At 43.8% G+C, this 71442-nt stretch overlaps 1 protein-coding gene, 1 pseudogene and 5 gene segments (V, D, J or C); all 7 read left to right on the plus strand.

The window, feature by feature from the left end:
* Positions 1-10726: 10726 nt before the first annotated feature.
* LOC129041603 (T cell receptor beta variable 2-like) lies at positions 10727-11261 on the plus strand. The segment is given in 2 exon segments: positions 10727-10790; positions 10876-11261. Coding segments are annotated over 2 exon segments (435 nt in total).
* Positions 11262-18279: 7018 nt separating this feature from the next.
* On the plus strand, positions 18280-18802 carry LOC129040061 (T cell receptor beta variable 3-1-like). The segment is given in 2 exon segments: positions 18280-18394; positions 18510-18802. Coding segments are annotated over 2 exon segments (342 nt in total).
* A 1072-nt stretch (positions 18803-19874) lies between these two features.
* LOC129041604 (T cell receptor beta variable 4-1-like) lies at positions 19875-22347 on the plus strand. The segment is given in 3 exon segments: positions 19875-20008; positions 21722-21879; positions 21989-22347. Coding segments are annotated over 3 exon segments (651 nt in total).
* A 5681-nt stretch (positions 22348-28028) lies between these two features.
* Positions 28029-31715, plus strand: LOC129040062 (M1-specific T cell receptor beta chain-like). Its single transcript, XM_054493944.1, has 3 exons — positions 28029-28190; positions 28306-28677; positions 30284-31715. Exons 1-3 carry the CDS (start codon positions 28172-28174, stop codon positions 30625-30627), a joined length of 735 nt encoding a protein of 244 aa, XP_054349919.1. The 5' UTR covers positions 28029-28171; the 3' UTR covers positions 30628-31715.
* Positions 31716-37737: 6022 nt separating this feature from the next.
* Positions 37738-38234, plus strand: LOC129040063 (T cell receptor beta variable 3-1-like). The segment is given in 2 exon segments: positions 37738-37825; positions 37942-38234. Coding segments are annotated over 2 exon segments (342 nt in total).
* A 17871-nt stretch (positions 38235-56105) lies between these two features.
* LOC129041605 (T cell receptor beta variable 2-like) lies at positions 56106-56652 on the plus strand. The segment is given in 2 exon segments: positions 56106-56178; positions 56267-56652. Coding segments are annotated over 2 exon segments (435 nt in total).
* A 9378-nt stretch (positions 56653-66030) lies between these two features.
* Positions 66031-67676, plus strand: LOC129041606 (T cell receptor beta chain MC.7.G5-like; annotated as a pseudogene).
* The last annotated feature ends 3766 nt before the right edge of the window (positions 67677-71442 follow it).

The raw sequence follows: 71442 nt of genomic DNA on the forward strand, positions 1-71442 counted from the left end.
GTTACTATCGAACATCTGAAGCACTCTTGTGTTAGAAACACAGAATCATGCCACAAGACTCTAGATGACAGGACACACACAAAGAAGTGGAAGTCACAAAAGAACATGTCATCATTTAATGAAACAAACAACTTTGTAAGAATGGATGGCAACTCATCCGGGTAGCAGTGAGAAGCTCATCTCTACGTGATACAGGAGGATAGATGTATAAGGTTCCTTTCTTACTGTTGGAAGGGAAAGTTTTGATGTTCCTTGGTAAGCTTGGTTTTATCTTGGTATTTATCACTTAAACATTTACTTTTTCATATAAATAAGTAGACTTTGACATTTCAGGTGCTCTGAAGCAAACTATCTCTGTAGTTGCCAGTTGTACAGGTTTAAAGAAAATCGTAGTAGCAGCCTGTGCTGCTCTGACTAAGCATGGCTAATGCCCTTATAGTAGCAAGCTGAGCTCAGGCAAAGATTGCAGAGGAAGGAAAGGTCTTCTCTGGGCTAATGTTCTCTAATCCTGGAGCCCATAAGCATCATAAGAAAGTCACGGTTAGAAATGCAGAGGATGGCTCACACCTGTAATCCCAGCACTTTGGGAGGCCGAGGTGGGTGGATCACAAGGTCAGGAGAGTGAGACCATCTTGGCTAACACGGTGAAACCCCGTCTCTACTAGAAATATTTTAAAAAATAGCCAGGCACGGTGGTGGGCCCCTGTAGTCCCAGCTACTCGGGAGGCTGAGGCAGGAGAATGGCATGAACCTGGGAGGCGGAGCTTGCAGTGAGCAGGGGTCGCGCCACTGCACTCCAACCTGGGTGACAGAGCAAGACTCTGTCTCAAAAAAAAAAAAGGAAATGCCGAGGAATTTTGATTATTGGTAGAACCCAGTAGTATAATATTTTAAAAAGCTCCTTGGAATTATTCTGATGTAGGTGATTTGGGGACCTCATTTTGGTGAAACACTACTCTAAATCTTTCCCTTGAAACCTGGAATAATTTTGAAGGATGGCAACATTAAGTTTTAGTGAAAGTATTTTATTGACATTTCTATGTGAGAAATATGAGCCCCTCCAGAGGCGAGACAGTTACAGTGGATTCCAGGTTCTGGACCTGGACCCAGGGAGGATAGAAATCCTTCCGTTTGCTTTCCGTGATGTCTGGACCCATTTGATGTAGCTGCAAACTTTGGGGTAAATGCCAGGTTTGCCTTTGTGGACACAGCCTGCACCCATGGAAACAATGCTCTGAGGTGTTCCACTGCAGACCACAGGATAACTAGAGTCTTCCCAAAGGGAGAGGAAGTGGGTATCAGAAGTGTGCCTACCTCCTGAGCAGATGCAGGGCCCAGGGTAGGGATAATTTAAACCCAGCTGGCAGGCATTCTTCCTGTGCTCAAGAAAGTCAGGCACATTGTGCTGTCACTAATCAGGCCCAGAAAGGCTTCATAACATGTGCTGTTGGAGAGCACATGCACTTTTAAACATTGCAAGGAATTAGGGAGCTAGGATCCAGCCTTTTCTTTACTCTCTTAACTGTATTCTGTGGAAGAACTCATTCTTGAATAAAATACACGGTGATAACCATTATCCACAGACACTAAGTGACACCCATCCGCCCATAGATATGGACTTCTCCAAGCCCTCCTACTGCCCCTCTCTCCAAACTCCCCAGAGGGTCAGGTCTCCCAAAGGGCAGCAACAAGCCGATAATAATAATTATAATGACAATTAACATTTCTTGAGCACTTACTGTTCTAGGCTCATTTTGTTTATTTATTTATTTAAAAAAATATTTTTATTTTGAGTTACGGGGTACATGTGCAGGGTGTGCAGGTTTGTTACATAGGTCAACCCATCACCTAGGTATTAAGCCCAGCATGCATTAGCTATTTTCCCTAATGTTCTCCTTCCCCCACCCCATCCTCCCAACAGGTCCCAGTGTGTGTTGCTTCCCTCCCTGTGTCCATGTGTTCTCATCATTCAACTCCCACTTACAAGTGAGAACATGTGGTATTTGGTTTTCTGTTCCTGTGTTAGTTTGCTGAGGATAATGGTCTAAACTTATTTTATATATTATGTTATCTAATCCTTAAACTCAACTAGTGAGCTAGGAATTATTATTATTTATGCATGCTGTCCTGGTACACTTACAGACTGCACCACTTTTCTTTCTCAAAAATGTCCCTATTTGGTCAATAAATTGCATATTCACTCTAGTTGTATAGCAAAGTCTCATGTGATCATCAGAACCGGAGGGTGAGTGAGGAGTTAAGTTTGCTCTTGCACGTTGCATGCAAGAATTTTGCATGGGGGGAGTTTTCTATTTCTCCATGCTGTCATAGGAGGAATGGAAATCCACAAATTTTCTGTTGAGTTTCTGACCTACACAGGAGTCCATAGAGGCTGAAAGTTCAGTCTCTTTCATTCTCTCTTTCTACAATATTAAAGGAAGAAAAGCACTTATCAGCAATTCCAGGAACATGACAAAGATAATTTTCTTCATGGTGGCTTTCTGAATTCACTCAATGATGAAGAAAAATGAGGGAACAGTCCCCTTTACACGCCCTGAACCAACCAGCTTTATTAATATTCCAAGACCTCTGGGAAACAGCAAGAGTATGATAGGAAACATCCAGACATTCATCAGGAGGATTCTTCATTTCTCAAGTATGGCAAATATTGTTGCTGAGGTTATTCATAAACATGCCTTCAGAGGGAAGTATGGGATTTACAGACCCCATCTGGTTAAGGACTACTCTTGGCTTTCTTGATTTAATAAAGTTTTACTGTGATGACACAAAGAGCACTGTTAAACAGAGTTGTGTTACTTGAAGAATGAAATACTTTCAATACAACCAATGGATAAATTCTTCTCTCACTGTGCACATTACCTCTCTTGGCCTTTTTATAATCTAATTTCTTATCATTCATAATCAGTCCCTCAAATACTGACTCTCACCTGAGCTTTTCTGAGATCCAACTTCTACTGAACATATCTGCTCCCATACCTAGGGTCAGCTAGTCTAGCGCTGAATTAATCATAGCTTTCTCTTTCTAAATTTTCTGTCAGTGTAATGAAGCTACACACATATGGTTAGCCAAACTTGAAACACAGAAGTCACCCTTAACTTTTTTTTTTTTTTTTTTTGACGGAGTTTCACTCTTATCACCCAGGCTGGAGTGCAAATGATGCGATCTCGGCCCACTGCAACCTCCTCCTCCTGGGTTCAAGCAATTCTCCTGCCTCAGCCTCCCACGTAACTGGGATTACAGGCACGTGCCACCACGCCAGGTTATTTTTGTATTTTTAGTAGAGATGGGATTTTGCCATACTGGCCAGGCTGGTCTCGAACTCCTGACCCCAGGTGATCCGCCTGCCTTGGGCTTCCAAAGTGCTGGGATTACAGGCCTGAGCTACCACACCTGGCCCACCCTTAACTTCTTTAACCACCTTGCTCACTACCTGTATTCAAAGTCTTGACGATTTTACCTGTCTTAAAGATCCTTGACTTTTCTTTGAAGATCCTTGATTTTCCTTTCAAGTCAACCACCTATGACTTGGTTCAGTATCATATTTTCTCTCCTGAATTATTGAAATCGTGCTAAAACCACTTCCTTGTTTGTGGCTTTATTCTCCTTCAACTCACTCTCCACATCAGAGTAATCTTTCTAAAATGCACATGGATCATTACATTTCCCTGCTTAAAATGCTAGGGTGGCTCCACATTGACTTCAGGATAAGTTTAAATTCCAGCACCAAAGTTCATGTTCTTGGACACTGTATGCTGTTTTCAACCTCTGTGCCTTCCGCACACACCTTACCTGGTTAACTCCCATCATTCTTCAACTCTAACCGTGGAGAACTCTGAACTCCACCTGCATTCTCCAGCTAAAGTCAGGCCTTCCTGAACTTTCTAGGCAGGTTTACTTTCATTACATTTACTTCCAGTCATGTATTACTTGTATAAATATCTGCTTAATGTCTATTTTTTCCAGGTTGTTTAAAATTCCCGAGGGCATAAATAATGTCTGATTTGCTCACTATTACGCCTCAAAGCCAGTATGTACATGGCACATAGTAATTGCTCAGTGAATAACTGCTGAATGAATGAATAAGGTTACTTTCCCTCTTTGCTGGTGAACTTCTAGTCATCCATTAAATTTACCTGAAGTATCATCTCTATCTATAATTAATCTCTGACATTAACCTATGACCTCCCCTAACTCTACCGCCATAATGCCCCAATTTGTTAGATGCTAATCCATCCTATTTCTTATTGGTGCCATTTTGAAACCCTGTGCATGTTGCTATTATAACTTTTGAATTTTGTTGCAGGCTTTGATTTCCTTGTCTCTTCAACTAGATTAGGAGCTTCTGAAGAAAATATTGTATGTTAAAATTTCCAGTTTATGACACTGTCTCTGGCATAGAGTAGATGCTTAAGTTCTTCTTTGCCCCATTGGGCACTTAAGCCTTGTCCAAAACATCTTCAACAACAGTCATCCAGCCTCTATTCTGGACAGGAAACCACAGTACCTTCTGGAAAATTCTTCCTTCTCTCGAGCTGGAAAATTGTCTCGTTAGAGCTTTAAATCTTTTTCTCTCGGTCCTATAGCTTGGGGACATAGGATCAGGAGAGATATAGTAAGAAGATAAGCAGTCAACAAAGCCAAAAGAAGATTGTAGGTTCTAAAATAGTTAAAGATGAGTCAGATAAGTGAAAACTCCAGCCCAGTAAATATACATTTTTCTCTTTAGGTAGCAGTTACAAATTGTGAAAGGAAATCAAAAAAGTGTCTCGCCATTACTGGGAAACAGCATGCCAGGTAGTAGTAGTCAAAGCTAATGCTGGCTTCTTTGTAGACAATTCAGCAGAAATAGTTTCTTAGAAAAAAAAAAATAGTTGGAACAGGATTAGGTAGATTGCCCTAAGATCTGGCTTAAAGTCCTCTCCTTCAAAAAACCTTCTCTAATTGCATCAATCCCCAACTGATAATTGGTTTTCTACATAGTCTATGAGTGCTGATGAGAATAGTTTGTGCCCGATTATTTGATGATCAGTCAAATATCATATAGTGATTTTAAAAAGTTATTTCTTCTCAATATTGGCTCAGTCACACCATCTAGAATATTCACACACACTGAAAACAAAGATGAATAACCTATAGTTTTTTTTATTTGTATGGATTTATTTCCCCCTTTCACATGGTACCCATTGCAATCAGGGTCCTTCTATATATTTGTGGTCAGTGGGTGTCCAATAACCAGAACAGAGCATAGGATCAGTCCTTGAGGAAGTTAGACTTCAGGCAGGCCTTCAAATGCTGAGAATGAAACATCTGGTTGTGGTTCTCAAGCTTTTGGTCCTAGCAAGATGAATGAGAGATGATTAGAATGTCTGTTCACCTGAAAGCATTGAAAGGTGACACCCAGCTCCCACTTTCAAGGGAGAGAATGGTAAGAGGCATGTGGCGGGCTATCAGGAACAGCTGCTGTTGCACCTTTAAGGTGCTCTGTAAATGCTGGCAGGTGAGGAAAGGGGTTGCATTACGAAGAAGAAAAAAGGAAGTGATTAAGATACAGCCTGTGATCTTAGGAAGATCCAATCCAGTAAGTACTCACATAAACATGTGTTAGTATGGAAGGAAATACCTAGGACTTTTAGAACCACGAAACTGGCATTCCTCCCTGGAGAACAAGGTGAAGAATAATAGAACTACAGAGGGCTCAGAGGAACCCTGACAAATCAAGTACAAACAAGCTCATCAGCTGCAACCATCACCCTGTACACTAAGAAGATCTTCCTAAAAGGTCCTGAGGTCTTCCCTGCTCATCCCCCATGTCAGGTGTCTCAAGTTATAGAATGAATACACAGTGACATGAAATACAGAGGACTACTGTGCATTTCTTTGTATCTGTGTAGAAGGGAGGCCTGTTGGAAGGTGACAGAGACCATGCAGCATGTGGAAGTTGTCTCCCCAAAAGTGGGGTGGAGTCAAAAGGGGATGAGGAAAGCAGCCTCCTGCAGATTGTGGAAGCCTCAGCAGATTGCAAAGGGCACCGCGTGGGGCAAGGCATCCTTTGTGTGGTGTGTCAGAAATTGGACTGAGGTGAGGAGAGTTTCAACATGGATGGTCTTCATGGCACAGGAAGTCAGAACTTGAACAGAGAGAGGAGGCCATTTGCAAGGGAGAGATGATGGCAGTCACAGCATACATTTAGTTACCTGTAAAGGGACTAATCAAATATGTAAATCTATAAGGATAACAGAACCATGTTTCTCAGTACTGGATAAGGGAGTTGCAAATATGGAAAGAGAGAACACTAGAACACAAGAATAAACCTTATAATATGGGATTGGAACTAGTGTGAACTCATCGCTTCTCAATAGGTATAGACAGGAATTAAAGATACCTGTAAATATACGTGTACTGTGAAAACACATGTGTATGTACAGCTCTGTCCACTGTGATACCTAAGAGTAGTTCACCCCAAAAGCACCCCAAAATATCTAGTGTCCATATTCTGTTTTCTAAATACCACTGTCCACTAGAAGGAACCAAGACTTTTTGGACATATAGTAGATACCAAGACAGGCAGGAAAAGCCTAGAACCCCTTGTGCCATAAAGTAAGGAAATGCTCAAAGAATGATGGGGACCCTGACAGGAAGGAGAATTTAAGAAGTAACACCCTCTCTATTTCCATATCATCTTTGCACAATGCTTCATCAACATTGAAAGATTATTATTCATAAATAAAACATTTGAAATAAAAATTATTTTTATCAGTTACGTTCCAGACTTACATACTGAGACTATGACCTGATTTCTGTAGATTTACAGATACAAATATGCCAATGCCAACCATGGCAGATTAGAAACACAATTTTTAAGTGCTTAGACTTACTTTTACATATGGTTTTTACTGTTTTCCATTCCATCCATCCATTCATTGACCAATTAAGCAGATATGTATTAAGCACCTGCACTCTGTAAAGTATTTTGATAGCGGCCATGAACCATGTAAGCTTCTGGCACAGCAGCCTAATGAAGTCTACCCTGCTTGGCTTACATTGTTTCAGAGCTAGGTAGACAGTTGAAGAAAATTATTTCAGTGTCTACCCACATCCAGATTTCAAGATTGAGGCAATAAGAAGGTCAGTAGAGGAAATGATTTAGGCACCTAAAAACCAATTAACCTTCCTAAAGCATACCCTGTAAAACTTTCCAAATTAGATGTTATCTGTAAACATGTCAAACATGTCTTTTTTTTTTTTTTTTTTTGAGATGGAGTCTTACTCTGTCACCCAGGCGGGAGTGCAGTGGCACGATCTTGGCTCACTGCAACCTCCGCCTCCTGAGTTCAAGCAATTCTCCTGCCTCAGCCTCCTGAGTAGCTGGGACTTCAGGTGCACGCCACCACCCCTGGCTAATTTTTTTGTATTTTTAGTAGAGATGAGGTTTCACCATATTGGCTAGGCTGGTCTGAAACTCCTGACCTCTTGATCCACCCACCTCTGCCTCCCAAAGTGCTAGGATTACAGGCATGAGCCACTGCGCCCGGCCCACGTCAAACATGTCTTATAGCTCCTGTAATCCCTGAAGCACTTTGAGAATGAGAATATTATTCACAAAAGCTTTTTGAACAAATTAAAGTGGCCCATGTGCCCATGAGAGTTGGTTTTATTCTCTGCTCTATTCCTGGTTCTCAAACAGTGCCTGACATATAGTTATGTGTTCCATAACTACCTATTGGATAATATTATTTTGATATCTTAAGTGTGTATATGGAGGTTGTTGGAGGCATTTCACCAGTAGATGGTAGTTAGAGTTGCTAAGCCTTTATTTACTTCAGCGTTTCAAATGCCTTCTTGTTTTGTGCATTTCCCTGTGGAATCCCTTCGTGTATCTATGGTCCCAGTGCTGTATCAGGAGGACTGGGGGCAGATGGCTGAGACCAGGGCAATGTGCCTCTTTCACCTCAAGAGGAGCTGCGACTTTAGTGAAATTCCTGAGTCATGTGGAGGCAGGAGAAGAGAGGCAGGAGGGAGGAAAGGACTAAGGAAGAAATCAAATGCTCTGGCATCAGGGTTTGTTCCTTGTTGTAGTTGAGAGACCATGTGTGGACAACTTGAAGACACTAAAGTCCATTCCACCTGCGTAGCATCGTCTCTGCAGTCCCTCTGCTCACGCCCTTAGGGCCTCCTGTTATTCTAGTCTGTGTTCAGGTCCTGCATCCTAAGTAGGTGAGATGCTCCCTGGGGGTAGGGGTTGCAGATTATTCCTCTTGTGTCCCCTCAGCACCCACTGAAGGGTGCTCCCTCCCTAGTTGGCATTACCTTACTGGGTCTTAAAATGATGCACAGCTGGCTCCAGGGAAGGGCTCCGCTGAGCCAGGCGAGGTGGCCTCCTGGAGTTCACCGTGATGAGGGAGGGGAGTCGGAGTGCACTCACCCTGGGTCCAAGACAGGCAGCAGGAAGGCATCTGCCCAAAGGGAAGGGGTCTGTGTGTTAGGGAGGAGGGGAGCCACAAGTAGAAAGAGGAAGGGGAGACCCAGTCATTCATTGTGGGGAGGGCAGGCAGCTGCTAAGAAAAAAGCAACTATCTGAGGAACCCGCCCTGCACACCTGGCCCTAAGAAGCTAGTCTAAACCCACCTCTTGAGGTGCCGGTGCCAAGCTTGGAAAGGAAAGAGGAAACATGAGCTGTAGACACTAACAGTGACACCAACAGGAGCAGAGACTTCCCAAGCAGCCCCTGTCTCAGGGCCAGGGAAGCACACCCAGACAACCAGGGCACAGAGCAGGGAGACATGGGGTCCCCCCGCCTGTGACCTGGGCGACCCTGCCATGGGCTGAACTCTCCACTGTGGTGTCGTCCATTGTCTCAGGTGAGTCCTGGGCACAGGTGGGACATTTCTGTCCTTAAATTTTTTACTTTTTTCATGGAACTGCCTCAGAAGACTCTGTCCTAGGCTTAGTCTGAATTTGGCTTCTTATTTTCGCAGGCTCCATGGATACTGGAATTACCCAGACACCAAAATACCTGGTCACAGCAATGGGGAGTAAAAGGACGATGAAATGTGAGCAGCTGGGACATGATTCTATGTATTGGTACAGACAGAAAGCTAAGAAATCCCTGGTGTTCATGTTTTACCCCAACTGTAAGGAATTCATTGAAAACAAGACTGTGCCAAATCACTTCACACCTGAATGCCCTGACAGCTCTCGCTCATACCTTCACGTGGTCGCGCTGCAGCAAGAAGACTCAGCTCTGTATCTTGGCACTAGCAGCCAAGACACAGCCCTGCAGAGTCATCGCCTCCCTGTGCACAAACCTCCTGGATCTAGTCAGAAAGCCGTAGGGGCAAAACATCCAGGTGAGCCTCAGCACTCGGTTCAGCATTCCATAGGACCTCAGCAGAAATCTCAGATCATAATACTGTCATTTATTGGATGTGGCAATGCTAAATTGCCCAGACACCTGCAGCCTGTGGCCTGAGTTTGTCTTGAACGAGAGTGTGACTGAACTTGAATGTACGACAGATGCTGTCAAGTTTAAGTTATTCCAAGTATCTCTCAGTTGGCTTGTGCCTCTGGGGAATGTTGTGTGAAGTATTTAACAGTCTGGCCACACCAATCCACCTTCCAATATGGACCGTTCTTTGACTTTTCTTTTGACTCAAGTTAGACCCTGGATCTCAGCCCTCATCCCAGCTCCAAATATGGTCAGACCTTTTCTTTTTTCTTTCTTTCTTTCTTTCTTTCTTTCTTTCTTTCTTTCTTTCGACAGAGTCTCACTCTGTTGCCAGGCTGGAGTGCAGCGGCGCGATCTCGGCTCACTGCCACCTCCACCTCCCAGATTCAAGCGATTCTCCTGCCTCAGCCTCCCAGGTAGCTGGAACTACAGGCACCCAGCACCATGACTGGCTAATTTTTGTATTTTTAGTAGAGACCTGGTTTCACCATGTTGGCCAGGATGGTCTCAATCTCTTAACTTCTTGATTTGCCCCCCTAGGGCTCCCAAAGTTCTGGGATTACAGGCGTGAACCACCGCGCCTGGCAGGTCCTTTTCTTTTTCTTTTTCTTTCTTTCTTTTTTTTTTTTTTTTTTGAAAAACTAAAGAATACCCAATCCCCTCCTCAGGTGGCTCTATCACTGCCTGACCTTTAGGACACTGGTTCCCCAGGGGGTTTGGATCACTGTTCTCTAGTTCACTCTCCCCGGGGCATGTGCAGAGTTTGAACTTCTTGTTGGCTTCTCTCTTTCACTCAGGATTTAAAACATTCACACTTGAATCTTTTTCCTTCTATCTCTTTAATCCTAATACCAAGTTTTCTTGGCATCCATTATCTGCCGTGGAGTCTGTTGCACCTGAATTGTTGTTCACAGCAGGTAATAAGAGAACAAGACCTCCTGGAATTTCTGAGCCAGACTTTGTACTCAGGGTTACCTTGCTGACCCCCATATTTTCCAGCATTGCTGTTAGTAATTAATGGCCCTCAGTCCTGCACACACCATCAGACCCCAGGGGCTGAGCAGAGCCCTGCATTGTCAGGTTTCTGCACCAACACAAAGGCTCCCTCCTCTCTCCTGTAGAGGGCGCTCCAGGGATGGTGGGTGTTGCCAGAGACACCAGTAATTCTGCCAGACCTTGCCTGTGGGGCCACGGGAGCTCAAAATGCCCCTCCTTTCTTCCACACGACCAGATGCCTGAGCCAGGAGGGGCCTCATTCCTGCTGTGATCCTGCCATGGACACCTGGCTCCTATGCTGGGCAGTTTTTAGTCTCTTGAAAGCAGGTCGATGCTTAGACTCTAGGAAATTCTTGCTTTAAACTTACCTAAGACAATTCTAAACCATTCTCTTAATCTTCTTTTCTCACAGGACTCACAGAACCTGAAGTCACCCAGACTCCCAGCCATCAGGTCACACAGATGGGACAGGAAGTGATCTTGCAGTGTGTCCCCATCTCTAATCACTTATACTTCTATTGGTACAGACAAATCTTGGGGCAGAAAGTCGAGTTTCTGGTTTCCTTTTATAGTGATAAAATCTCAGAGAAGTCTGAAATATTCGATGATCGATTCTCAGTTAGAAGGCCTGATAGATCACATTTCACTCTGAAGATCCAGTCCACAAAGCTGGAGGACTCAGCCATGTACTTCTGTGCCAGCAGTGAAGCCACAGCCTTGCAAAGACAACTGCAGCCTGTGCACAAACCCTCAGAGATCTGCCTCCCAACCATCCACCAGCACCCACTTCCTTCCTAAGAAAAGGAAGTTTCTGGTTGGGTTTGTTCTTGCAGCCATCTCCAAATAGACAGATATCTGAAATTAAATTACCAAAGATATCTTGGGCAGAAATGACCAGACACTGTAGGATTTGAAGAATGCTTACAGATACTACAGAGTGTGATGGTAGGCTCTGAATATGAGAGAATTGTACACAACCAAGCAACCTATATCTTCTCCTTATTCCCATTTGGCCATCTTTATCGGAGTTTTTTTGTTTTAGTTGCTTAGGAAAACATATTTTAACTCCTAGGTTGGCGAGATGATTCCTGAGTGGGAGTTCAGGTATTTCCATGAGAATATAGAGGGTGCTCATGGAAATCTTCAGAAGGAGAAGGGGCTTGGTACGAAGAACTCAATTATCAATGACTCTTGCTCAGCATGTGCTCAAGAGCAGAACTATCTGATGACACTGTGAACCTCGTGTGATGCATTTGGGCTAATGATGCTAGCTCACAAAATAACAAGTTAAGAGAGTAGAAAACATGGAGTCTAATATTTCACACCACTTCAAGGTCAACAGAGGTCTAGACCAGCATGAGAATCACCAGAATAAAGCAAGGCAGTGCAGGAACAGAATTCAGCAGCAAAAGTCAAGAGACACCTAGAGGCAGAGGGAGGAATGAATTTGTCACTTTGAACTTAACCTGAGGCAGCCAGATTAACTTCTTGAGTTTCATTTAAGAAAGTATTCCTCTTTTAAACATACCTATTGAAGTCTAAATTTTAGGTATTTTGTATATTTCAGTTCTGGGATTTCCACTTAAATCTTGCTACAATTTCCAGTTGTCTGCTAAAATTCCACATTTTGTCATTTACTTTGTTGACTATATTAACATCTGTCATTTTAAAGCCAGTTTTTGATAACTTTAACATCTGAATCTCTTTGGGTCTGTTTCTTTTGTCTGTTTTCTCTGTTCGGTTTCTGGGCATGTGATTTTGTTTTCTCACACAACTAGTAATGTATTTGAATGCTGGATATTGTGTATGAAAACTATAGAGATAATTTGAGGCTCTGAATGATTTCATCTTCCTCAAATGATTCACTTTTGCTTCTGCTGGGAATTGTTGCAGGGGCAGATCACCTTAATTGAGCTGATGACTGAGCTGGATCAGATCTGAGCTTCAGCCTGCATGATGGCTGCTCGCCTTTGCTCTTAGCCATTTAAGTTCCAACTAGATGTCTGGCGTTTAACAGCTACATTAAAGTGTAAATTACATAACATAATATTTGCCCATTGCAAGCATGCAATTCAATGAATTTTGATAAATTTGTGGAGTTGTGCAAAAATCACTGTGATCCAGCTCTAAAACTTTTCATCTTTCCCCACCCAGAAAGTTCTTTCCTGCTCATTTTCAGTCAATCCCTGCTTCTACCCGCAGCACCAAGGACTGGGGTCTTTGCCAGGCTCCTCTCCTATTCAGTAGTCACTGAACGTAAATGTTCTCCAGACGAGAAAAGTGGTGGATGCTCCTCAAAGCCTGCTACATTCTCAGTCTTCCCTTTCTTTCTCAGCTACTTAGCCAACGATATAAAATTGGCAAATGACTTAGAAGGGAAAGTGGTCTGTTAGATCTCTCCTTTCTCGTTGAGATCCCAATCCCTTAGGTTTTGACTGCCTCAGTAGCTCCAATTGCCTTCAAACATTTATCTTAATATTTTGTTGGTTTTCTACTTGTTTTTGATGGCAATGTTGTTCTGCAAAAATTCAGCCTATTAACTCTGAAAGCCAGTTTTTACATTTATTAAAGGTGAGGTGCAATTTTGTATGTTTTTATTTTAGGTAGAAGTCTCTTGAAGAAAGGAAGCAGTGAACCTCTTTGCCTTCCCATTTTTTTTTTTTTTTCTCTTTGAGACAGAGTCTCGCTCTGTCACCCAGGCTGGAGTGCAGTGGGGCGATCTCAGCTCACTGTAACCTCTGCCTCCGGGATTCAAGTGATTCTCCTGCCTCAGCCTCCGGAGTAGCTGGGATTACAGGCTCATGCTACCACACCCGGCTAATTTTTGTATTTTGAGTAGAGACGGGGTTTTACCATCTTGGCCAGGATGGTCTCGGCCTCTTCACCTCGTGATCCACCTGCCTCGGCCTCCCAAAGTGTTGGGATTACAGGCATGAGCCCTCATGCCCAGCCGCATATCTCTATTTCTAAGACGTCTACCACCCTTCTGCCTTTGGTCCACCAGAGTCTTGACACGTTTGACCTTTTACCACAAGGAGGAGCTGTGACTCTACTGAGATTAAGGGAATTCAGAGGAAGGACAGAGCATTCTAAGGATGGGAAACAGTTAAAAGAAATTTTGAGTATATTTACAACAGGGGAAAATGTGGTCTGCAGAAGCTGTGTCAATGCTGAAATGTGAGAGGGTAAATATAGACTATTCATTTGCCTTGCTGTGCAGGTGTTTTTGATCTAGCAAAGAGCCTAGACTGCCAGATTTGTTGCATGTGACCCTGCATGGGATGAGAAAGGGAGAGAGTTTGAGCTGGGAAAGAGCAGAGCTCACAAGCAGATGCCAGTGGAGGACCCCTTCCTGAGAGGAACAAGAGAGGCTGTGCATGCTGGGCCTCTGCTCCAGCTCAATCCTGCCATGAAATGACTTCCTGGAACCTCGGCAGTGAGCCTGACAAATCAGGGCTTCCTCGAGGGATCTTGCAAAGAAAGTAATTATCAAGGGAAATCTACTTATCAGACCAAAGAATACCTGCAGCCCCAGTCCCCTGACTCTAAATGATGAAAGACTTAAGCTAGAAAGGGTTGTTTTGTTTTTCTTTTTTTTTTCCTTTTTCTTCTTCTGAATGTTCCTCTAAGTTCTTCGAGCAAGAGCTTCGAAGGATAGGGAACCTGTCTCCTGGGTGTTGTGAGCAAATGGTTCTTATCAAAACAGCCTCACCAGACTCCCTTCCAGATTCCAGCTTCAACATCTATCCCTGTCTACCAAGACCCATGGAAGCTAGACTTGTCCAGATATCAAAAGATGATACCAAACACCTAGAGATGGGAAAGAAGGTGGCATGGACAGGCCTCCAGGATGCACATCTGAAACAGGCTCTTCATTTTGTTTTCACTACAGGCTCCTGTTTCACCTTTTCAAAAAGCATTTGGAATTTCCCTTACTTCTTGGAAATCCAAAAATACAGCAAAGATACATTTTCTATAGGCTCTAGTTATTCAGTAGGAGGGAGCTTCAGAATATCTCTATACTCTGCTATGCATACTCTAGCATGCTTCCTGGAAGTGAAAGTCTAGCCAAACAGTTTAACAGGAAAACCATTAGCCATCCTGTGGAGGTTAATTTTGCAGTTTATTTTGGAATGGAACAAAAGAATGTATTGAAGATGGAAATCTCATTTCTACATGCTAGAATCTAAATTTCTTAACTTTCTGTGGTATGGGCCATTTTCAAATCTGCTAAAGTCCTAAAACCAGACTATGCGAAACACACACTTCTAAGCTCAATATTAAATATCTAAAGTGACTAACTAACATAGGATTGGAGAGGCAGGGTCGCCCTGGACTTTTCAAACTCCTACCCTCACAAAAAATCTAGAACTTCTTCTCAGTAACAAAAATAAGATAGCGTATAATCATTTTTCATCGTTAATAATCTCTATCTATCATGGCATTGCATTTAATTTGTGTTAATTGTTGCCAAAAAATGACTGTGGGTTAAACATTTGTGATTCATATAATAATGGAAATAATAAATGTAAATGTTTTAAGTGAACAAGCAAGATTTTAATAGCTCAACAGGCAAATAGCATGAACTGATGCTCTGCAAAGGTGAGGGACACCTGGCCTGTGACAGGATGTCTTATCTGATTTTGGTCTGAATTTCTTTTGGAAAACTGGCAGCTGCTGGTCAACCTGCAGGGATATGATTCCATGAGCTGATATGCAATGTTGACTTTTGTATTTTTGTCAGCATGAAAGAATTTTTTTTTTTTAAATCAGGGTCAGAGTCTCCAGTAACTAGCAGCCAGCTGATAGAATGGAAGTGAAACCATGGCCCTCGTCCCCTTGCAGACCTGGAAACCCAGTGTTGAGCATCAGTGAAGAGAGAGACAGAATCAGTTGAAATGAAATCTTCATAAGACCCTGCTCAGGAAACTAAATTTGACGTAATTGGACACAAGAGATTGTTCATCCATTCTATTCCGCCAGAGGAGACAGGACAGATTTCCCGTGCGTTCTTGGGGAGCTGGAAGAGGGAGACAGCTCTGCCAGGTGGAGTGGTATTCTCATGAGAAGTGAAAAAGAAGAGGCAGAGATGGAGAGTTTGGTTTTAGAAGGGTGGAAGATTTTGCTTATAAACATATCAACACACTTGCCTTTCCCGCCAAGACCCAAACTTTGGGGAATTGCCCAAAGATGAGGTTTAAATTTTGGCAGCCAAAAATATGACCGACGTTCAAAATATGCATCCTGATATCATTCAGTTCGACGTGTTCTAGTTCTGCAGCCTTCTGTCTCTTTCCCTTTGCCCCTACAACTCTCCAGCTTTTTGTGGATTAAGTTATCTCCATGATAAAATTATTATGTTTTCTTCCCTCTTTGACTTTCTTGTTGGAAGCCTGGCTCTTCCCAGGGATCCCAGCGTCTACCCTCTTTCCTTTCTGTAGCTTTTTTCCCCTTCTCCAGTATGGCGGGCCCTGTCAGAAAATACGTACATAATCAATTTATTTGTTCCTTTTTATCCTTTGGACAATTCTTTTGTTTGTTTGTTTGTTTTTGGTTGAGACCGAGTCTCGCTCTGTCATCCAGGCTGGAGTGCAGTGGCAGGATCTCTGCTCACTGCAAGCTCGGCCTCCCGGGTTCAGGCCATTCTCCTGCCTCCTCTTCCTAGTAGCTGGGACTACAGGCGCCCGGCACCATGCCCAGCTAATTTTTTTGTATTTCTAGTAGAGACAGTGTTTCCCCGTGTTAGCTAGGATGTTCTCGATCTCCTGACCTAGTGATACACCCGCCTCAGCCTCCCAAAGTGTTGGGATTACAAGCGAGAGCCACTGTGCCCAGTCTAGACAATTTTTCATGGACAATAAAACACTTTTGCTTTTCATGTCTCCTGTAAAACACAAAACAAAACAACAACCACACAAAACTAACATTGCCTCATGCGAGGCGAGTTTCTTTCTATCAGTTTCATTCCAGCGCCTCTCCCAGACGCTGTCCCTCTGATTTGGTAAAAACTCTTGTGTAAAATAGTGAAATACATATTTATTTAAAGTCTACTCTTTAAGAATGGTTACATCTTTATGTCGTTATGATCATCACCATTGTATGTAGCCTCTTGTCATTTCACTACCTTCCCTCCCTACCATTCCTTCTTTGAAAAGGTTCCCATGTCAGCTGTGTGGTGCAATGAGATAGGTACTGAATAAGACCCACATCTACGGGGGTACCCGGTTATGTTCACAGAATTTTAGAGCTAGACAGAGTGTTGAAAATTATTTATTTCTGCCCATTGTTTCATAGATCAGGAAATGGGATGCTTTAAAAAAAGTATTTAAATGTACGTAGTAACTATACTGCTGGCCTCCATGTAACACGTATTTCATATTCTTAGTCTACAAGTATTGTGTGAATGTGTTTTTGCTCCTATTGGATTATAAGCATCATGAGAGTGAGAATATTGTTTACTCATGCTTTGCACTAAGTAGCCATTCAATGACTATAAACAAATGAAGCATGCTTGAAGTTCCAAGAAGGATAGTGGTCATTTTTCTTTTGTTTAGTTCAAGTTCTGTGTTTAGTAAATCACAAATGAACCATCAGGGTCTGTCTTTGCAGGGGATTCACCAGTAGATGACAATGCTATCAAAGTGTGTGTGTGTGTGTGTGTGTGTGTGTGTCTGTCTGTCTGTCTGTGTGAAATGCCTTTCTGGCAGTGCTGGTCCCTGGTTTTCCTCCTGGAGGTTCCTGCCCTGGGGCCACTGACTGAGGCATTGAGGTCTGAGTGCTGGACCTTGCTGACCAGAGCAGGAGGAGCTGCAGCCCTGCTACACCGCCGAGGCTGGGTGGTTGATGGCTGGCAGAGTAGAGGAGTACCATGGGCAAGAATAAAGGGGACTGTGGTCCTCAACAGGAGATAATTCACAAAACAGAAAGGCATTTTGTGTCATCACATGGCCATCAGGTGGGTAGGGCCCAAGGATGCCACTAAGCATCCTACTTACACAGGACAGCCCCCCACAACAAACAATCACCTGATCCAACATGGCAGTAGTGCTGAAGTTGAGAAACCCCACAATAAGCTTGGGTTGTAAACTTTGCACCAAGAAGGAGAATTCTCTGCAGACAACTCGAGGGGCAATACTGTCAACTACTTTTGTTTTCCCTGACTGCCGTCTTGTTGACCTTCATCACCATTCTTTCCCAGCACACGGTGTCTGCATATTTTCCAGCAGCCTCCTGTTTCCTCATAAATCTGCCCCTTGGACAGATAAGAATATCACAGGGAACAGGACTGCAGTTCACTCCCAATAATAACCCTTCAACAGTGTTTGCTCTGAATTAGCATCACAGTCATGTGGGGTAGGTGGCTATGGCTGGTATTCAGGTAAAATCTCAGGCCAGCCTCTTCTGAAACAAGGGGACCACTGACCATTAATCAGACCTTCAAGTGAGCAAAGATTCAAGAGAGCAAAACAATGTCCTGCATTATTGTGAAGGGGAAGCAAAAGATCCAGAGAGGAAACCAGACTGACTCTGAGAGAAGGGCCTGAAAGGGAGAGGAAGGGAGGAGGTGGTCAGATCCCCGGGAAGGAGCTGGGAGGGAGGGGGCTGATGGCACAGGAATGACTGTCAGAGACACATCCTGGAGGTCACAATTCCACCCTCTCAGTTATTCCCAGAAATTCCAAAAACTCCTTTAAAGGAGCAAGTGCAGGGCATGAAAGGGAGGAGCCATGCTAAAGGAGACCCTGGGAATGGGGGAATGATTACAGGCTGTGACCTCACTGGCGCAGCACCTCTCAGAGGCAGTGGAAACCACAGCCTAGTCTTCTCACCACTGCAGACCAGAACCCTGCCCTGGGCCTTGCCTGGTCTGCCTGACTCTGCCATGGGCTGCAGGCTTCTCTGCTGTGTGGCCCTCTGCCTCCTCCAAGCAGGTGAGTCCTGGGCCCAGGTGACATGATCCTGTTGGAGTCCCTAAGCCTCTTCACCATGACAACAACAGCAGGCTACCTCCTGGGTTTGCCTGAATTCTGCTTCTTTCCTTTTCAGGTTCCTTGGACACAGCTGTTTCCCAGACTCCAAAATACCTGGTCACACAGATGGGAAACAACAAGTCCCTTAAATGTGAACAAAATCTGGACCATAATGCTATGTATTGGTATAAGCAGGACTCCAAGAAATTTCTGAAGATAATGTTTAGCTACAATAATAAGGAGCTCATTATAAATGAAACAGTTCCAAATCGCTTCTCACCTGACTCTCCAGACAAAGCTCATTTAAATCTTCACATCAAGTCCCTGGAACTTGGTGACTCTGCTGTGTATTTCTGTGCCAGCAGCTAAGACACAGCCCTGCAAAGTCACCGCATCCCTGTGCACAAACCTCCCAGCTCAGCCAGGAAGCTGTAGGCAGTGTGTGCACCTGCACCCAAGGCTCCAGGCTCCACTTCCTGATGGCCTCTGATGGAGTTTCAGTCTGTAGTACAGCCGGCTAGTGCACCCAGTGGAGAAGTCCTCTATTTTATGCACACAAAAGTCTCACAGAATTGTTTATCAGCTAGAGCAGGGCTTCACAACAAAGCCACTAAAGTATTAGGGCTCCACAAACAAAAAAGAGCCTGTCCCGTGCACTGAAGATCTTAACTGATGGCGGAAGCTCTCTCTTTTCTTTCTGTGTGGCACACATTGGTACATATTTTATATAACATTATGAGAAAAAACACAAGATTGCTAAAAATGGTTGATGAGCACAAGCATAAAGGAGAGGGGAAGGAAATATTTTTAAGATAAAGAGAAAATTCTGATGATCAGAGAAAATTCTGAGATCAGTAAGTACTTTATTTAACAGAAAAATATTTGGAGAGGCGTGAAATTCCATGGCAATACGTAAACTGGAAAGTGTTGAGTAGAAGCCAGTGGAGGCAGCCTTGTGCGTTGTAGGCTCCTTCTCTTCAAGAAGGGTGACCAGCAAGTATGTCTCCCAATTTTTATGAATGTCATCTTGAACTCTCCTCAAGAGCAGGCAATAGCCGGATGACTGGGGATATTGGGAGACCTGAAAGGACTTTGGACACAAATCTCTAGGTAGTGGTGATTTGGTCCTACTCCAAGTGAAACAACATGATGAAACTGATATTTTGGTAGAGGAACACTGGTAGTAGTATGCCTCAGAAAGGAGATAGATTTTTGGGTGGCACGAACAATTAGGAGACTTCTAAATATCCTACATGAAAGATTAGAAAGGGTTTATGTGAAGCATTGTGGACAAGATAGGCTTGAGGCTTTGCATTGTGTTATTTCTTGGAAATGTATTGGGTTTTATTCTGGGAGGGTTGAATGTAGGACTTGCTGGGGTCTATTTCAGCTTTGCCCTCCCTCTTAGGGAGCCCCAGCATGTGGTCATCATTGCTAGTGCATGGCCTTTCCAGGGTCTTACTGGGAATCACAGTGTACCCACCACGACTCTCCACTCTCACTGGGTCTGAATGCCAATGCCTTCCGGCCCCGGGCATCTTCTGACATCCCTGCCCATGTCTACAGCCTTCCAGAGTTTGTTCTCTGCTGGGCCTTCTGGAGTGCCACCCTCTGCATACACAACTTAGGACCTGGCCCAGAAAGAAAAATAAAAAATAAAAAAAGATTTTATTGCACAGGTTCTCAGGGCTCCTTGTTAGTACTCTGTGTCCTAAATCCCAGCTGTCTTGGAGTCAGTTACGGCCTCTTATCTTCAGTCACATATACTACTTCTATTTTATATAAGTATGTTTACTTGGCTTTTCTTCATATTTCCTATTCCACTCTTTGCTCTTCTTGCAATTCACACGGTCCTGAGATCATTTTTCTTCTTAGATCCATCCCTAATTCAGATGACTTGAACTCTGTGGTCACCACCCCTTGTTGTGGGAAATGCTTATGTTAGCTATTGTCCTCAGGACAATTAAACCTTTCACTTTCACCATTATTCAAGTTTTTAGTTTAAATTTTATTGCTTTTTTTTTTTTTTGTTCTTGCAATTTGGTTTCCTTATTGGGAGCCAAACAATGCAATAAAATTTTATTTGTTCACAGTTGTTTTACTTCTTTGTAGAAGGGCCAAAGTGTTTTCTTGCTGAAGTAGATACCAATGGAAACAATTTTAATGGTAATGATACTAGTGTTTAAAATAAGGCTAATTTTAGGTTTTTATCTAGTGAATAGGATATCTCCAACTGTAGCAGGATAGAGATCGATCCTATATGTAATCTGTTGAGGGAGAAAATATTCAAACCCTTAAATTCTAAACTACATCCTTTACATTTTTTTTTGTTTTATGAGCCACATTGAAAATCTGATGAAATTGATACATTAGAAGAATGCTAAAATTTTCCTCCTGACCGAGCACATCACCAGGTTAAAACAAATGTAAATTATAAATCCTTGACTTAAATCATGGATAAGTATCTTCCCTTGGCCCCACGTAGATTTACATATAACATAGATTTACGACCCTAATCTCACTCCTACAATTATAATTATCATCACGAAATGGTAACACTGATATAATACAACAATAAATAGATGGTAACAATCACTTTGAAAGTATGAATCATCTCAGTTTTGTGTTTATTTGTGTTCATTTGTATCTTCAAATGTTCTAGAATGAAAAGTCAACATTGGCATAACAGTACCTTTTAAGAAAATTGATGATATTCCAATTACTAAATGGTCACAAAGCATAAATATCTTATGCAGTGAAGTAGAGAAGACCCATAGGAAGTCATCCAGGTGGTTCCTAGTTGGAAAGTTCTCCACAGAACTGATGAAATAATGTGGTTTCTAACATTTTAGAAATGGCAGGGCTTGGAGATCATCTCATTTCAGTTCTCCTGATTTAATAAATGAGGAAATATGGCATCACATATATGAAGTGATTGAACAATGACATACTGATTACATTTCTCAAACTTTATGTAAGATACATTTTTATTCTCTAGTTGTTTTCTGAATATGTTGAATTGCCCTACTCAAATAAAATTCTGGGGGTAAAAATGTTGGTGATTTTCTGCTTGCTCCTAGCTGTTGCTCAAGGAGTATTTGTTGAACAATTCAGACTGGCCCCAGAGCTCAAGAGGGCTGGGATACTGTCTGTTCTGCTCATTACTAGGGATCCAGACATAGACAATTTTCTTTTCTTTCCTTTTCTTTTCTTTTCTTTCTTTCATTTCATTTCTTTTCTTTTCTTTTGAGGGGTGTGGTGGGGGTCTGGGTCTGGGGACACTGGCAGGAGCAGTGACATCACAAGAAAAACCACCAACCAGGGCCAAGGAGACCAGAGACCAGCACCTCACCCAGAGGACCCCAGTCAGAGGCCCCATCTCAGACCTGAGGCTAGCATGGGCTGCAGGTTGCTCTGCTGTGTGGTTCTCTGTCTCCTGGGAGCAGGTGAGTTGGCTTCAGATTGTCTGTCCTTGAACTCCAAGCCTTTTCCTTGTGGCTGCAGCAACAACCCTCCTCCTGGGTTCTGCCTGAATTTTGTCCCTTTCCCCCACAGTCCCCATAGACACCGGAATTACCCAAACACCAAAACACCTGGTCATGGGAATGGCAAATAAGAAGTCTTTGAAATGTGAACAACATATGGGGCACAAAGCTATGTATTGGTACAAGCAGAAAGTGAAGAAGCCGCCGGAGCTCATGTTTGTCTACAATTATGAGGAACTCTCTATAAATGAAAGTGTGCCAAGTCGCTTCTCACCTGAATGCCCCAAGAGCTCTCTCTTAAACCTTCACCTACACGCCCTGCAGCCGGAAGACTCAGCACTGTATCTCTGCGCAAGCAGCCAAGACACAGCCTTGCAGAGTCACCGCTTTCCTGTGCAGAAACCTTCGGGGCCTGCCAGGAAGCTGTAGGGGCTACGGAGGGCTCGGGTGAACATTTCCTGCAAGAGCCCCGGCAGAAGCTTCAGAACATCATAGCACCTGCTAATTCATCCATGTGGCAACACTACATCCTATGCACATATTTAGAGTGTGGGTTTTCTTTTGCCTGAGTGTGACTGCTCTGTCAACTGGTTTGAAAAACCGATAAACATATTCACATCTACTTTTTAAAAATGCTTTTTTAAATCATGAAATAGGCTGGGCATGGTGGCTCATCCCCGTGATCCCAGCACTTCGGGAGGCTGATGTGGATGGATCATGAAGTCAGGAGTTCGAAACCAGCCTGGCCTATATGGTGAAATCCCGTCTCTTGTAAAAATACAAAAAATTAGCCAGGCATGGTGGCACGTCCTGTAGTCCTAGCTCTGTAGTCCCAGCTACTCAGGAGGCTGAGGCAGGAGAATCGCTTGAGTCCAGGAGGCGGAGGTTGCAATAAGCTGAGATTGTGCCGCTGCGCTCCAGCCTGGGCAACTGAATGAGATTCCATCTCAAAAAAAAAAAAAAAAAATCATGAAATAAAGCCAGCATCCTACAAGAAAGATTGTTTAGCTTAAGATTACATTAGAACCCTCCAAGCAATCACCTGTGTCACCACAGAGTCACACCCTGCACTTGATCAGACACCGTCCTGTGAGGAGCTGTGTTCTTTGGGACCAAGGGTTCCCTTCCATTATAGGTTTTTGTCATGCAGAGTCAAGCAGCCCTGAGCATTGGGAAATCAGAGAAGGAACTTCCAGGCAAGGGTCCCGGTGCAGAAGCCAGCTGGAGAGGACAGTAGGAGACTCCCCCTTTGGGAAATGGTTTTGAGAAATATGTATCTATTTTCACCACTTCTATTATTCTATATTCCTGCTTGTCTATGCTCTAATTTCTCCTTTTCACACTCAAAGCTACACTGTGAATTCCAGCTCTGATCAAAGCTCCAAATGTGCACAGACACCTTCTCTGAACCCTGCAGGCAGCAAATGTGCCTCTTTCTGCTCTCCTTGCTGCAGAGCCCATGGACCATGGTCTGGAAGCTTCCTGACTCATCCACTCTCCTTCCCTTGGCTGGAAGTCTCCTTGTTAGTTTCAGGTCTCAGCTCCTCACTGGATTTCCTCTCCAGACTGACACTTGAAGGATTACTTTTCCCACTTTGTTCTCTTTATTTCCAGTACACTCTTCTAAGTCCACCCCTATAATGCCCGAATTTCTTAGATGCTAACCCAGCCTATTCCTTTTTGGTGCCCTTTTAAAACGCTGTGTATGTCGGTATTACAACTTTTAAATTTTGTTGCAGGCTTTTATTTCCTTGTCTGTTTCTTCAACTAGATTATGAACTTCTGAAGAAAATATTGTAGGTGAAAATCCCCAGTTTATGACACTGCCTCTGGCCTAGAGTAAATGCTAAGCTTCTTCTTTGCCGCATTGCGCACTTAAGCCTTGTCCAAAACATCTTCACCAACAGTCATCCAGCCTCTATAATGGACAGGAGACCACAGTACCTACTTCTGGAAAATTCTTCCTTCTGTTGAGCCAGAAAATCATCTCCTTAGAGCTTGGAATCTTTTGCTCTCGGTCCTATACCTTGGGGACATAGGATCAGGAGAGGCATAGTAAGAAGGTAAGTAGTCAACAAAGCCAAAAGAAGATTGTAGGTTCTAAAAGAGTTAAAGATGAGTCAGATAAGTGAAAACCCTAGCCCAGCAAATATACATTTTTCTCTTTAGGTAGCAGTTACAAATCATGGAAGGCAATCTCAAAAGTGTCTCTCCATTACTGGGAAATAGCATGCCAGGTGCTAGTAGTCAAAGCTGATGCTGGCTTCTTTGTAGATAATCCAGCAGAAATAGTTTCTTAGAAAAAAATAGTTGGAACAGTGGCTTAAAGTCCTCTCCTTCAAAAAACCTTCTCTAATTGCATCAATCCCCAACTGATAACTGGTTTTCTACATAGTCTTTGAATGCTGATGAGAATAGTTTGTGCCCCATTATTTGATGATCACTCACATATCTTATAGTGATTTTAAAAAGTTGTTTCGTCTCAATGTTGGCTCAGTCTCACCACCTAGAATATTCACACACACTACAAACAAGGATGTATGTCCAATGGGTTTTATCATTTGTATTGATTTATTTCCCCTTTCACATGGTACCCATTGCAATCAGGGTCCTTCCATATTTGTGGTCAGTGGGTGTTCGGTAACCAGAACAGAGCCTAGGATCAGTCCTTGAGGAACTGAGACTTCAGGCAGGCCTTCAAATGCTGAGAAGAAAACATCTGGTTGTGGTTCTCAAGCCTTTGGTCCTAGCAAGATAAATGAGAAGCGATTAGAATGTCTGTGCACCTGAAAGTATCGGAAGGTGACCCCCAGCTGCCACTTTCAAGGGAGAGAATGGTAAGAGGCATGTGGTGGGCTCTCAGCAGCAGCTGCTGTTGCACCTTTAAGGTGCTCTGTAAACGCTGGCAGGTGAGGTGGGTGGTTGCATTAGGAAGGAGAAAAAAGAAAGTGATTAAGATACAGCCTGTGACCTTAGGAAGATCCAATCGAGTAAGGGAGACAAGTATTCACATAATCGTGTGTTAGTATGGAAGGAAAACCCTAGGATTTGTAGAACCACGAAAGTGGCATTCCTCCCTGGAGAACAAGATGAAGAATAATAGAACTACAGAGGGCTCAGAGAAGCCCAGACAAATCAACTGCAAACAAGCTTATCAGCTGCAACCATCACCCTGTACACTAAGATCTTCCTAAAAGGTCCTGAGGTCTTCCCTCCTCATCACCCATGTCAGGTGCCTCAGGTTATGCAATAAACACACAGCAACATGAAATACAGAGGACTAACGTGCATTTCTTTGTATCTGCGTAGAAGGGAGGCCTGTTGGAAGGTGATAGAGACCATGCAGCATGTGGAAGGTGTCTCCCCAAAAGTGGGGTGGAGTCCAAATGGGATGTGGAAAGCAGCCTCCTGCAGATTGTGGAAGCCCCAGCAGATTGAAAAGGGCACCACGTGGGGCAAGGAATCCCTTGTGGCGTGTGTCAGAAATTGGACTGAGGTGAGGAGAGTTTCAACCTGGGTGGTCTCCATGGCACAGGAAGTCAGAACTTGAATGGAGAGAGGAGCCATTTGCAGGGAGTGGTGGTGGCACCCGCAGCATACATGTAGTTACAAATAAAGGGACTGATCAAATATGTAAATCTATAAAGATAACAGAACAAAGCTTCTCAGTTTTGGATAAAGGAGTTGCAAATATGGAAAGAGAGAAGAGTTGAGCACAACAATAAACCTTATAATATTGGATGGGAACTAATGTGAACTCATCGCTTCTCAGTATGTATAGACAGGAATTAAACATACCTGTAAATATAGGTGTACTGTGAAAATACATGTGTATGTACAGCTCTGTCCACTGTGATGCCTAAGAGTAGTTCACTCGAAAATCACCCCAAAGATCTAGTATCCATATTCTGTTTTCTAAATACCATTGTCCACTAGAAGGAACCAGGACTTCTGGACAAATAGTGGATACCAAGACAGGCAGGAAAAGCCTAGAACCCCTTGTGCCATAAAGCAAGGAAATGCTCAAAGAATGGTGGGGACCTTGACAGGAAGGAGAATTTAAGAAGTAACACCCCCTGTATTTCCATATCTCCTTTGGACAATGCTTCATCAACATTGAAAATTATCATTTATAAATAAAGTCTTTGAAATAAAAATTATTTTCAATCAGTTACATTCCAGCCTTACATACTGAGACTATGACCTGATTTCTGTAGATTTACAGATACAAATATGCCAATGCCATCCATAGCGGATTAGAAACACAACTTTTAAGTGCTTAGACCTACCTTTTACATGTAGTTTTTACTGTTTTCCATTCCAGCCATCTATTCATTGAGCAATTAAGCAAACATGTATTAAGCACCTGCACTCTGTAAAGTATTTTGATAGGTTCCACGAACCATGTAAGCTTCTGGCACAGCAGCCTAATGAAGTCTACCCTGCTGGGCTTACATTGTTTCAAAGCTGGGTAGACAGTTGGGGAAAATTATTTCAGCCTCTCCCCACAACCAGATTTCAAGGATGAGGAAATGAGAAGGTCAGTAGATGAAATGATGTAGGCACCTAAAAACTAATTACTTTAACCTTCCTAAAGCATACCCTGTAAAACTTCCCAAATCAGATGTTATCTATAAACATGCCGAACATGTCTTTTTTTTTTTTTTTTTTGAGACAGAGTATTGCTCTGTTGCCCAGGCTGGAGTGCAGTGGCACAATCTTGGCTCACTGCAACCTCCGCCTCCGGAGTTCAAGCGATTTTCCTGCCTGAATCTCCTGAGTAGCTGTGATTTCAGGCACACACCACCCCCAACCTGGCTAATTTTTTTGTATTTTTAGTAGAGATGAGGTTTCATCATATTGGCTAGGCTGGTCTGGAACTCCTGACCTCGTGATCTGCCCGACTCAGCCTCCCAAAGTGCTAGGATTACAGGCATAAGCCACCGTGCCCAGCCCCCATCAAACATGTCTTATAGCTCCTGTAAGCCCCGAAGCACTTTGAGAATGAGAACATTATTCATGAACGCTTTTTGAACAAATTAAAATGCCCATGTGCCCATGAGAGTTGGTTTGATTCTCTGCTCTATTCCTGGTTCTCAAACAGTGCCTGACATATAGTTATGTGTTCCATAAATACCTATTGGATAATATTATTTTAATATCTTAAGTGTGTATGTGGAGGCTGTTGGAGGCGTTTCATCAGTAAGTGGCAGTGAGAGTTGCTAGGCCTTTACTTCACTGTTTCAAATGCCTTCTTGCTTTGTGCATTCCCCTGTGGAATCCCTTTGTGTATCTATGCTCCCAATGCTATATCCAGAAGACAGGGGCAGATGGCTGAGAGGAGGGCAATGTGGCTCTTTCACCTCTGGGAGGAGCTGCGACTTTAGTGAAATTCCTGAGTCAAGTGGAGGCAGGAGAAGAGGGGCAGGAGGGAGGAAAGGACTAAGGAAGGAATCAAATGCTCTGGCGTCAGGGTTTGTTCCTTGTTGTAGTTGAGAGATCGTGTGTAGACAACTTGAAGACACTAAAGTCCACTCCACCTGCGTAGCATCGTCTCTGCAGTCCCTCTGGCTCATGCCCTTAGGGCCTCCTGTTATTCTAGTCTGTGTTCAGGTCCTGCATCCTAAGTAGGTGAGATGCTCCCTGGGGGTAGGGGTCCCAGATTATTCCTCTGTTGTCCCCCCTCAGCACCCACTGAAGGATGCTCCCTCCCTAGTTGGCATTACAATACTGGGTCTTAAAATGATGCACAGCTGGCTCCAGGGAAGGGTTCCACTGAGCCAGGCGAGGTGGCCTCCTGCAGTTCACTGAGATGAGGGTGGGGAGCCGGAGTGCGCTCATCCTGGGTCCAAGACAGGCAGCAGGAATGCATCTGCCCAAAGGGAAGGGTACTGTGTGTTAGGGAGGAGGGGAGCCATAAGTAGAAAGAGGAAGGGGAGACCCAGTCATTCATTGAGGGGAGGGCGGACAGCTGGTAAGAATGAAACTGTCTGAGGAACCCGCCCTGCACACCTGGCCCTGAGAAGCTAGTCTAAACCCACCTCTTGAGGTGCCGGCACCAAGCTTGGAAAGGAAAGAGGAAGTGTGAGCTCTAGACACTAACAGTGACACCAACAGGAGCAGAGACTTCCCAAGCAGCCCCTGTCTCAGGGCCAGGGAAGCACACCCGCAGGACCAGAATGCCAAACAGGGAGACTCAGGGTCCCCCCTCCCTGCCCCGTGTGACCCTGCCTTGGCTGCTGGCTCCACTGTAATGTGGTCCATTGTCTCAGGTGAGTCCTGGGCACAGGTGGGACATTTCTGTCCTTGGATTTTTGGCTTTTTTCATGGAACTGCTTCAGAAGACTGTCCTAGGCTTCATCTGAATTTGACTTCTTATTTTCACAGGCTCCATGGATACTGGAATTACCCAGACACCAAAATACCTGGTCACAGCAATGGGGAGTAAAAGGACGATGAAACGTGAGCATCTGGGACATGATTCTATGTATTGGTACAGACAGAAAGCTAAGAAATCCCTGGTGTTCATGTTTTACTACAACTGTAAGGAACTCATTGAAAACAAGACTGTGCCAAATCACTTCACAGCTGAATGCCCTGACAGCTCTCGCTTACACCTTCATGTGGTCGCGCTGCAGCAAGAGGACTCAGCTCTGTATCTCTACACCAGCAGCCAAGACACAGCCCTGCAGAGTCATCGCCTCCCTGTGCACAAACCTCCTGGGTCTAGTCAGAAAGCCATGGGGGCAACGCATCCAGGTGAGCCTCAACACTTGGTTCAGCATTCCGCAGGACCTCGGCAGAAATCTCAGACCATAATACTGTCATTTATTGGATGTGGCAATGCTAAATTGCCCAGACACCTGCAGCCTGTGGCCTGACTTTGTTTTGAATGAGAGTGTGCCTGAACTTGAATGTAGGACAGATGCTGTCAAGTTTAAGTTATTCCAAGTATCTCTCAGTTGGCTTGTGCCTCTGGGGAATGTTGTGTGAAGTATTTAACAGCCTGGCCACACCAATCCACCTTCCAATATGGACCGTTTTTTGACTTTTTTTTGACTCAAGTTAGACCCTGGATCTCAGCCCTCATCCCAGCTCCAAATATGGTCAGACCTTTTCTTTTCTTTTCTTTTTTTTCTCTTCTCTTTTCTTTTCTTTCTTTCTTTCTCTCTTTCTTTCTTTCTTTCTTTCTTTTCTTTTATTTCTTTTTTCTTTCTTTCTTTCTCTCTTTCTTTCTCTTTCTTTCTTTCTGTCTGTCTGTCTGTCTTTCCTTCTTTCTTGAGACGGAGTCTCACTCTGTTGCCAGGCTGGAGTGCAGTGGCACGATCTCAGCTCACTGCCACCTCCACCTCCCAGGTTCAAGCGATTCTCCTGCCTCAGCCTCCCGCTAGCTGGAACTACAGGCGCCCGCCACCAGGACCGGCTAATTTTTGTATTTTTAGTAGAGACAGGGTTTCACCATGTTGGCCAGGATGGTCTCAATCTCTTAACTTCTTGATTTGCCCCCCTAGGGCTCCCAAAGTGCTGAGATTACAGGCGTGAACCACCAGGCCCGGCAGGCCCTTTTCTTTTTCTTTCTTTCTTTTTTTTTGAAAAACTAAAGAATACCCAATCCCTTCTTCAGGTGGCTGCATCAGTGCCTGACCCTGAGGACAGTGGTTCCCTGTGGGGTTTGGATCACTGTTCTCTAGTTCACTCTCCCTGGGGCATGTGCAGAGTTTCAACTTCTTGTTGGCGTCTCTCTTTCACTCAGAATTTAAAACTTTCACACTTGATTCTTTTTCCTTCTGTCTCTTTAATCCTAATACCAAGTTTTCTTGGCATCCATTATCAGCCGTGGAGTCTGTTGCACCTGAATTGTTACTCACAGCAGGTAATAAGAGAACAAGACCTCCTGGAATTTCTGAGCCAGACTTTATACTCAGGGTTACCTTGCTGAGCCCCCATATTTTCCAGCACTCCTCTTAGTAATGGCCCTCAGTCCTGCACACAACATCAGACCCCTGGGGCTGAGCAGAGCCCTGCATTGTCAGGTTTCTGCACCAACACAAAGGCTCCCTCCTATCTCCTATAGAGGGCGCTCCAGGGATGGTGGCTGTTGGCAGAGAAACCAGTAATTCTGCCAGACCTTGCCTGTGGGGCCACCGGAGCTCAAAATGCCCCTCCTTTCTTGCACATGACCTGATGCCTGAGCTAGGAGAGGCCTCATTCCTGCTGTGATCCTGCCATGGATACCTGGCTCCTATGCTGGGCAATTTTTAGTTTCTTGAAAGCAGGTCCATGCTTAGACTCTAGGAAATTCTTGCTTTGAACTTACCTAAGACAATTCTAAACAATTCTCTTAATCTTCTTTCTTTTCCCACAGGACACACAGAACCTGAAGTCACCCAGACTCCCAGCCATCAGGTCACACAGATGGGACAGGAAGTGGTCTTGCAGTGTGTTCCCATCCCTAATCACTTAAACTTCTATTGGTACAGACAAATCTTGGGGCAGAAAGTCGAGTTTCTGGTTTACTTCTATAATGATAACATCTCAGAGAAGTCTGAAATATTTGATGATCGATTCTCAGTTGAAAGGCCTAATGGATCACATTTCACCCTGAAGATCCAGTCCACAAAGCTGGAGGACTCAGCCATGTACTTCTGTGCCAGCAGTGAAGCCACAGCCTTGCAAACACACCTCCAGCCTGTTCACAAACCCTCATAGATCTGCCTCCCTCCCAGCCACCAGCTCCCACTTCCTGCCTAAGAAAAGGATGTCTCTGGTTGGTTTTGTTCTTGCAGCTGTCTCCAAATGGACAGATATCTAAAATTAAATTGCCACAAGATATCTTGGACAGAAATGGTCAGATGCTGCAGGATTTGAAGAATTTTTACAGATACTAGAGGGTGTGACTATGGGCTCTGAATATGGGAGAATTGTACACTACCACATAACCTATATCTTCTCCTTATTCCCGTTTTGCCATTTTTATTAGAATTTTTTTGTTTTAGTTGCTTAGGAAAACATATTTTAACTCCTAGGATGGCAAGATGATTACTGGGTGGGAGTTCAGGTATTTCCATGAGACTATAGAGGGTCCCCAAGGAAATCTTCAGAAGGAGAAGGGGCTCGGTACAAGGGCCTTAATATCAATGAGTCTTGCTCAGCATGTGGTAAGAGCAGAACTGTTTGATGACCCTGTGAACCTGGTGTGATGCATTCGGGCTAATGATGCTAGCTCACAAAATAACAAGTTAAGAGAGTAGAAAACATGGAGTCTAATATTAGGATACCATTTCAAACCATTTCAAGGTCAACAGAGGTTGACCAGCATGATCAAGGTCTAGAGCAGCATGATAATTGCCAGAATAAAGCCAGGCAGTGCAGGAACAGAATTCAGCAGCAAAAGTCAGGAGATACCTAGAGGCAGAGGCAGGAATGTATTTGTCATTTTCAACTTAATCTGAGGCAGCCAGATTAACTTCTTGAGTTTCATTTAAGAAACTATTCCTCTTTTAAACATACCTATTGAAGTCTGAATTTTAGGTATTTTGTATATTTCAGTTCTGGAATTTCCACTTAAATCTTGCTACAATTTCCAGTTGTCTGCTAAAATTCTACATTTTGTCATTTACTTTGTTGACTATATTAACGTCCATCATTTTAAAGCCAGTTTTGGATAACTTTAACATCTGCATCTGTTTGGGTCTATTTCTTTTGTCTGTTTTCTCTGTTTGGTTTCTGGGCATGTGATTTTGTTTTCTCACGCAACTAGTAATGTATTTGAATGCTGGATATTGTATATAAAAACTATAGAGATAATTTGAGGCTCTGAATGATTTCATCTTCCTCAAATGATTCACTTTTGCTTCTGCTGGGAATTGTAGCAGGGGCAGATCACCTTAATTGAGCTGATGACTGAGCTGGATCAGAGCTGGGCTTCAGCCTGCATGATGGCTGCTCGCGTTTGCTCTTAGCCATTTAAGTTCCAACTAGATGTCTGGCGTTTAACAGCTAAATTAAAGTGTAAATTACATAACATAATATTTGCCCATGGCAAGTATGCAATTCAATGGATTTTGATAAATTTGTGGAGTTGCGCAACAATCACCATAATCCAGCTCTAAAACATTTCATCCTCCCCACCCAGAAAGAAAGAAAATGAGCATCCTTCCGGCTCATTTTCAGTCAATCCCTGTTCCTACCCCCAGCACCAAGGCCTGGGGCCTTTGCCAGGCTCCTCTCCTACTCAGTAGTCACTGAACGTAAATGTTCTCCAGACCAGAAAGGTGGTGGATGCTCCTCAAAGCCTGCTACATTCTCAGTCTTCCCTTTTTTTCTCAGCTACTCAGCCAATGATATAAAATTGGCAAATGACTTAGAAGGGAAAGTGGTCTGTTAGATCTCTCCTTTCTCGTTGAGATCCCAATCCCTTAGGTTTTGACTGCCTCAGTAGCTCCAATTGCCTTCAAACATTTATCTTTATATTTTGTTGGTCTTCTACTTGTTTTTGATGGCAATGTTGTTCTGCAAAAATTCAGCCTATTAACTCTGAAAGCCAGTTTTTACATTTATTAAAGGTGAGGTGCAATTTTGTATGTTTTTATTTTAGGTAGAAGTCTCTTGAAGAAAGGAAGCAGTGAACCTCTCTGCCTTCCCATTTTTTTTCTTTTCGAGACAGAGTCTCGCTCTGTCACCCAGGCTGGAGTGCAGTGGGGCGATCTCAGCTCACTGTAACCTCTGCCTCCGGGATTCAAGTGATTCTCCTGCCTCAGCCTCTGGAGTAGCTGGGATTACAGGCTCATGCTACCACACCCGGCTAATTTTTATATTTTGAGTAGAGACGGGTTTTCACCATGTTGGCCAGGATGGTCTCGGCCTCTTCACCTCGTGATCCGCCTGCCTCGGCCTCCCAAAGTGTTGGGATTACAGGCATGAGCCCTCATGCCCAGCCGCATATCTCTATTTCTAAGACGTCTACCACCCTTCTGCCTTTGGTCCACCAGAGTCTTGACACGTTTGACCTTTTACCACAAGGAGGAGCTGTGACTCTACTGAGATTAAGGGAATTCAGAGGAAGGACAGAGCATTCTGAGATGGGTAACAGTTAAAAGAAATTTTGAGTATATTTACAACAGGGGAAAATGTGGTCTGCAGAAGCTGTGTCAATGCTGAAATGTGAGAGGGTAAATATAGACTATTCATTTGCCTTGCTGTGCAGGTGTTTTTGATCTAGCAAAGAGCCTAGACTGCCAGATTTGTTGCATGTGACCCTGCATGGGATGAGAAAGGGAGAGAGTTTGAGCTGGGAAAGAGGAGAGCTCACAAGCAGATGCCAGTGGAGGACCGCTTCCTGAGAGGAATAAGAGAGGCTGTGGATGCTGGGCCTCTGCTCCAGCTCAATCCTGCCATGAAATGACTTCCTGGAACCTCGGCAGTGAGCCTGACAAATCAGGGCTTCCTCGAGGGATCTTGCAAAGAGAGTAATTATCAAGGGAAATCTACTTATCAGACCAAAGAATACCTGCAGCGCCAGTCCCCTGACTCTAAATGATGAAAGACTTAAGCTAGAAAGGGTTGTTTTGTTTTGTTTTGTTTTTTCCTTTTTCTTCTTCTGAATGTTCCTCTAAGTTCTTCGAGCAAGGGCTTCGAAGGATAGGGAACCTGTCTCCTGGGTGTTGTGAGCAAATGGTTCTTATCAAAACAGCCTCACCAGACTCCCTTCCAGATTCCAGCTTCAACATCTATCCCTGTCTACCAAGACCCATGGAAGCTAGACTTGTCCAGATATCAAAAGATGATACCAAACACCTGGAGATGGGAAAGAAGGTGGCATGGACAGACCTCCAGGATGCACATCTGAAACAGGCTCTTCATTTTGTTTTCACTACAGGCTCCTGTTTCACCTTTTCAAAAAGCATTTGGAATTTCCCTTACTTCTTGGAAATCGAAAAATACAGCAAAGATACATTTTCGTAGACTGTAGTTATTCAGTAGGAGGGAGCTTCAGAATATCTCTATACTCTACTATGCATACTCTAGCATGCTTCCTGGAAGTGAAAGTCTAGCCAAACAGTTTAACAGGAAAACCATTAGCCATCCTGTGGAGGTTAATTTTGCAGTTTATTTTGGAATGGAACAAAAGAATGTATTGAAGATGGGAATCTCATTTTTACATGCTAGAATCTAAATTTCTTAACTTTTTGTAGTATGGGCCATTTTCAAATCTGCTAAAGTCCTAAAACCAGACTATGCGAAACACGCACTTCTAAGCTCAATATTAAATATCTAAAGTGACTAACTAACGTAGGGTTGGAGAGGCAGGGTCCCCCTGGACTTTTCAAACTCCTACCCTCACAAAAAATCTAGAACTTCTTCTCAGTAACAAAAATAAGACAACGTATAATCATTTTTCATCGTTAATAAATAATCTCTATCCATCACGGCATTGCATTTAATTTGTGTTAATTGTTGCCAAAAAATGACTGTGGGTTAAACATTTGTGATTCATATAATAATAGAAATAATAAATGTAAATGTTTTAAGTGAACAAGCGAGATTTTAATAGCCCAACAGGCAAATAGCATGAACTGATGCTCTGCAAAGGTGAGGGACACCTGGCCTGTGACAGGATGTCTTATCTGATTTTGGTCTGAATTTCTTTTGGAAAACTGGCAGCTGCTGGTCAACCTGCAGGGATATGATTCCATGAGCTGATATGCAATGTTGACTTTTGTATTTTTGTCAGCATGAAAGAATTTTTTTTTTTTTAAATCAGGGTCAGAGTCTCCAGTAACTAGCAGCCAGCTGATAGAATGGAAGTGAAACCATGGCCCTCGTCCCCTTGCAGACCTGGAAACCCAGTGTTGAGCATCAGTGAAGAGAGAGACAGAATCAAGTGAAATGAAATCTTCATAAGACCCTGCTCAGGAAACTAAATTTGACATGATTGGACACAAGAGATTGTTCATCCATTCTATTCCGCCAGAGGAGACAGGACAGATTTCCTGCGCGTTCTTGGGGAGCTGGAAGAGGGAGACAGCTCTGCCAGGTGGAGTGGTATTCTCATGAGAAATGAAAAAGAAGAGGCAGAGATGGAGAGTTTGGTTTTAGAAGGGTGGAAGATTTTGCTTATAAACATATCAACACACTTGCCTTTCCCGCCAAGACCCAAACTTTGGGGAATTGCCCAAAGATGAGGTTTAAATTTTGGCAGCCAAAAATATGACCGACGTTCAAAATATGCATCCTGATATCATTCAGTTCGACGTCTTCTAGTTCTTCTGCAGCCTTCTGTCTCTTTCCCTTTGCCCCTACAACTCTCCAGCTTTTTGTGGATTAAGTTATCTCCATGATAAAATTATTATGTTTTCTTCCCTCTTTGACTTTCTTGTTGGAAGCCTGGCTCTTCCCAGGGATCCCAGCGTCTACCCTCTCTCCTTTCTGTAGCTTTTTTCCCCTTCTCCAGTGTGGCGGGCCCTGTCAGAAAATACGTACATAATCAATTTATTTGTTCCTTTTTATCCTTTGGACAATTCTTTTGTTTGTTTGTTTGTTTTTGGTTGAGACCGAGTCTCGCTCTGTCATCCAGGCTGGAGTGCAGTGGCAGGATCTCTGCTCACTGCAAGCTCCGCCTCCCGGGTTCAGGCCATTCTCCTGCCTCCTCTTCCTAGTAGCTGGGACTGCAGGCGCTGGCCACCACGCCCAGCTAATTTTTTTGTATTTCTAGTAGAGACAGGGTTTCCCCGTGTTAGCTAGGATGTTCTCGATCTCCTGACCTAGTGATACACCCGCCTCAGCCTCCCAAAGTGTTGGGATTACAGGCGAGAGCCACTGCGCCCGGTCTAGACAATTTTTCATGGACAATAAAACACTTTTGCTTTTCATGTCTCCTGTAAAACACAAAACAAAACAACAACCACACAAAACTAACATTGCCTCATGTGAGGCGAGTTTCTTTCTATCAGTTTCATTCCAGTGCCTCTCCCAGATGCTGTCCCTCTGATTTGGTGAAAACTGTTGCGTAAAATAGTGAAATACATATTTATTTAAAGTCTACTCTTTAAGAATGGTTACATCTTTATGTCGTTATGATCATCACCATTGTATGTAGCCTCTTGTCATTTCACTACCTTCCCTCCCTACCATTCCTTCTTTGAAAAGGTTCCCATGTCAGCTGTGTGGTGCGATGAGGTAGGTACTGAATAAGACCCACATCTACGGGGGTACCCGGTTATGTTCACAGAATTTTAGAGCTAGACAGAGTGTTGAAAATTATTTATTTCTGCCCATTGTTTCATAGATCAGGAAATGGGATGCTTTAAAAAAAGTATTTAAATGTACATAGTAACTATATTGCTGGCCTCCATGTAACACGTATTTCATATTCTTAGTCTACAAGTATTGTGTGAATGTGTTTTTGCTCCTATTGGATTATAAGCACCATGAGAGTGAGAATATTGTTTACTCATGCTTTGCACTAAGTAGCCATTCAATGACTATAAACAAATAAAGCATGCTTGAAGTTCCAGGAAGGATGGTGGTCATTTTTCTTTTGTTTAGTTCAAGTTCTGTGTTTAGTAAATCACAAATGAACCATCAGGGTCTGTCTTTGCAGGGGATTCACCAGTAGATGACAACGCTACCAAAGTGTGTGTGTGTGTGTGTGTGTGTGTGTGTGAGAAATGCCTTTCTGGCAGTGCTAGTCCCTGGTTTTCCTCCTGGAGGTTGCTGCCCTGGGGCCACTGACTGAGGCACTGAGGTCTGAGTGCTGGGCTTTGCTGATGACAGCAGGAGGAGCTGCGGCCCGGCCACACCCCTGAGGCTGGGTGCCTGATGCCGGGCAGAGAAGGGGAGTACCATCTTCAAGAATAAAGGGGACAGCGGTCTTCAACAGGGGGATAATTCACAAAACACAAAGACGTTTTGTGTTGTCACATTGGCATCAGGTGGGTAAGGCCCAAAGATGCCGCTAAGCATCCTAGCTGCACAGGGCAACCCCCCACAACCAACAATCGCCTGATCCAACTTGGCAGTAGTGCTGAAGTTGAGAAACCCTGCAATAAGCTTGGGTTGTAAGCTTTGTACCAAGAAGGAGGATTCTCTGCAGACAACTCAAGGGCAATACCGTCACCTACTTTTGTTTTCCACGACTGACATGTTGTTGACCTTCATCGCCACTCTTTCCCAGCACACGGTGTCTATATATTGTCCAGCAGCCTCCTGTTTCCTCAAAGATCTGCCCCTTGGACAAATAAGAACATCACAGGGAGCAGGGCTGCAGTTCACTCCCAATAATACCCTTTAACAGGGTTTGCTCTGAACTAGCACCACAGTCATGTGCGGTAGGTGGCTATGGCTGGTATTCAGGTGAAATCTCAGGCCAATCTCTTCTGAATCAGGGGGATCACTGACCATTAATCAGACCTTCAAGTGAGCAAAGATTGAGAGAGCAAAACAATGTCCTGCATTATTGTGAAGGGGAAGCAAAGGATCCAGAGAGGAAACCAGACTGACACTGAGAGAAGGGCCTGAAAGGGAGAGGAAGGGAGGAGGTGGTAAGGAGTGAGGGTAAGGAGCGAAGAGGGAGCGGACTGCTGGCACAGGAATGACAATCAGAGACACATCCTGGAGGCCACAAGTCCACTCTCTCAACTATTCCCAGAAATTCCAAAAACTCCTTTAAAGGAGCAAGTGCAGGGCATGAAAGGGAGGAGCCATGCTACAGGAGACCCTGGGAATGGGGGAATGATTACAGGCTGTGACCTCACTGGCGCAGCACCTCTCAGTGGCAGTGGAAACCACAGCCTAGTCTTCTCAGCAGTGCTGACCAGAATCCTGCCCTGGGCCTTGCCTGGTCTGCCTGACTCTGCCATGGGCTGCAGGCTCCTCTGCTGTGTGGCCCTCTGCCTCCTCCAAGCAGGTGAGTGCTGGGCCCAGGTGACATGATCCTGTTGCAGTCCCTAAGCCTTTTCAAGATGACAACAACAGCAGGCTATCTCCTAGGATTTGCCTGAATTCTGCTTCTTTCCTTTTCAGGTTCCTTGGACACAGCTGTTTCCCAGACTCCAAAATACCTGGTCATACAGATGGGAAATGACAAGTCCCTTGAATGTGAACAAAATCTGGGCCATGATACTATGTATTGGTATAAGCAGGACTCTAAGAAATTTCTGAAGATAATGTTTAGCTACAATAATAAGGAGCTCATTGTAAATGAAACAGTTCCAAATCGCTTCTCACCTGAGTCTCCAGACAAAGCTCATTTAAATCTTCACATCAAGTCCCTGGAGCTTGGTGACTCTGCTGTGTATTACTGTGCCAGCAGCTAAGACACAGCCGTGCAGAGTCACTGCATCCCTGTGCACAAACCTCCCGGCTTAGCCAGGAAGCTGTGGGGTAGTGTGTGCACCTGCACCCAAGGCGCCAGGCTCCATTCCCTGATGGCCTCTGATGGAGTTTCAGTCTGTAGTACAGCCGGCTAGTGCACCCAGTGGAGAAGTCCTCTATTTTATGCACACAAAAGTCTCACAGAATTGTTTATCAGGTAGAGCAGGCTTCACAACAAAGCCACTAAAGTATTAGGGCTCCACAAACAAAAAAGGAGCCTGTCCCATGCACTGAAGATCTTAACTGATGGAGGAAGCTCTCTCTTTTCTTTCTGTGTGGCACATATTGGTACATATTTTATATAACATTATGAAAGAAACACATGATTGCTAAAAATGGTTGATGAGCACAAGCATAAAGGAGAGGGGAAGGAAATATTTCTAAGATCAAGAGACAATTCTGATGATCAGTAAGTACTTTATTTAACAGAAAAATATTTGGGGAGGCACGAAATTCCATGGCAATAGGTAAACTGGAAAGCGTTGAGGAGAAGCCAGTGGAGGCAGCCTTGTGCGTTGTAGGCTCCTTCTCTTCAAGAAGGGTGACAAGCAAGTGTCTCTCCCAATTCTGATGAATGTCATCTTGAACTCTCCTCAAGAGCAGGCAATAGCCGGATGACAGGGGATATTGGGAGACCTGAAAGGACTTTGGACACAAATCTCTAGGTAGTGGTGATTTGGTCCTACTCCAAGTGAAACAACATGATGAAACTGATATTTTGGTAGAGGAACACTGGTAGTAGTATGGATCAGAAAGGAGATAGATTTTTGGGTGGCATGAACAATTAGGAGACTTCTAAATATCCTACATGAAAGATTAGAAAGGGTTTATATGAAGCATTGTGGACAAGATAGGCTTGAGGCTCTGCATTGTGTTATTTCTTGGAAATGTATTGGGTTTTATTCTGGGAGGGTTGAATGTAGGACTTGCTGGGGTCTATTTCAGCTTTGCCCTCCCTGTTAGGGAGCCCCAGCATGTGGTCATCATTGCTAGTGCATGGCCTTTCCAGGGTCTTACTGGGAATCACAGTGTACCCACCACGACTCTCCACTCTCACTGGGTCTGAATGCCAATGCCTTCCGGCCCCGGGTATCTTCTGACATCCCTGCCTATGTCTACAGCCTTCCAGAGTTTGTTCTCTGCTGGGCCTTCTGGAGTGCCACCCTCTGCATACACAACTTAGAACCTGGCCCAGAAAGAAAAATAAAAAATAAAAAAAGATTTTCTTACACAGGTTCTCAGGGCTCCTTGTTAGTACTCTGTGTCCTAAATCCCAGCTGTCTTGGAGTCAGTTATGTCCTCTTATCTTCAATCACATATACTACTTCTATTTTATATAAGTATGTTTACTTGGGTTTTCTTCATATTTACCATTCCACTCTTCGCTCTTCTTGCGATTCACAAGGTCCTGAGATCATTTTCCTTCTTAGATCCATCCCTAATTCAGATGACTTGAACTCTGTGGTCACCACCCCTTGTTGTGGGAAATGCTTATGTTAGCTATTGTCCTCAGGACAATTAAGCCTTTCACTTTCACCATTATTCAAGTTTTTAGTTTAAATTCTATTGCTTTTTTTTAAATTGTCCTTGCAATTTGGTTTCCTTATTGGGAGCCAAACAATGCAATAAAATTTTATTCGTTCAAATTTGTTCTACTTCTTTGTAGAAGGGCCAAAGTGTTTTCTTGCTAAAGTAGGTACCAATGGAAACAATTTTAATGGTAATGATACTAGTGTTTAAAATAAGGCTAATTTTAGGTTTTTATCTACTGAATAGAATATCTCCAACTGTAGCAGGATAGAGATCGATCCTATATGTAACCTGTTGAGGGGGAGAATATTCAACCCCCTTAAATTCTAATCTACATGCTTTACATTTTTTTTTTGGTTTTATGGGCCACATTGAAAATCTGATGAAATTGATATATTAGAAGAATGCTACAATTTTCCTCCTGACTGAGCACATCCCCAGGTTAAAACAAATCTAAATTATAAAACCTTGACTTAAATCATGGATAAGTATCTTCCTCAGCCCCGTGTAGATTTACATATAACATAGATTTACGACCCTAATCTCACTCCTACAATTATAATTATCATTACGAAATGGTAACACTGATGTAATACAACGATAAATAGATGGTAAAAATCACTTTGAAAGTATGAATCATCTCATTTTTGTGTTTGTGTTCATTTGTATCTTCAAATGTTCTAGAATGAAAACCCAATATTGGCTTAAAAGTACCTTTTAAGAAAATTGATTATATTCCAATTACTAACTGGTCACAAAGCATAAATAGCTTATGTAGTGAAGTAAAGAAGACCCATAGGAAGTCATCCAGCTGGTTCCTAGTTGGAAAGTTCTCCACAGAACTGATGAACTAATGTGGTTTCTAACATTTTAGAAATGGCAGGGCTTTAGAGATCATCTCATTTCAGTTCTCCCAATTTAATATATGAGGAAATATGGCATGACATATATGAAGTGATTGAACAATGACATACTGATTACATTTCTCAAACTTTATGTAAGATATATTTTTATTCTCTTGTTGTTTTTTGAATATGTTGAATTGCCCTGCTCAAATAGAATTCCGGGGGTGAAAATGGTGGTAATTTTCTGCTTGCTCCTAGCTGTTGCTCAAGGAGTATTTGGTGAACAAGTCAGACTGGCCCAAGAGCTCAAGAGGGCTGGGATACTGTCTGTTCTGCTCATTAATAGGGATCCAGACATAGACAATTTTCTGTCCTTTTTTCTTTTCTTTTCTTTGTTTCATTTCATTTCTTTTTTTTTTTTTTTTCTTTTGAGGGGTGTGGTGGGAGCGGGGTCTTGCTCTGTCTGGAGTGCAGTGACGCAATCATGGCTCACTACAGCCTTGACTTCCATGGCTCAAGTAATCCTCCCACTTCAGCCTCTTGAGTAGCTGGGACTACACACATGCACCATTACATTCGGCTAATTTTTGTAGAGATAAGGTGTTGCCATGGTGTCCAGAATCAGACATAGACAATTTCTGTTGAGTAAAAATTTAGAATGCCCTAGGTGTGTGGATACCTGGTGTTCTGGCTGCTGACTCTGTGTTGTTGCCAACACCTCCTTCATCTTCATTCTTCCCTGGCCTTTGAAACCCATCCCTGCTTCTCAGGGTTGTGGGATGTGGAACCATTCTGGATGCTGACACTGGGTTAGTGAGTGGCCAAATGCTGCTTTGGTCACAGGCAGGAGCTGTGCTCTGGTGAAACCTCTGAGGCAGGGACCTGGGGAAGGGATAGAGAGTAAGAGGAGAGATGGCCAGGAGGGATCTTGCCCACAGGGAGCCATCCATACCTCAACTGAGAGCATGGCTGTACTCAGCTCAAGCACACTAACATCAGCTTCAAGCTGATTTCCATTTCCTTTGCTCCACACACCTTGCGTTATTCCTTTTCAGCATCCTGAGTATGTTAGCTCTAACCCCTACCAAGCCCCATGCCCTCTACTTCAGGGACAGAGGGTGCCTCATCCCTTTCATGCTCCCCCAGTTCCTCCCCAGTGCCTGGTTGCTGGTTGGCATCACAGTCATGCCCTTGAATGATGGGAGCTGGTCCACACTGCTTCTGTGATCATGCAGTCATCCTCCCTCCACAGAGCCGGGCAAAATGGGCTCCACCATACTTAGACATTGAGGGAAGGGACGTTTTGAATGGCACTGTTTTGTGTGATCCCGCAGGACAGAAGGAGATTCCTTGAATGGGAGTGGTGTGTTGTTGAGAGGGATCCTGAAAGACAGGCAGACAGAGATAGAGGGAGGATCCACACAATGAGGAAGCAGCTGAGAGCAAAGGAGCCCCTGCCAGAGGAATATCCTTGGGGGGTAAAAAGCTGGCTCTGCCCTTTCTCCCCAGCCCATTCACCCCAGCCCAGACAATTCAAATCTATCTTCTATCAGGACCTAGAAAGGATGTAAAACGGCCAGGAATAAACATCCCCTGGGTCTGGGGACACTGTCAGGAGCAGTGACATCACAAGAAAAACCACCAACCAGGGCCAAGGAGACCAGTGACCAGCACCTCACCCAGAGGACCCCAGTCAGAGGCCCCATCGCAGACCTGAGGATAGCAGGGACTGCAGGCTGCTCTGCTGTGTGGTTCTCTGTCCCCTAGGAGCAGGTGACTCGGCTTCAAATTGTCTGTCCTTGAACTCCAACCCTTTTCCTTGTGGCTGCAGCAACAACCCTCCTCCTGGGTTCTGCCTGAATTTTGTCCCTTTTCCCCACAGTCCCCATAGACACCGGAATTACCCAAACACCAAAACACCTGGTCATGGGAATGGCAAATAAGAAGTCTTTGAAATGTGAACAACATACGGGGCACAATGCTATGTACTGGTACAAGCAGAAAGCGAAGTAGCCGCTGGAGCTCATGTTTGTCTACAATTATGAGAAACTCTCTATAAATGAAAGTGTGCCAAGTTGCTTCTCACCTGAATGCCCCAAGAGCTCTCTCTTAAACCTTCACCTACACGCCCTGCAGCCAGAAGACTCGGCCCTGTATCTCTGCACCAGCAGCCAAGACACAGCCTTGCAGAGTCACCGCTTTCCTGTGCAGAAACCTTCGGGGCCTGCCAGGAAGCTGTGGGGGCCACGGAGGGCTCCGGTGAACATTTCCTCCAAGAGGCCCGGCAGAAGCTTCAGAACATCATAGCACCTGCTAATTCATCTATATGGCAACATGGCATCCTATGCACATATTTAGAGTGTGGGTTTTCTTTTGCCTGAGTGTGACTGCTCTGTCAACTGATTTGAAAAAACGATAAACATATTCAGATCTACTTTTAAAAAAATGCTTTTTTAAATCTTGAAATAGGCCGGGCATGGTGGCTCACCCCTGTGATCCCAGCACTTCGGGAGGCCGAGATGGATGGATCATGAGGTCAGGAGTTTGAAACCAGCCTGGCCTATATGGTGAAATCCCTTCTCTAGTAAAAATACAAAAAATTAGCCGGGCATGGTGGCACGTGCCTGTAGTCCTAGCTCTGTAGTCCCAGCTACTCAGGAGGCTGAGGCAGGAGAATCGTTTGAGTCCAGGAGGCGGAGGTTGCAATAAGCTGAGATTGTGCCGCTGCGCTCCAGCCTGGGCAACTGAATGAGATTCCATCTCAAAAAAAAAAATAATAATGAAATAAAGCCAGCATCCTACAAGAAAGATTGTTTAGCTTAAGATTACATTAGAACCCTCCAAGTAATCACCTGTGTCACTACAGAGTCACACCCTGCACTTGGTCAGACACCGTCCTGTGAGGAGCTGTGTTCTTTGGGACCAAGGGTTCCCTTCCATTATAGGTTTTTGTCATGCAGAGTCAAGCAGCCCTGAGCATTGGGAAATCAGAGAAGGAACTTCCAGGCAAGGGTCCCAGTGCAGAAGCCAGCTGGAGAGGACAGTAGGAGACTCCCCCTTTGGGAAATGGTTTTGAGAAATATGTATCTATTTTCACCACTTCTATTATTCTATATTCCTGCTTGTCTACGCTCTAATTTCTCCTTTTCACACTCAAAGCTACACTGTGAATTCCAGCTCTGATCAAAGCTCCAAATGTGTACAGACACCTTCTCTGAACCCTGCAGGCAGCAAATGTGCCTCTGTCTGCTCTCCTTGCTGCAGAGCCCTTGGACCATGGTCTGGAAGCTTCCTGACTCATCCACTCTCGTTCCCTTGGCTGGAAGTCTCCTTGTTAGTTTCAGGTCTCAGCTCCTCACTGGATTTCCTCTCCAGACTGACACTTGAAGGATTACTTTTCCCACTTTATTCTCTCTATTCCCAATACACTCTCCTAAGTCCACCCCTATAATGCCCAAATTTCTTAGATGGTAACCCATTCTATTCCCTTTTGGTGCCCTTTTAAAACGCTGTGTATGTTGGTATTATAACTTTTAAATTTTGTTGCAGGCTTTGATTTCCTTGTCTGTTTCTTCAACTAGATTATGAGCTTCTGAAGAAAATATTGTAGGTGAAAATTCCCAGTTTATGACACTGTCTCTGGCCTAGAGTAAATGCTAAGCTTCTTCTTTGCCCCATTGGGCACTTAAGCCTTGTCCAAAACAGTCTTCCAGCCTCTATAATGGACAGGAGTCTTCACCAACAGTCATCCAGCCTCTATAATGGACAGGAGACCACAGTACCTACTTCTGGAAAATTCTTCCTTCTGTTGAGCCAGAAAATCATCTCCTTAGAGCTTGGAATCTTTTGCTCTCGGTCCTATACCTTGGGGACATAGGATCAGGAGAGGCATAGTAAGAAGGTAAGTAGTCAACAAAGCCAAAAGAAGATTGTAGGTTCTAAAAGAGTTAAAGATGAGTCAGATAAGTGAAAACCCTAGCCCAGCAAATATACATTTTTCTCTTTAGGTAGCAGTTACAAATCATGGAAGGCAATCTCAAAAGTGTCTCTCCATTACCGGGAAATAGCATGCCAGGTGCTAGTAGTCAAAGCTGGTGCTGGCTTCTTTGTAGATAATCCAGTAGAAATAGTTTCTTAGAAAAAAATAGTTGGAACAGTGGCTTAAAGTCCTCTCCTTCAAAAAACCTTCTCTAATTGCATCAATCCCCAACTGATAACTGGTTTTCTACATAGTCTTTGAATGCTGATGAGAATAGTTTGTGCCCCATTATTTGATGATCACTCAAATATCATGCAGTGATTTTAAAAAGTTGTTTCGTCTCAATGTTGGCTCAGTCTCACCACCTAGAATATTCACACACACTACAAACTAGGATGTATGTCCAATGGGTTTTATCATTTGTATTGATTTATTTCCCCTTTCACATGGTACCCATTGCAATCAGGGTCCTTCCATATTTGTGGTCAGTGGGTGTTCGGTAACCAGAACAGAGCTTAGGATCAGTCCTTGAGGAACTGAGACTTCAGGCAGGCCTTCAAATGCTGAGAAGAAAACATCTGGTTGTGGTTCTCAAGCCTTTGGTCCTAGCAAGATAAATGAGAAGCGATTAGAATGTCTGTGCACCTGAAAGTATCGGAAGGTGACCCCCAGCTGCCACTTTCAAGGGAGAGAATGGTAAGAGGCATGTGGTGGGCTCTCAGCAGCAGCTGCTGTTGTACCTTTAAGGTGCTCTGTAAACGCTGGCAGGTGAGGTGGGTGGTTGCATTAGGAAGGAGAAAAAAGAAAGTGATTAAGATACAGCCTGTGACCTTAGGAAGATCCAAACGAGTAAGAGAGACAAGTACTCACATAATCGTGTGTTAGTGTGGAAGGAAACCCCTAGGATTTGTAGAACCACGAAAACGGCATTCCTCCCTGGAGAATAAGATGAAGAATAATAGAACTACAGAGGGCTCAGAGAAGCCCAGACAAATCAACTGCAAACAAGCTCATCAGCTGCAACCATCACCCTGTACACTAAGAAGATTTTCCTAAAAGGTCCTGAGGTCTTCCCTCCTCATCGCCCATGTCAGGTGCCTCAAGTTATGCAATAAACACACAGTGACATGAAATACGGAGGACTAACATGCATTTCTTTGTATCTGCGTAGAAGGGAGGCCTGTTGGAAGGTGATAGAGACCATGCAGCATGTGGAAGGTGTCTCCCCAAAAGTGGGGTGGAGTCCAAATGGGATGTGGAAAGCAGCCTCCTGCAGATTGTGGAAGCCTCAGGAGACTGCAAAGGGCACCACGTGGGGCAAGGAATCCCTTGTGGGGTGTGTCAGAAATTGGACTGAGGTGAGGAGAGTTTCAACCTGGGTGGTCTCCATGAAACTGGAAGAATATGGCACAGGAAGTCAGAACTTGAATGGACAGAGGAGCCATTTACAAGGGAGTGGTGGTGGCACCCGCAGCATACATGTAGTTACAAATAAAGGGACTGATCAACTATGTAAATCTATAAAGATAACAGAACAAAGCTTCTCAGTGTTGGATAAGGGAGTTGCAAATATGGAAAGAGAGAAGAGTTGAGCACAACAATAAACCTTATAATATTGGATGAGAACTAATGTGAACTCATCGCTTTTCAGTATGTATAGACAGGAATTAAAGATACCTGTAAATATAGGTGTACTGTGAAAATACATGTGTATGTACAGCTCTGTCCACTGTGATGCCTAAGAGTAGTTCACTCGAAAATCACCCCAAAGATCTAGTATCCATATTCTGTTTTCTAAATACCATTGTCCACTCAAAGGAACCAGGACTTCTGGACAAATAGTGGATACCAAGACAGGCAGGAAAAGCCTAGAACCCCCTGTGCCATAAAGCAAGGAAACATTCAAAGAATGATAGGGACCCCGACAGGAAGGAGAATTTAAGAAGTAAATTCCATATCTCCTTTGGACAATGCTTCATCAACATTGAAAAATTATCATTTATGAGTAAAGTCTTTGAAATAAATATTATTTTTAATCAGTTATATTCCAGCCTTACATACTGAGACTATGACCTGATTTCTGTAGATTTACAGATACAAATATCCCAATGCCATCCATAGCAGATTAGAAACACAATTTTTAAGTGCTTAGACCTACCTTTTACATGTGGTTTTTACTGTTTTCCATTCCATCCATCTATTCATTGAGCAATTAAGCAAACACGTATTAAGCACCTGCACTCTCTAAGGTACTTTGATAGGGACCGTGAACCTTGTAAGCTTCTGGCACAGCAGCCTAGTGAAGCCTACCCTGCTTGGCTTACATTGTTTCAGAGCTGGGTAGACAGCTGGGGAAAATTATTTCAGCCTCTCCCCACAACCAGATTTCAAGCATGAGGCAATAAGAAGGTCAGTAGATGAAATGATGTAGGCACCTAAAAACTAATTACTTTAACCTTCCTAAAACATACCCTGTAAAACTTTCCAAATTAGATGTTATCAGTAAACATGTCAAACATGTCTTATAGCTCCTGTAATCCCTGAATCAGTTTGAGAATGAGAACATTATTCACAAAAGCTGTTTGAACAAATTAAAATGGCCCATGTGCCCATGAGAGTTGGTTTTATTCTCTGCTCTATTCCTGGTCCCCAAACAGTGCCTGACATATAGTTATGTGTTCCGTAACTACCTATTGGATGCTATTTTTTTGATATTTTGTGTGTATATGGAGGCTGTTGGAGGTGTTTCACCAGTAGGTGGCAGTGAGAGTTGCTAAGCCTTTGGCATTTCAAAAGCCTTTAGCTTTGTGAATTCCCCTGCGGAATCCCTTTGTGTATCTATGGTCCCAGTGCTGTATCTGGAGGACTGGGGGCAGATGGCTGAGAGGAGGGCAATGTGGCTCTTTCACCTCTGGGAGGAGCTGCGACTTTAGTGAAATTCCTGAGTCAAGTGGAGGCAGGAGAAGAGGGGCAGGAGGGAGGAAAGGACTAAGGAAGGAATCAAATGCTCTGGCGTCAGGGTTTGTTCCTTGTTGTAGTTGAGAGATCATGCGTGGACAGCTTGAAGACACTAAAGTCCATTCCACCTGAACCTGCGTAGCATCGTCTCTGCAGTCCCTCTGGCTCACGCCCTTAGGGCCTCCTGTTATTCTAGTCTGTGTTCAGGTCCTGCATCCTAAGTAGGTGAGATGCTCCCTGGGCTCCCTGGGGGTAGGGGTTGCAGAGTATTCCTCTCGTGTCCCCTCAGCACCCACTGAAGGATGCTCCCTCCCTAGTTGGCATTACCTTACTGGGTCTTAAAATGATGCACAGCTGGCTCCAGGGAAGGGCTCCACTGAGCCAGGCGAGGTGGCCTCTGGGAGTTCACCGAGACGAGGGAGGGGAGCCTGGGTCCAAGACAGGCATCAGGAAGGCATCTGCCCAAAGGGAAGGGGTCTGTGTGTTAGGGAGGAGGGGAGCCACAAGTAGAAAGAGGAAGGGGAGACCCAGTCATTCATTGTGGGGAGGGCGGGCAGCTGCTAAAAAAAAAGCAACTATCTGAGGAACCCGCCCTGCACACCTGGCCTTGACAAGCTAGTCTTTACCCACCTCTTGAGGTGCCTGCGCCAAGCTTGGAAGGGAAAGAGGAAGTGTGAGCTGTAGACACTAACAGTGACACCAACAGGAGCAGAGACTTCCCAAGCGGCCCCTGTCTCAGGGCCAGCGAAGCACACCCAAAAGATCAGAATGCCAAGCAGGCTGACTCGAGGTCCGCCCTCCCCCTGCCCCTTCTGACCCTGCCATGGGCTGCAGGCTCCACTGTGGTGTGGCCCATTGTCTCAGGTGAGTCCTGGGCACAGGTGGGACATTTCTGTCCTTGGATTTTCGGCTTTTTTCATGGAACTGCCTCAGAAGACTCTCTCCTGGGCTTCGTCTGAATTTGGCTTCTTATTTTCACAGGCTCCACAGATACTGGAATTACCCAGACACCAAAATACCTGATCACAGCAATGGGGAGTAAAAGGATGCTGAAATGTGAGCAACATCTGGGACATGATTCTATGTATTGGTACACACAGAAAGCTAAGAAATCCCTGGAGTTCATGTTTTACTACAACTATAAGGAACTCATTGAAAACGAGACTGTGCCAAGTCACTTCACACCCGAATGCCCTGACAGCTCTTGCTTACACCTTCATGTGGTTGCACTGCAGCCAGAAAACTCAGCTCTGTATCTCTACCCCAGCAGCCAAGACACAGCCCAGCAGAGTCATCGCCTCCCTGTGCACAAACCTCCTGGGTCTAGTCAGGAAGCCATGGAGGCAACGCGTCCAGCTGAGCCTCAACACATTGCAGCATTCTCTAGGACCTCAGCAGAAATCTCAGACCATAATACTGTCATTTATTGGATGTGGCAATGCTACATTCCCCAGACACCAGCAGCCTGTGGCCTGACTTTGTCTTGAATGAAACTGTGCCTGAACTTGAATGGAGGACAGATGCTGTCAAGTTTAAATTGTTCCCAGTAACTCCCAGTTGGCTTGTACCCCTAGGAAATCTTGTGTGAAGCATTTAATACTCTGGGCACACTAATCCACCTTCCAATATGGACTTTTTTCACTTCTCTTTCCATCCAAGTTAGACCCTGGATCTCAGCCCTCATCCCAGCTCCAAATATATGCTCAGATCTTTTCTTTTCTTTTCGTTTTTGTTTGTTTGTTTGTTTGTTTGTTTTTTGAGACGGAGTCTCACTCTGTTGCCCAGGCTGGAATGCAGTGGGGTGGGCGATCTAAGCCCACTGCAACCTCCGCCTTCCAGGTTCAAGTGATTCTCCTGCCTCAGCCTCCTGGGTAGCTGAGACTACAGGCGCCTGCCACCACTACCGGCTAATTTTCGTATTTTTAGTAGAGACAGGGTTTCGCCATGTTGGCCAGGATGGTCTTGATCTCTTGAACTCGTGATCCGCCCACCTCAGCCTCCCAAAGTGCTGGAATTACAAGCATGAGCCACCTCGCCGGGCCAGACCTTTTGTTTTCTTTTCTTTCTTTCTTTCTTTCTTTTTTTTTTTTTAATACCCAGTCCTCTCCTCAGGTGGCTCTAACACTGCCTGACCCTGAGGACAGTGGTTCCCCATGGGGTTTGGATCACTGTTCTCTAGTTTACTCTCCCTGGGACACATGCAGAGTTTCAACTTCTTGTTGGCTGCTCTCTTCCACTCAGGATTTAAAACTTTCACACTTCATTCTTTTTCTCTCTGTCTCTTTAATCCTAATACCAAGTTTTCTTGGCATCCATTATCCGCCGTAGACTCTGTTACACCTGAATTGTTGCTCACAGCAGGTAATAAGAGAAGATCTCCTAGAATTTCTGAGCCGGACTTTGTACTCAAGGTTACCTTGCTGAGCCCCATATTTTCCAGCATTGCTGTTAGTAATTGATGGCCCTCAGTCCTGCACACACCATCAGACCCCAGGGGCTGAGCAGAGCCCTGCATTGTCAGGTTCTGCACCAACACAAAGGCTCCCTCCTCTCTCCTGTAGAGGGCACTCCAGGGATGGTGGGTGTTGCCAGAGACACCAGTAATTCTGCCAGACCTTGCCTGTGGGGCCATGGGAGCTCAAAATGCCCCGCCTTTCTTCCACATGACCAGATGCCTGAGCTAGGAGAGGCCTCATTCCTGCTGTGATCCTGCCATGGATACCTGGCTCCTATGCTGGGCAATTTTTAGTCTCTTGAAAGCAGGTCGATGCTTAGACTCTAGAAAATTTTTGCTTTGAACTTACCTAAGAAAATTCTAAACCATTCCCTTAATCTTCTTTCTTTTCCCACAGGACTCACAGAACCTGAAGTCACCCAGACTCCCAGCCATCAGGTCACACAGATGGGACAGGAAGTGATCTTGCAGTGTGTCCCCATCTCTAATCACTTATACTTCTATTGGTACAGACAAATCTTGGGGCAGAAGATTGAGTTTCTGGTTTACTTTTTTAATGATAAAATCTCAGAGAAGTCTGAAATATTCGATGATCGATTCTCAGCTGAAAGGCCTGATGGATCAAATTTCACTCTGAAGATCCAGTCCACAAAGCTGGAGGACTCAGCCATGTACTTCTGTGCCAGCAGTGAAGCCACAGCCTTGCAAAGACACCTCCAGCCTGTGCAAAAACCCTCATAGATCTGCCTCCCAACCAGCTGCCAACTCCCACTTCCTGCCTAAGAAAAGGAAGTCTCTGGTTGGTTTTATTCTTGCAGCTGTCTTCAAATATACAGATATCTGAAATTAAATTACCAAACATATCGTGGGCAGGAATGGTCAGATAGTGTAGGATTTGAAAAATGTTTACAGATACTACAGGGTGTGATGGTGCGCTCTGAATATGAGAGAATTGTACACGACCAAGCAGCCCGTGTCTTCTCCTTATTCCCATTTGCCAGTTTTATTAGATTTTTTTTGTTTTAGTTGCTTAGGAAAACATATTTTAACTCCTAGGATGGTGAGATGATTACTGAGTGGAGTTCAAGTACTTCCATGAGAATATAGAGGGTGCTCACAGAAATCTTCAGAAGGAAAAGGGGCTTAGTATAAGGAACTCAATATCAGTGATTCTTGCTCAGCATGTGTTCAAGAGCAGAACTATCCGATGACCCTGTGAACCTGGTGTGATGCATTTGGGCTAATGATGCTAGCTCACAAAATAACAAGTTAAGAGAGTAGAAAACAGAAAGTCTAATGTGGTGACACCATTTCACACCATTTCAAGGTCAACAGAGGTCTAGACCAGCATGAAAATTGCCAGAATAAAGCCAGGCAGTGCAGGAACAGAATTCAGCAGCAAAAGTCAAGAGACATCTAGAGGCAGAGGCAGGAATGAATTTATCGCTTTCAACTTAACCTGAGGCAGCCAGATTAACTTCTTCAGTTTCATTTAGGAAACTATGCCTCTTTTAAACATATCTATTGAAGTCTAAATTTTAGGTATTTTGTATATTTCAGTTATGGAATTTCCACTTAAATCTTGCTACGATTTCCAGTTGTCTGCTAAAATTCTACATTTTGTCATTTACTTTGTTGACTATATTAACATCCGTTATTTAAAACCCAGTTTTTGATAACTTTAACATCTGCTTCTGTTTGGGTCTATTTCTTTCATCTGTTTTCTCTGTTTGGTTTCCGGGCATGTGATTTTGTTTTCTCATACAACTAGTAATTTACTTGAATGCTAGATATTGTATATAAAAACTATAGAGATAATTTGAGGCTCTGAATGATTTCATCTTTCTCAAATGATTCACTTTTGCTTCTGCTGGGAACTGTAGCGGGGGCAGATCACCTTAATTGAGCTGATGACTGAGCTGGATCAGACCTGGGCTTCAGCCTACATGATGGCTGCTCACCTTTGCTCTTAGCCATTTAAGTTCCAACTAGATGTCTGGAGTTTAACAGCTAAATTAAAGTGTAAATTACATAACATAACATTCCCATTGCAAGTGTGCAATTCAATGAATTTTCATAAATTTGTGGAGTTGTGCAACAGTCACCATAATCCAGCTCTAAAACATTTCATCCTCCCCACCCAGAAAGTTCCTTCGTGCTCATTTTCAGTCAATCCCTGCTCCTACCCCCAGCACCAAAGCCTGAGGCCTTTGCCAGAGTCCTCTCTTGTTCAGTAGTCATTGAATGTAAATGTTCTCCAGACCAGAATAGCGGTGAATGCTCCTCAAAGCCTGCTACACTCTCAGTCTTCCCTTTTTTTCTGAGCTACTTAGGCAATGATATAAAATTGGCAAATGACTTAGAGGGCAAAGTGGTCTGTTAGATCTCTCCTTTCTCATTGAAATCTCAATCTCTTAAGTTCTTACTGCCTCTGTAGCTCAAAGTGCTTTCAAATATTTATCTTTATATTTTGTTAAGTTTATCTAGTTGTTTTTGATGGGAATGTTGTTCTGCAAAAAATCAGTCTATTAACTCTGAAAGCCAGTTTTTATATTTATTAAAGGTGAGGTGCAATTTTGTATGTTTGTATTTTAGGTAGAAGCCTCTTGAAGAAAGGAAGGAGTGTACCTCTCTGCCTTTACATTTTTTTTTTTTAGATGGAGTCTCACTCTGTCACCCATGCTGGAATGCAGTGGGGTGATCCCGTCTCACTGCAACCTCTGCCTCCTGGGTTCAAGTGATTCTCCAGCCTCATCCTCCCGAGTAGCCAGGACTACAGGCGCGTGCCACCATGCCGGGCTAATTTTTTTGTATTTTTAGTAGAAACGAGGTTTCACCATATTGGCCAGGCTGGTCTGGAAATCCGGACCTTGTGATCCACCTGCCTCGGACTCCCAAAGTGCTGGGATTAGAGGTGTGAGCCACCGCGTCCAGCCCTGTCAAACATGTCTTATAGCTCCTGTAAGCCCTGAAGCACTTTGAGAATCAGACCATTATTCACAAAAGCTTTTTGAACAAATTAAAATGGCCATGTGCCCATGAGAGTTGGTTTTATTCTCTGCTCTATTCCTGGTCCTCAAACAGTGCCTGACATATAGTTATGTGTTCCATAACTACCTATTGGATCATATTTTTTTGATATCTTAAGTGTGTATGTGGAGGCTGTTGGAGGTGTTTCACCAGTAGGTGACAGTGAGAGTTGCTAAGCCTTTACTTCAGCGTTTCAAATGCCTTCTTGCTTTGTGCATTCCCCTATGGAATCCCTTTGTGTATCTATGGTCCCAGTGCTGTATCTGGAGGACTGGGGGCAGATGGCTGAGAGGAGGGCAATGTGGCTGTTTCACCTCTGGGAGGAGCTGCGACTTTAGTGAAATTCCTGAGTCATGTGGAGGCAGGAGAAGAGAGGCAGGAGGGAGGAAAGGACTAAGGAAGAAATCAAATGCTCTGGCGTCAGGGTTTGTTCCTTGTTGTAGTTGAGAGATCGTGTGTGGACAACTTGAAGACACTAAAGTCCTGGACCTGCGTAGCATCGTCTCTGCAGTCCCTCTGGCTCACGCCCTTAGGGCCTCCTGTTATTCTAGTCTGTGTTCAGGTCCTGCATCCTTAGTAGGTGAGATGCTCCCTGGGCTCCCTGGGGGTAGGGGTCGCAGATTATTCCTCTCGTGTCCCCTCAGCACCCACCGAAGGGTGCTCCCTCCCTAGTTGGCATTACCTTACTGGGTCTTAAAATGATGCACAGCTGGCTCCAGGGAAGGGCTCCACTGAGCCAGGCGAAGTGGCCTCCTGGAGTTCACGGAGATTAGGGAGGGGAGCCCGAGTGCGCTCGTCCTGGGTCCAAGACAGGCATCAGGAAGGCATCTGCCCAAAGGGAAGGGGTCTGTGTGTTAAGGAGGAGGGGAACCATAAGTAGAAAGAGGAAGGGGAGACCCAGTCATTCATTGTGGGGAGGGCGGGCAGCTGCTAAGAAAAAAGCAACTATTTGATGAACCTGCCCTGCACACCCCGCCCTGACCCTGTTGAGGTGCTGGTGCAAAGCTTGGAAGAGAAAGAGGAAGTGTGAGCGCTAGACACTAACAGTGGCAACCACAGGAGCAGAGACTTCCCAAGCAGCCCCTGTCTCAGGGCCAGGGAAGCACACCCAGACGACCAGAACACCAAGTAGAGAGACACAGGGTCCCTCCGCCTCTGCCCTGTGTGACCCTGCCATGGGCTGCTGGCTCCACTGTGGTGTGGTCCTTTGCCTCAAGTGAGTCCTGGACACAGGTGGGACATTTCTGTTTTTGGATTTTTGGCTTTTTTCGTGGAACTGCCTCAGAAGACTCTGTCCTGGGCTTAGTCTGAATTTGGCTTCTTATTTTCATAGGCCCCATGGATACTAGAATTACCCAGACGCCAAAACACATGGTCACAGCAATGGGGAGTAAAAGGATGCTGAAATGTGAGCAACACCTGGGACGTGATTCTATGTATTGGTACAGACAGAAAGCTAAGAAATCCCTGGAGTTCATGTTTTACCACAGCTTTAAGGAACTCATTGAAAATGAGACTGTGCCAAATCACTGCACACCCGAATGCCCTGACAGCTCTCGCTTATACCTTCATGTGGTCGCGCTGCAGCCAGAGATTCAGCTGTGTATCTTCTGCACTAGCAGCCAAGACACAGCCCTGCAGAGTCACCGCCTCCCTGTGGACAAACCTCCTAGCTGTAGTCAGGAAACCACGGGAGCAATGCGTCCAGCTGAGCCTCAACACTTGGTTCAGCATTCCGTAGGACCTCGGCAGAGATCTCATATCATAATTCTGTCATTTATTGGATGTGGCTATCCTACATTTCCCATACAACAGCAGCCTGTGGCCTGACTTTGTCTTGAACGAGACTAGGCCTGAACTTGAATGCAGGGCATATGCTGTCAAGTTTAAATTGTTCCAAGTATCTTCCAGTTGGCTTGTGTCTCTGGGAAATCTTGTGTGAAGCGTTTAACACTCTGGCCACATTAATCCACCTTCCAATATGGACTTTTTTTTGACTTCTCTTTCCACCAAGTTAGACCCTGGATCTCAGCCCTCATCCTAGCTCCAAATATGCTCAGATCTTTTCTTTTCTTCTCTTTTCTTTTTTTTTTTTTCTTTTTTTGAGATGGAGTCTCACTGTCTCGCCAGGCTGAAGTGAAGTGGTGTAATCTTGGCTCATTGCCACCTCCACCTCCTGGGCTGAAGCGATTCTTCTGCCTCAGCCTCCCAGGTAGCTGGGACTACAGGCGCCCGCCACCACGCCTGGCTAATTTTTGTTTTTTCAGTAGAGACAGGGTTTCACCATGTTGGCCAGGATGGTCTCCTACCCTTATGAACCGCCTGCCTCAGTTTCCCAAAGTGCTGGGATTACAGGTTTGAGCCACTGTGCCCGGGCAGAGCTCTTCTTTTCTTCTTTTCTTTTCTTTTTTTTTTTTTAATACCCAATCCCCTCCTCAGGTGGCTCTTTCACTGCCTGACCCTGAGGACAGTAGTTCCCCATGGAGTTTGGATCACTGTTTTCTGGTTCACTCTCCCTGGGGCATGTGCAGAGTTTCAACTTCTTGTTGGCTTCTCTCTTCCACTCAGGATTTAAAACTTTCACACTTGATTATTTTCCTTCTGTTTCTTTAATCCTAATACCAAGTTTTTTTGGCATCCATCATCAGTGGTAGAGGCTGTTGCACCTGAATTGTTGCTCACAGCAGGTAATAAGACAAGAAGACCTCCTGGATTTTCTGAGCTGGACTTTGTACTCAGGGTTACCTTGCTGAGCCCCATATTTTCCAGCACTACTCTCAGTAATGGCCCTCAGTCCTGCACACACCATCAGACTCCTAGAGCTGAGCAGAGCCCTGCATTGTCAGGTTTCTGCACCAACACAAAGGTTCCCTCCTATCTCCTATAGAGGGCGCTCCAGGGATGGTGGGTGTTGCCAGAGACACCAGTAATTCTGCCAGACCTTGCCTGTGGGGCCACGGGAGCTCAAAATGCCCCTCCTTTCTTGCACATGACCAGATGCCTGAGCCAGGAGAGGCCTCATTCCTGCTGTGATCCTGCCATGGATACCTGGCTCCTATGCTGGGCAATTTTTAGTCTCTTGAAAGCAGGTCGATGCTTAGACTCTAGGAAATTCTTGCCTTAAACTTACCTAAGACAATTCTAAACCATTCTCTTAATCTTCTTCTTTTCTCACAGGACTCACAGAACCTGAAGTCACCCAGACTCCCAGCCATCAGGTCACACAGATGGGACAGGAAGTGATCTTGCAGTGTGTCCCCATCCCTAATCACTTACGCTTCTATTGGTACAGACAAATCTTGGGGCAGAAAGTCGAGTTTCTGGTTTCCTTTTATAGTGATAAAATCTCAGAGAAGTCTGAAATATTCGATGATCGATTCTCAGTTAGAAGGCCTGATGGATCACATTTCACTCTGAAGATCCAGTCCACAAAGCTGGAGGACTCAGCCATGTACTTTTGTGCCAGCAGTGAAGGCACAGCCTTGCAAAGGCACCTCCAGCCTGTGCACAAACCCTCAGAGATCTGCCTCCCTCCCAGCCACCAGCACCTACTTCCTGCCTAAGAAAAGGAAGTCTCTGGTTCGGTTTGTTCTTGCAGCCATCTCCAAATAGACAGATATCTAAAATTAAACTACCAAAGATATCTTGGGCAGAAATGGCCAGATACTGTAGGATTTGAAGAACTTTTACAGATACTAGAGGGTGTGACTTTGGGCTCTGAATATGGGAGAACTGTACACGATCACATAACCTATATCTTTTCTCTATTCCCATTTTGCCATTTTTATTAGAATTTTTTTTTGTTTTAGTTGTTTAGGAAAACATATTTTAACTCATAGAATTGCAAGATGATCACTGAGCAGGAGTTCAGGTATTTCCACGAGAATATACAGGGTCCCCACGGGAACCTACAGAAGGAGAAGGGGCTTGGTACAAGTGCCTCAATATCAATGAGTCTTGCACAGCATGTGGTCAAGAGCAGAACTGTCTGATGACTCTGTGAACGTGGTTTGATGCATTTGGGCTAATGATGCTAGCTCACAAAATAACAAGTTAAGAGAGTAGAAAACATGAAGTCTAATATTTCACACCATTTCAAGGTCAACAGAGGTCTAGACCAGCATGAGAATCGCCAGAATAAAGCAAGGCAGTGCAGGAACAGAATTCAGCAGCAAAAGTCAAGAGACATCTAGAAGCAGAGGCAGGAATGAATTTGTCACTTTCAACTTAACATGAGGCAGCCAGATTACCTTCTTGAGTTTCATTTAAGAAACTATATCTCTTTTAAACATATCTACTGAATTCCAAATTTTAGGTATTTTGCATATTTCAGTTCTGGAATTTCCACTTAAATCTTGCTACAATTTCCAGTTGTCTGCTAAAATTCTGCATTTCGTCATTTACTATGTTGACTATATTAACATCTGTCATTTTAAAGCCAGTTTTTGATAACTTTAACATCTGAATGTGGGCTATTTCTTTTGTCTGTTTTCTCTGTTTGGTTTCTGGGCATGTGATTTTGTTTTCTCACAAAACTGGTAATTTATTTGAATGCTGGATATTGTATATAAAAACTATAGAGTTAATTTGAAGCTCTGAATGATTTCATCTTTCTCAAATGATTCACTTTTGCTTCTGCTGGGGATTGTAGCAGGGGCAGATCACCTTAATTGAGTTGATGACTTAGCAGGATCAGAGCTGGGCTTCAGCCTGCATGATGGCTGCTCACCTTTGCTCTTAGCCATTTAATTTCCAACTAGATGTCTGGAGTTTAACAGCTAAATTAAATTGTAAATTACATAACATAAAATTTGCCCACTGCAAGTATGCAATTTAGTGAATTTTGTTAAATTCGTGGAGTTGTGCAACAATCACTGTGATCCAGCTCTAAAACGTTTCATCCTCCCCACTCAGAAAGTTCCTTCGTGCTTATTTTCAGTCAATCCCTGCTCCTACCCCCAACACCAAGGCCTGGGGTCTTTGCCAGGGTCCTCTCCTATTCAGTAGTCACCGAACGTAAATATTCTCCAGACCAGAAAAGTGATGGATTCTCCTCAAAGCCTACTACGCTCTCAGGCTTCCATTTTTTTTTCTCAGCTACTTAGGCGACGATATAAAATTGGCAAATGACTTAGAGGGAAAAGTGGTCTGTTAGGTCTCTCTTTTCTCATTGAGATCCCAATCCCGTAAGTTCTTACTACTTTAGTAGCTCCAAGTGCCTTCAAACATTTATCTTTATATTTTGTTGTTTTTCCTGTTCTTTTTGATGGGAATGTTGTTCTGCAAAAATTCAGTCTATTAACTCTGAAAGCCAGTTTTTATATTTATTAAAGGTGAGGTGCAATTTTGTATGTTTGCATGTTAGCTAGAAGCCTCTTGAAGAAAGGAAGGAATGAACCTCTCTGCCTTCCCATTTTTTCTTCTTTTTGAGACGGAGTCTTGCTCTGTCGCCTAGGCTGGAGTGCACTGGAGCAATCTCGGCTCACTGCAAACTCTGACTCTCGGGTTCAAGCAATTCTCCTGCCTCAGCCTCCCGAGTAGCTGGGAATACAGTCGTGTGCCACCACACTCAGCTAATTTTTGTGTTTTTAGTACAGACGGGTTTTCACCACGTCGGGCAGGATAGTCTTGGCCTCTTGACCTCATGATCCGCCCGCCTTGGCCTCCCAAGTGTTGGGATTACAGGCATGAGGCACTAGCCGCATATCTGTATTTCTAGGAGCTCTACCACCCTTCTGCCTTTGGTCCACCATGGGACAGAGTCTTGACACATTTGACCTTTTACCACAAGGAGGAGCTGTGACTCTACTGAGATTAAGGGAACTCAGAGGAAGGACAGAGCATTCTCTGGATGTTAGACAGTTAAAAGAAATATTGGGTTTATTTACAACAGGGGAAAATGTGGTCTGCAGAAGCTGTGTTAATGCTGAAATGTGAGAGGTTAAATACAGACTATTCATTTGCCTTGCTGTGCAGGTGTTTTTGTTCTAGCAAAGAGCCTAGACTGCCAGATTTGTTGCATGTGACCCTGCATGGGATGAGAAAGGGAGAGAGTTTGAGCTGGGAAAGAGGAGAGCTCACAAGCAGATGCCAGTGGAGGACCCCTTCCTGAGAGGAATAAGAGAGGCTCTGGACACTGGGCCTCTCCTCCAGCTCAATCCTGCCATGAAATGACTTCCTGGAACCTCAGCAGTGAGCCTGACAAATCAGGGCTTCCTCGAGGGATCTTGCAAAGAGAGTAATTACCAAGGGAAATCCACTTATCAGACCAAAGAATACCCGCAGTGCTATTCCCCCGACTCTAAATGATGAAAGACCTAAGCTAAAAAGGGTTTCTTTTTTTCTTTTTCCTCTTCTGGATGTTCCTCTAAGTTCTTGGAGCAAGAGGATCTAAGGATAGGAAACCCGTCTCCTAGGTGTGAGCAAATGGTTCTTATCAAAACAGCATCACCAGACTCCCTTCCAATTTCCAGCTTCAACATCTATCCCTGTCTACCAAGACCCATGGAAGCTAGACTTGTCCAGATGTCAAAAGATGATGACAAACACCTGGAGATGGGAAAGAAGGTGGCATGGACAGACCTCCAGGATGCACATCTGAAACAGGCTCTTCATTTTGTTTTCACTACAGGCTCCTGTTTCGCCTTTTCAAAAAGCATTTGGAATTTCCCTTACTTCTTGGAAATCCAAAAATACAGCAAAGATACATTTTCTATAGGCTCTAGTTACTCAGCAGGAGGGAGCTTCAGAATATCTCTATATTCTACTATGTATATTCTTGCATGCTGCCTGGAAGTGAAAGTCTAGCCAATTTAACAGGAAAACCATTAGCCGTCCTGTGGAGGTTAATTTTGCAGTTTATTTTGGAATGGAACAAAAGAATGTATTGAAGATAGAAATCTCATTTCTACATGCTAGAATCTAAATTTCTTAACTTTCTGTAGTATGAGCCATTTTCAAATCTGCTAAAGTCCTAAAACCAGACAATGCGAAACACACACTTCTAAGCTCAATATTAAATATCTAAAGTGACTAATTAATGTAAGAGTTCAAGAATCAGGGACCCCTTGACTTTTCAAACTACTACCCTCACAAAAAATCTAGAACTTCTTCTCAGTAACAAAAATAAGATGATGTATAATCTTTTTTCACTGTTAATAAATAATCTCTATCTATCATGGCATTGCATTTAGTTTGTGTTAATTGTTGCTAACAAATGACTATAGATGAAACATTTGTGATCCATATAATAATAGAAATAATAAATGTCAATACTGTAAGTGGCCAAGAGAGATTTTAATAGCTCAACAAGCAAATAGCATGTACTGATGCTTTGCAAAGGTGAAGGACACATGGCCTGTGATAGGATGTCTTATCTGGTTTTGGTCTGAATTTCATTTGGAAAACTGGAAGCTGCTGGTCGACCTGCAGGGATATGATCCCATGAGCTGATATGCATGTTGACTTTTGTATTTTTGTCAGCATGAAAGAATTTTTTTTAATCAGGGTCAGAGTCTCCAGTAACTAGCAGCAAGCTGGGTCAAATGGAAGTGAAACCATGGCCCTCGTCCCCTTGCAGACCTGGAAACCCAGTGTTGAGCATCAGTGAAGAGAGAGACAGAATCAGGTGAAATGAAATCTTCCTAAGACTCTGCTCAGGAAATGAAATTTGACATAATTGTGCACAAGAGATTGTTCATCCATTCTATTCCACCAGAGGAGACAGCAGAGTTTTCCCCTGAGTTCTTGGGGAGCTGGAGGAGGGAGACAGCTCTGCCAGGTGGAGTGGTATCTTCATGAGAAGTGTGAAAAGAAGAGGCAGAGATGGAGATTTTGATTCTAGAAGGGGTGGAAGATTTTGCTTGTAAACATATCAACACACTTGTCTTTCCTACTAAGACCCAAACTTTGGGGGAATTGCCCAAATACAAGCCGGGGTTTAAATATTGGACAGCCAAAAATATGACTCACGTTCAAAATATGCATTGTGATATCATTCAGTTTGATGTGTTCTAGTTCTGCAGCCTTCTATCTCAATCCCTTTGCCCCTACAACTCTCCACCTTTTTGTGGATTCAGTTATCTCCATGATAAAAGTATTATGTTTTCTTCCCTCATTGACTTTCTTTTTGGAAGCCTGGCTCTTCCCAGGGATCCCAGCGTCTATCCTCTCTCCTTTCTGTAGCTTTTTCCCCTTCTCCAGCATAGTGGGCCCTGTCAGAAAAGAAGATTTACACCATCAATTTATTTGCTCCTTTCTATCCTTTGGACAATTTTTGATGGACAATAAAATACTTTTGCTTTCCATGTCTCCTGTAAAACAAAACAAAACAAAACAACAACCAGAAATCCTGGAAATTGCTGCCCTGGGGCCACTGACTGAGGCACTGAGGTCTGAGTGCTGGGCCTTGCTGACCAAAGCAGGAGGAGCTGCAGCCCTGCCACACCCATGAGGCTGGGTGGATGATGCCTGGCAGAGGAGGGGAGTACCATCGGCAAGAATAAAGGGGTCATTGGTCCTCAACAGGGGATAATTCACAAAACACAAAGGCATGTTGTGTTGTCACATGGGCATCAGGTGGGTAGGGCCCAAGGATGACCCTAAGCATCCTAGATGCACAGGACAGCCCCCTACAACATCGCCTGATCCAACATAGCAGTAGTGCCCAAGTTGAGAAACCCCGCAATAAGCTTGGGTTGTAAACTTTGTACCAAGAAGGAGGATTATCTGCAGAAAACTCAAGGGGAGTACCGTCACCTACTTTTGTTTTCCCTGACTGCCACATTGTTTTCCTTCATTGCCATTCGTTCCCAGCACACGGTGACTGCATATTCTCCGGCAGCCTCCTGTTTCCTTATAGATCTGCCCCTTGAACAGATAAGAACATCACAGGGAACAGGACTGCAGTTCACTCCCAATAATAACCCTTCAGCAGGGTTTGCTCTGAACTAGCATCACAGTCTTGTGGGTTAGGTGGCTATGGCTGGTATTCAGGTAAAATCTCAGGCCAGTGTCTTCTGAAACAAGGGGACCACTGAACATTAATCAGACCTTCAAGTGAGCAAAGATTCAAGAGAACAGAACAATGTCCTGCATTATTGTGTAGGGAAAGCAAAAGATCCAGAGAGGAACACCAGCCTGACTCTGAGACAAGGGCCTGAAACGGAGAGGAAGGGAGGAGGTGGTCAAGTTCTGGGTAAGGAGCCTCGAGAGAGGGGCCTGCTGGCACAGGAATGACGATCAGAGACACATCCTGGAGGCCACAATTCCACCCTCTCAACTATTCCCAGAAATTCCAAAAACTCCTTTAAAGGAGCAAGTTCAGGGCATGAAAGGGAGGAGCCATGCTACAGGAGACCCTGGGAATGGAGGAATAATTACAGGCTGTGACCTCACTGGTGCAGCACCTCTCAGTGGCAGTGGAAACCACAGCCTAGTCTTCTCACCAGTGCAGACCAGAATGCTGCCCTGGGCCTTGCTTGGTCTACCTCACTCTGCCATGGGCTGCAGGCTTCTCTGCTGTGTGGCCCTCTGCCTCCTCCAAGGAGGGGAGTCCCAGGCCCAGGTGACATGATCCTGTTGGAGTCCCTAAGCCTCTTCACCATGACAACAACGACAGGCTATCTCCTGGGATTTGCCTGAATTCTGCTTCTTTCCTTTTCAGGTTCCTTGGACACAGCTGTTTCCCAGACTCCAAAATACCTGGTCACACAGATGGGAAATGACAAGTCCCTTAAATGTGAACAAAATCTGGGCCATAATGCTATGTATTGATATAAGCAGGACTCTAAGAAATTTCTGAAGATAATGTTTAGCTACAGGAATAAGGAGCCCATTTTAAATGAAACAGTTCCAAATCGCTTCTCACCTGACTCTCCAGACAAACTCATTTAAATCTTCACATCAAATCCCTGGAACTTGGTGACTCTGCTGTGTATTTCTGTGCCAGCAGCTAAGACACAGCCCTGCAAAGTCACCGCATCCCTGTGCGCAAACCTCCCGGCTCAGCCAGGAAGCTGTGGGACAGTGTGTGCACCTGCACCCAAGGCTCCAGGCTCCACTTCCTGATGGCCTCTGATGAAGTTTCAGTCTATAGTACAGCTGGCTAGTGCATCCAGTGTAGAAGTCCTCTATTTTATGCACACAAAAGTCTCACAGAATTGTTTATCAGCTAGAGCAGGACTTCACAACAAAGCCACTAAAGTATTAGGGCTCCACAAACAAAAAAGAGCCTGTCCCATGCACTGAAGATCTTAACTGATGGAGGAAGCCATTTCTTGCCTTTCTGTGCTGCACACTTTTGTTCATATTTTATACAACATTATGAAAAACACATGATTGCTAAAAATGATTGATGAGCACAAGCATAAAGGAGAGGGGAGGGAAAATATTTCTAAGATCAAGAGAAAATTCTGATGATCAGTAAGTACTTTATTTAACAGAAAAATATTTGAAGATGCATGAAATTCCATGGCAATAGGTAAACTGGAAAGTTTTGAGGAGAAGCCAGTGGAGGCAACCTTGTGCCTTGTAGACTCTTTCTTTTCAAGAAGGGTGACCAGCAAGAGTCTCTCCCAATTCTGACAAATGTCACCTTGAACTTTCCTCAAGAGTAGGCGACAGCCAGATGAGTAGGGATATTGGGAGACATCGAAAGGACTTTGGACACAAATCTCTAGGGAATGGTGAACCATTGGTTCTACTCCAAGTGAAACAACATGATGAAACTGATATTCTGGTAGAGGAACACTGGTAGTAATATGGACCAGAAATGCGATAGATTTTTTGGGTGGCATGAACCATTAGGAGACTTCTAAATATCCTCCATGAAAGACTAGAAAGGGCTTATGTTCTGTTTTAGCTTTGCCCTCCCTCTCAGGGAGCCCCAGCATGTGGTCATCATTGCTAGTACATGGCCTTTCCAGGGTCTTAGTGGGAATCACAGTGTACCCTCAATGACTCTCCACTCTCACTGGGTCGGAATGCCATTGCCTTCTAGCCCTTGGTATCTTCTGATATCCCTGCCCATGTCTTCAGCCTTCCAGAATTTATTCTCTGGTGGGCTGTCGGGAGTCCCACCCACTGCATACACAGCTTAGGACCTGGCCCAGAAAAAAAAAAAAAAAAAGATTTTCTTATGCATATTCTCAGAACTCCTTGTTAGTACTCTGTGTCCTAAATCCCAGCTGTCTTGGAATCAGTTATGTCCTCTTATCTTCAATCACATATACTACTTCTATTATAAATAAATGTGTTTACTTGGCTTTTCTTCATATTTCCTATTCCACTCTTCACTCTTCTTGCAATTCACACTGTCCTGAGATCATTTTCCTTCTTAGGTCCATCCCTAATTCAGATGACTTAAACTCACCTGTCACCACCCCTTGTTGTGGGAAATGCTTAAGTTAGCTATTGTCCTCAGGAAAATTAAACCGTTTACTTCCACAATTATTCCAAGTTTCTGTTTAAACTCTATTGCTTTTTTTTTAAATTGTCCTTGCAATTTGGTTTACTTATTGGGAAATAAACAATGCAATAAAATTTTATTTGTTCAAATTTGTTCTATTTCTTTGTAGAAGGACCAAAGTGTTTTCTTGTTGAAGTAGATAACAATTGAAATAATTTTAATAGAAATGACATTAGTGTTTAAAACAAGATTAATTTTAGGTTTTTATCTAGTGTAGCAGGTTAGAGATCCATCCTATATGTAACCTGTTGAGGGGAAGAATATTCAACCCCCTTTTCTTAAAATCTAATCTATAGCCCTTAACACTTTTTTTGTTTTGCTTTATGGGCCACAATGAAAATCGGATAAAATTTACATATTAGAGGAATGCTGAAATTTTCTTTCTGACTGAAAACATCCCCGGGTTAAAACAAACCTAAATTATAAATCCTTGACTTAAATCATGGATAAGTATCCTCCCTAGGCCCAGTGTAGATTTACATATAACATAGATTTATGACCCTAATCTCACTCCTACAATTACAATTATCATCACAAAACGGTAATACTGATGTAATACAATAACAGATAGATGGTAAAAATCACTTAGAAAGTATGAATCATCTCAGTTTTGTGTTTATATGTGTTCATTTGTATCTTCACATGTTCTAAAATGAAAAGTCAATATTGGCATAACTTTACATTTTAAGAAAATTGATGATATTTCAATAAATGGTCACAAAGCATCAATAGCTTATGCAGCGAAGTAGAGAAGACCCATAGGAATTCATCCAGGTGGTTCCTAGTTGGAAAGCTCTCCACAGAACAGATGACCTAATGTGGTTTCTAACATTTTAGAAATGGCAGGGCTTTGGAGATCATCTCATTTCAGTTCTCCTGATTTAATATATGAGGAAATATGGCAACACATATATGAAGTGATTGAACAATGACATACTGATTACATTTCTTAAAGTTCATGTAAGATACATGTTTATTCTCTAGTTGTTGTCCGAATATGTTGAATTGCCCTACACAAATACAATTCTGGGGGTGAAAATGTTGGTGATTTTCTGCTTGCTCCTAGCTGTTGTTCAAGGAGTATTTGTTGAACAATTCAGACTGGCACAAGAGCTCAAGAGGGCTGGGATACTGTCTGTTCTGCTCATTACTAGGTGTCCAGACATAGACAATTTCTTTGCTTCTTCTAGTTTTGTTTTTTTGCGGGGGAGGGGAGCAGTGAGGGCAGGGTCTTGCTCTGTCTGGAGTGCAGGGCAGGGTCTTGCTCTGTCTGGAGTGCAGTGATGCAATCATGGCTCACTACAGCCTTGACTTCCCTGCTCAAGCAATCCTCCCACCTCAGCCTCCTGAGTAGCTGGGACTACAGACATGCACCACCACATCCGGCTAATTTTTGGTAATTTTTGTAGAGATAAGGTGTTGCCATGGTGCCCAGACACAGACATAGACAATTTCTGTTGAGTAAAAATTTAGAATGTCTTACGTGTGTGGATACCTGGTGTTCTGGCTGCTGACTCTCAGTGTTGTTGCCAACACCTCCGTCTTCATTCTTCCCTGGCCTTTCAAATCCTTCTCTGCTGCTCAGGTTGTGAGATGTGGAACCCGGCTGGATGCTGACACTGGGTTGGTGAGTGGCCAAATGCTGTTTTGGTCACAGGGAGGAGCTGTGCTCCAGTGAAACCTCTGAGGCAGGGACCTGGGGAAGGGATAGAGAGTAAGAGAAGAGATGGGCCAGGAGGGATCTTGCCCACAGGGAGCCATCCATACCCAGCTGAGAACATGACCTTACTCAGCTGAAGCTCACTAACATCAACTTCAACCTGATTTCCCTTTCCTTTCCTCCACACACCTTCTGTTGTTCTTTTTCAGCATCCTGTGTATGTTAGCTCTAACCCCAGCCAAGCCCCATGCCCTCCACTTCAGGGACAGAGGGTGGCTCATCCCTTTCGTGCTCCCTCAGCTCCCTCTCCAGTGCCTGGTGGCTGGTTGGCATCACAGTCATGCCCTTGAATGATGGGAGCTGGTCCACACTGCATCCGTGGTCATGCAGTCACCCTCCCTCCACAGAGCTGGGCAGAAACGGCTCCACCACGCTTAGACATTGAGGGAAGGGATGTTTTGAATGGCACTGTTTTATGTGATCCCACAGGACAGAAGGAGATTCCTTGAATGGGAGTGGTCTGTTGTTGAGAGGGATCCTGAAAGACAGGAAGACAAAGATAGAGGGAGGATCCACATAATGAGGAAGCAGCTGAGAGCAAAGGAGCCCTTGCCAGAGGAATATCCTTGGGGAGTAAAAAGCTGGCTGTGCCCTTTCTGCCCAACCCATTCATCCCAGCCCAGACAATTCAAATATACCTTCTATCAGAACTTAGAAAGGATGTAAAGCAGTCAGGAAGAAACATCCCCTGGGTCTGGGGACACTGTCAGAAGCAGTGCCATCACAAAAACCACCAACTAAGGCCAAGGAGACCAGAGCCCAGCACCTCACCCAAAGGACCCCAGTCAGAGGCTCCATCTCAGACCCGAGGCTAGCATGGGCTGCAGACTGCTCTGCTGTGCAGTTCTCTGTCTCCTGGGAGCAGGTGAGTTGGCTTCAAATTGTCTGTCCTTGAATTCCAACCCTTTTCCTTGTGGCTGTAGCAACAATCCTCCTCCTGGGCTCTGCCTGAATTTTGTCCCTTTCCCCCTACAGTTCCCATAGACACTGAAGTTACCCAGACACCAAAACACCTGGTCATGGGAATGACAAATAAGAAGTCTTTGAAATGTGAACAACATATGGGGCACAGGACTATGTACTGGTACAAGCAAAAAGCTAAGAAGCCACCGGAGCTCATGTTTGCCTACAGCTATGAGAAACTCTCTATAAATGAAAGTGTGCCAAGTCGCTTCTCACCTGAATGCCCCAAGAGCTCTCTCTTAAACTTTCACCTACACGCCCTGCAGCCAGAAGACTCGGCCCTGTATCTCTGCGCCAGCAGCCAAGACACAGCCTTGCAGAGTCACCGCTTTCCTGTGCAGAAACCTTCGGGGCCTGCCAGGAAGCTGTGGGGGCTACGGAGGGCTCGGGTGAACATTTCCTGCAAGAGCCCCGGCAGAAGCTTCAGAACATCATAGCACCTGCTAATTCATCCATGTGGCAGCTTTACATCCTATGCACATATTTAGAGTTTGGGTTTCCTTTTGCCTGAGAGTGACTCTGCCCCGTCAACTGATTTGAAAAAAGATAAATATATTCAGATCTAGTTTTTTAAAAATGTTTTTTTTAAATCATGAAATAGGCCAGGCATGGTGGCTCACGCCTGTAAACCCAGCACTTTGGGAGGCCAAGACGGGCGGATCATGAGGTCAGGAGTTTGAGACCAGCCTGGCCAATATGGTGAAACCCCGTCTCTACTAAAAATACAAAAATTAGCTGGGTGTGGTGGCATATGCCTGTAATCCCAGCTACTCAGGAGGCAGGAGAATCACTTGAACTCAGGAGGCGGAGGTTGCGGTGAGCCGAGACCATGACATTGCACTCCAGCCTGGGCAACAGAGTGAGATTCTGTCTCAAAAAAAAAAAAAAAATTCCTGAAATAAAGCAAGCATGCTGTAAGGATTGTTTAGCTTAAAATTTTATAAGAACCCTCTAAACAATCACCTGTGTCACCACAGAGTCACACCCTGCACTGTGTCAGACACTGTCCTGTGAGGAGCTGTGTTCTTCTGACACTTCATGTCCAGTGGTTTCCATGACTCTTCTTTGGGACCAAGGGTTCCCTTCCATCATACATTGTTGTCATGCAGAGTCAAGCAGCACTGAGCACTGGGAAATCAGAGAAGGAACTTCCAGGCAAGGGTCCCAGTGCAGAAGCCAGCTGGAGAGGACAGTAGGAGATTCACCCTTTGGGAAATATGTTTGAGAAATATGTATCTATTTTCACCAGTTCTATTATTCTATATTCCAGCTTGTCTATTCTTTAATTTCTCATTTGTACACTGAAAGCTAGACTGTGAATTCTAGCCCTGATCAAAGTTCCAAATATGCACAGACACCTTCTCTGAACCCTGCAGGCAGCAAACTTGCCTCTGTCTGCTCCCCTTGCTGCAGAACCCATGGATCATGGTCTAGAAGTTTCCTGACTCATCCACTCTCCTTCCCTTGGCTGGAAGCCTCCTTGTTGGTTTCAAGTCTCAGCGCCTCCCTGGATTGCCTCTCCAGACTGACAGTTGAAGAATTATTTTTCCCCCTTTGGTCCCTTTATTCCCAATGTGTTAAATCATCAGGCTCAGAGCCTGATGCCTCCAAAGCGCAGCTCTACATTAGCCTTTAGAGAGGAGAGTGGGTCCTGGCTCTTCTGTTTATCTTTTTTCATTCACTAATTCATTCATTCATTTATTATAGAGACAAAAGATTCCCTATCCCAAGATATATGGTCATCTGTGCTGTATCAAAAGAGAAGATATTCTTCTCACAGTTTTATGAAATGAGGTAGCTTCGCAACTTGGGGAGAGCAGCCTCTTAAGTTAGTTGTCAAAATTAGGCTTTTGCCTAAGTAAAGTTAGGATCCTAAATTAGGCTCCTACTCTCACACAAAAACTGGGAGACAGGGCCTCTATCTTCCTTGACAATTATATCTCAAAAAGATGGTTCCTAGGGTCTTGGGAAAGACATTCCTGGGTCATAAAGCTGGCTAGAAGTTTACAGAGATTTTAATAGGATTATCAAAAAGCCTTTTCTGTGTTTATTGAGATGATCATCTGGGTTTGTTTTTAGTTCTGTTTATGTGGTGAATCACATTTGTTGATTTGTGTATGTTGAACCAACCTTGCATCCCAGGAATGAAGCCTACTTGATTGTGGTAGATAAACTTTTTGTTGTGCTGCTGGATACAGCTTGCCAGTATTTTGTTAAAAATTTTTGCATCAAATTAAATAATTTTTAAATAAGGTGACTTACATTAATTGCTTTTTAAATATAAAACCAATTATGCATTCCTGGGGCAAATCTCATCTACTGATTAGATATTAATCTTTTTATACATTGTGAGTTAAATTTACTTTATTTTTGTTAAGGATTTTTGCTTCTCTGTTAATGTTAGTACTATTTATTCTTCACAATTTGTAAATTGGTAAACTTGCTCAATTTCATCAATAGAGTAAGCTGGGCCTGGAGTTTTCTTTCTGGAAAAGCTTTTAATTATTATGAGTTCAATTTTTAAAACTACATCTATGTGTATTTTTTAATATCCCTATGGACATTCAAGTTATCTACTTTTTGAGTGAGTAATTGTGTTTTTTGGGGAATTTGTTTATTTTGTTTGCTGTTGAATTTATTGGCATAATATTAATCTTTCATTAGAGTTCTAATTTGCATTTCTCTAAGGATTAATGATGTTGAGAACATTTTAATGTTTCTATTATCATTTGCAGATATGTCTTTTTCATATACCTATTAATGCTTTTGCCCAGTTTAAAAAGTTAAATTATATATCTTTTATATTGATTTATAGGAATCCTTTATATAATATAAAGGATTTTTTATATTACATATAATCCTTTATATAATCTGGATACAATATTCTAGTCCGATATATGTATTGTGAAACTTTTTCCTAAGTCTAAAAATTTTCCTTTCCACTTTCTTGATAGTACCTGGGCACAACCCCTATGAAATGAGAGTAGCCTTCTTTCTCCTTTTATTTTGTCTCTCTACCTTCACCCTTATCAGTATTTGGCAGGTAATTAATTCAGTCAGATTGAGATAGTGCAAAGGCTTCTAGCTAGCCCTCGCAACACTGGCTTGGGTATACCTCTAATCTCCAATCACACGAAACAATTTGCCAGCCCAGAAGCTACCCCTGCTATGTATTCTACCACGAGTAGACCTTAAATGCTCACCTCCCACTCTCTCCATAATACATATGGCAGAATGGTGATGGATCCTTCTTTTGGCAGACTTTCCACAATGCATGGAGCTATGCCTATCCAAGCACATCTCTGCATGGACTAAGGAAGGGGTGGATAATTGAGTCAGTGTTTCTGCTTCTTGCTTGTGAGTTTTCCCCAGTACATCTTGTTTTATGTGTATATTGTACAGGGCTAGTGCTGCCTACATGTCCCTTCATATGATTGTGCTCTCACAGAATTCTGAGGCTGGAAGGAACAAACAAGAGTTCTCATAAAGAGAAATTTAATCACCTCTAGAAAGAAGTACGTGCTAAATGGCTTTGGAGTATCTGTGAAGAAAGGGTTTCCTCCTGCCTTAGAAGGTGGGCAAAGTGAGCAACATCTTCACCAAGTCAGGAACACTTGATTTCAGCCAGAGGCAGAAGTGGGGTGCTATGATATTGCCTGATTGTGGTTACAGAGGGGCTACATGAGCGAGGTCATGGAGGTGAAAATGGATTCATTTGGGCTGAAATCCTGTAAATTGAAGTAAGCTGGAAAACCCAGCACACATTCCAATGGAAGATGCAGCTTCCTAATATTGTGCTTTCAACTTAGATTCTCTCAGCTGTAATTACTCCACACACTTTCTCAAATCATTAGCACAGCTGTGGGCCAGGTAATCATTTAGCCCCTTTGCTTGGTACAAGGTAGCCGTGCTCTCTACTTAGCTCCCTATTTTTCTCTGGGAAGCTTTCCTGAGACATGCAGTGACCATGCTTCTCAGACTTCTCTCTTTCTTATTGTCCTTTCCATTTATATTTTAACTTTAATTGTAGTTTATTTGATTAACACCTGACATTTTTGTGTTTCTCTTTTACTTATTTGACCTCACTTAATGATAACCCAGGTAACTGGTTGGCTGATGCTAATCAAGTTATATTTTCTGGGGTTATATTGGTTATTTTTTCCTCTAAAGTTTCTATCTCTGTAAGAATTGAGATAGCAGAAC

The sequence above is a fragment of the Pongo pygmaeus genome, chromosome 6 (assembly GCF_028885625.2).
Source record: "Pongo pygmaeus isolate AG05252 chromosome 6, NHGRI_mPonPyg2-v2.0_pri, whole genome shotgun sequence".
In the NCBI taxonomy this organism is placed as follows: Eukaryota; Metazoa; Chordata; class Mammalia; order Primates; family Hominidae; genus Pongo; species Pongo pygmaeus.

Excerpts from the sequence above, each read along its gene's own strand:
- LOC129040062 (XM_054493944.1), top strand. Across the intron at positions 28,678-30,283 it reads CATGGGGGCAACGCATCCAG|GACACACAGAACCTGAAGTC; the intron begins GTGAGCCTCAAC and ends CTTTTCCCACAG.